The 72,089-nt window shown below is 36.1% G+C and overlaps 1 protein-coding gene across 2 annotated transcripts; it reads right to left on the bottom strand.

The window, feature by feature from the left end:
- Positions 1 to 16,712: 16,712 nt before the first annotated feature.
- Positions 16,713 to 33,866, bottom strand: GABRA6 (gamma-aminobutyric acid type A receptor alpha6 subunit). 2 transcript variants are annotated; one of them, XM_025387764.1, is made up of 9 exons: positions 33,390 to 33,866; positions 33,074 to 33,192; positions 32,421 to 32,488; positions 30,255 to 30,475; positions 30,088 to 30,170; positions 29,645 to 29,863; positions 29,076 to 29,228; positions 27,224 to 27,483; positions 16,713 to 17,806 (listed from the first exon to the last, which is right to left on the bottom strand). In XM_025387764.1, the coding sequence occupies exons 1-9, from the start codon at positions 33,425 to 33,427 to the stop codon at positions 17,531 to 17,533; spliced, it is 1,437 nt and encodes a 478-aa protein (XP_025243549.1). In that variant the 5' UTR covers positions 33,428 to 33,866; the 3' UTR covers positions 16,713 to 17,530. The 2 variants fall into 2 exon arrangements, with proteins under 2 accessions (XP_025243549.1, XP_025243550.1); XM_025387765.1 differs by having other exon boundaries at positions 17,199 to 17,806; positions 29,645 to 29,788; positions 33,390 to 33,771.
- Between the last annotated feature and the right edge of the window lie 38,223 nt (positions 33,867 to 72,089).

Here is a 72,089-nt window from a genome sequence, read left to right as displayed (position 1 = left end):
CAATTAATTATCATAATGTTCCCTTGAGGAAGTTAACCTGCTGGCATTTTTTGATGAATAAAGATGCTATATTTTACTCTGAGAGGTACCTCTCCCAGCTTTATTTTTAACATTAATTGTCCTTTGCCTAGAATATGATAAAGTATTGCAATAACACCACATATGTTCTTTTCATGTTGTAGCAGGAGAAGCCACAGACAAAACTCCTCAGACACCAAGTTAAAGAAGGAAGGGGTTTATTTGGCCGGGGTCTTCAGCAAGACTCCTGCCTCAAGAGCCGAGCTCCCCGAGGGGGCAATTCCTGTCCCTTTTAAGGGCTCACAACTCTAAGCGGGTGCATGTGAGAGGGTCGTGATTGATTGAGCAAGCATAGGGTATGTGACTGGGGGCTGTATGCACCGGTAATTAGGGCGGAACAAAACAGGATAGGGATTTTCACAGTGCATTTCTATACAGTGTATGTAATCTATAAATAACATGACCGATTAGGTCAGGGGTTGATCTTTAACTACCAGGCCCAGGGTGTGGCGCTGGGCTGTCTGCCTGTGGATTTCATTTCTGCCTTTTAGTGTTTACTTCTTCTTTCTTTGGAGGCAGAAATTGGGCATAAGATGATATGAGGGTGGTCTCCTCCCTTATTCCCCCCTGTTGAGACTCTCACTTGTTTTATTAGTGGGAGATCTCACTTTCATTTTCACTACCCATGTCTTCTTGCAAGACAGATCGATAGTGATTCATATAGTACACTTGTGCTGAAGCATTTTGGTGAACTAAGGTAGCGATGAGGCTTTTAATCATTTGAAGAAGTACAGGTAGCAAACAAGGGAGCAGTAAGCAGGTTCCTATTACTATTATAACTCTTATTATAAGAGTTTTAAATTCTCCTAGCACTGGGAACCATTTTCCAAACATGGCCTCATGATCAAACACATGCCACACTTGCAAGGGCACATGTGCCAGTTTTGTCATATTTCTAACTATGTCTTCAACTACTTGCCCTTGATTATATATGTGTAGGCAGCAATTAGTAAGGTTAAATTTCCTACAGACTTCTCCTTCAGCTGCTAGCAAATAGTCGAGAGCTAATCTAATTTGATAGACAGCATTTCTCATCTGAGTTTCTTGCCTGGCTAGAATAGTTAAGGCTCTGCCGGTTTTATTAGTGATTACTTTTAAGACCGCTTGTAACCGTATGATTCGGTTGATCATGTAAATGGGGGTCCGGTATCCCCACGAGCCATCTTGTGCCTAAGTGGCAGGCCTATAATATTGTATGATTCTCTCAGGGGGCCATTTATCATTTTTTCAATTTCTTATAGCTATGCTTCCCTTTTCGCAGGAAGCATAGACAGGGAAGCCAAGGAGTTCACCTGTTTTTATGGGCAGTAGAGAGAAAAATGGTTTAATAGTGCCAACAACACAACTACCTGCCCACTGGTCAGGTAATTTGATGTAAGCTCTGTGACCACATATCCAGTATAATCCAGTGGGGACTGTCCAGTCCCAGTGGGACTCTGAGTGGGTCCGCATGGTTTGTAACTTTGGGAATTTACTAAATGGATTTCTCTGTGTGTGATTTGAACTCCACCAAGTGACTGTCTTTGTGGTACCATTATACAGTTTCTGTCTCAGACAACTAAGTCATCCTACAGGGTGAGTGAATTCTTTTCCTTCTCTAGCTATGCAATATTGTCCAATAATTGAGGCTTTTAGGACCCAGAAATTATCAGGGTTATTCTTTTGAGCCAGGAATTCATAAGGAACTGGGTCTGTAGGTACTAATTTTCGGGCTTCCCATGGCCATTGATCTCTCATTACAGTTCCTCCACATACGTAACATGAAGTGACATTGAGAGACTGGGCTACATGCTCGGCTAATTGCAAAAACAAATTTCTTGGTTTTCCTGGAATTTCTGGTACTGGCACTTTTAGTTTATCACAGAAGTTTTGAAATACTGTCTCAGGAGAGTGTTTATAAACTTTTTCTCAAACCACGATATTTACTTGAAGATCCAATCTAACTCCATCAATTTTTAGGGTTACACGTTCCCCTTTTTTTCCAGCCAGGATTAAGAGGATTGGTTATTACTAGCTCTAAGGGATTACATTGTCCCTTAGTACAGGGAGGGCCATTTTTTCCTTTCTGAAGGTGGACTGGATTTTTTCATATTTTTTCTTTAATCCAAGTGGCCTAAATGACACAAGAGCAGTATTTACATTTATTTCCACACAGTCCTAATTTATGACAGATGTACTTATTTTCTGTCATATAGTCTCCTTTCTAAAGAGAACTATACCTTATTCCTAACTTATTACTATTAATGACAGCACAGGCATCAAATTTTAAGGTGACTTGTTTGGGCACCCTTTTTTTTTTCTGTTTTGGCTAACACTTTACTTGTATCATTTATGAGCCCCTACCAGTCTTCAATTATTAATCTTATTTTAAAAACTGTGGTCATGGGAGGCTCAGATGGTTCACAACACACATCAGGTTGGTCATTTCCTGGGCTACATACCTTGTATAGAATAACATTATACAAACAAGCTCTTTTTAGCGTTTCAGTACACTTATAATAACCATAAAATAATAGGACCATAGCAACCTTTTGTCCTACCTCAGTGACTTGATGTATACACTGGAAACAGCTCTCAGTCTGAGCAAGGTCAGTTGAAGTCCTTACTGTACAAGTCCAAATTTTAAGGAAAATGAGTCCCGCGATGAGTTTTCTCATGCTTTGGCCGTGCGTAGACCAGTTAGCTTCCAGGTGTGACTGGAGCAGGGCTTGTCGTCTTCTTCAGAGTCACTTTGCAGGGGTTGATGAAGCAGCTCCCAGCCATGTACTGCTCACAGTCTACTGATGTTTAAGGATGGTTTTGGAGGTTGGGCCTGCTAGAATAAACTGAGTCCAACACCTCTATGCAGTTTTTTTTCAACTGGGCTCTCTGATACTGGGAGCAAGGTGGTGGGGTTTAGGATGTTGCAAACTTCAATGGTTATGTGGGGATTTTCACATAGCAATCTTTGATACTTGGTTAATCTAGCATTTGTTAACCAATGATGTCCTTTGGTATTTATAAAAGTTACCACAGCATAGGGGGCCTTTATATTCAGGTTTTGCCTAAGGGTTAATTTATCTGCTTCCTGTGCTAACAAGGCCATTGCTGCTAGGGCCCTTAGACCTGGGGGCCACCCTTTGGAAACCCTGTCTAGTTGTTTTCAGAGATAGACCTTGGCCAGGGCCCCACAGTCTGGGTTAAAACTCCAGCTGCCATTTTTTCTCTTTCCGACACATAGTGTGTAAGGTCAGGTAGCCTCAGGGCTGGGACTGACATGAGCTTTGCTTTTAACTCATGAAAAGCTCGTTGCTGTTGATTGTAATCAATGTAGTTTACCTCATCTACACTTTTATTCACTGTCACCCACCAAAATATTGAATCAAATCCTGCAGCTATTTGATTTCAACCTTTTAAATTGATCTGGTATTCCTGGTGGGACTCCAATTGCATCTAAATAGACATGAGAGCCCAAGACCCATAAGGGGCTTCTCTCATTTTACAACGTCTTATTTTTTTCCTTCTGGTTGATGAAATGCCAGGGTGAAAGGGATAAACAATTGGACTAAAGTACAAGTGCCACTCCAGTTATTCGGCAGAGTGCCTAGTAAAGGTCCATCACAATACCGCCACACATCCACTCGGGGATGAACAAGGACTGACTGATTGATAAGCTCTTGAAAATTCTTAAACTCACTGCGTCCGTTCAGGTCTCCAAGGGATGCTGTCGTGAGAGACACAAAGTGAACTTAGTGTTGGGAGTCGGAGGCTGGATGGCCCTCAGGGGCTGACCCACAGGGTGCCAGACTTTGGGATATAACAGAGAGAGCTTGGCACAACTTATTACTCCAGGCTGTAGAATCCTGGTAAAGAGCTACCATGCAGCCCATGCCTGGTCGACTGGAGGACCACCTTAGTGGAAAGGGGACAATCTGGGCCTCTGTCCTGCGATGTGCACAAGCATAACAATTGCTTCTGTTTAACATGCAGATGGAATATTTGATCCATTTTAACCAGGCATTTGCATCTTGGTATCCTGTCTTAATTGCTAAAGTTTGTTTTAAGTCTTTAACTTCTATGATCTTCTAGTGAAATGAATGTATGGTTTTAGGAAATTACAAAAACCAGTTAGGGTCGTCCATCCTTGCTCTTTAGTGGTCCACAGAACCAACTATGGCATAAAAGCTCTACATTGAGGGGCAAGACTCCTGGTTGGCACAGGGGTCTTTATCAAAGTCTCCTCGGATTAAATGGTCCTAGTTTACTAATGCCCAGTCTGAGGAGAGTCAGGAAGGACAGAAGTACTTTTCTGAAGTAGAAAGCTGCCTTTGACTTGGCAAGTCCTCACAGGGTATTTAACAAGGCAAGCATTAAATGCAATAATTTGAGGCAAAATTGACATGGTTATGTTAATAACCAGATGGTCAGCAATAGAATGAGGAAAGAAGAAAGAGTAATAGAATAGATGAAAAGAGTTAAATTTTTCTTAGCTTTAGTTTGGTAGGGTTTTCCCCTGGGACTGTGGCCGACGACTCTGGAGGGGGTGGTGCTTTCTTGACTCCGGTGTGATGAGTCCATTCCTTTTTTTTGCTGTACGAACAGCAGTCTTGGTGGTTAGCAGCACAAGATAGGGTCCTTCCCAGGCTGGCTCGAGGTTTTCTTCTTTCTACCTTTCGATGAGAACGTGATCTTCAGGCTGGTGCTGGTTTACCAGAAATTCTAGGGGGTGGTACATGGGCTAAAAGACTTCTAGTTTGTTTTTTTTGGTTTTTTGGTTTTTTTTGTTGTTGTTGTTGGTGGTGGTGGTGGTGGTGGTGAGAAAGGAAAGTGGAAAATAAACCAAGTATATAATTTTTAAGAAATTGACCTTTTGTTTTAAATGTGGGGACCTTGGCAGTGGACTTTATAGTCCTTAATGCCTTTTTACTGATTTTAGCACCTATTTTTAGTAGTTTTTAAACCAAAGAAAGTCAAATACCATTTTACATTTAACAATGCTTCTCATATGATTTTTATACCAAATAAGCTAAATTTTGTCTTTATATTAATGTGTTATTAATGTTAAACCTAATTTTATTAAAACCTTGTAGACATATTTATTTAATTTTTAATGTTTGACCATGAGGTAAAATTTTATAGACTCTTTTTAACCTTTTATAATTTTTGCTGAAGAGCAAGTTGGTGCTTTAAGAAAAACCTGTTATGCTTTTACTTTAATGTGCAGTTCACAGAAAAACTGGATGATACTTCTTTAACTTTAGCTAATATATTTACACACAGAATTTTCTTTACAATTAATGTTTTAAAACTTGCTTAAACCTTCAAAACAATAATTTTTTTAAAGTTTTTAATGTAGATAAAAATGTACATTCTTATGCCTCCTTATAATCCTTTTGCCACAGGTGTATTTTACTTTTCTTACACACCTTGCACATAAACTGGTTTTTTTTCCTATAATTTTACATTCAGGAGGCCTAGTTACTTTTAAATCATGCAATAGTTTTTGCATAAATTCTTTTTTATAATATTTTCCTGTTTCATGACTTTTGCAGACAATTCTTGGACATGCCTTAACTTTCTGACTTATTACAAATATTTCTTTCTTTAAACAACCAGTTAATTTATTTCAGGACAAGAATTTACAACATAATACTCTTTTTTTGTATAAATTTCGTCCCCCCCTTTCCCCCCCTTTTCTTTTTTTTTTCCTTAGGATACCTCTGAACTGGTGAGGTGTGCTTAAAATGAGGTTGCCTCTAAAAGTTATATTTTACTTTTTGTTGTTGTTGTTGTTGTTAGCAAAGCAGTTTCCGCTACAGATTGAATGCATTTGGGCCATCAGTGTGTTACTGGGTTAAGGTTCTTTGATAGGAAGGCCTCAGTGCTTTGGGGATACGCCCTTGTTTACACTGACAACAAAGTGGTATTGGAGTGTTACAGGGTTAAGGAGAATACCTTCAGTTATCAATTACAGGTTTTAAATTTACCTTGGCTTTTAAAGAAATAGGGTACACTTTTTTTTTTAACTACTCTCTCTTTCTTTCTCTCTTTTTGTCTCTCTCTCTTTGACTTTCCTTTTGTCTCTGTCTCCTCTCTGACTCTCTCTTTCTTTTTTTTTTCTCTCTCTCTCTCCTTGACTCCTTCTTTGTCTGTCTCTTCCTCTCTCTCTCTTTGCCTCTTTTCCTCTTTGTCTCTTTCCTTTCTCACTCTCTGCTGGTCTTTCCTTGCCTCTGCCAGCCGCTTATGCTGCTGTTCTCTCAACCACTGTGTGTGGGGGGTGGGGGGTCTAAAACCAGCTGTAACCAAGTGTCTATATAGGGGAACTGGTTTCTTTGGCTTACAGGTTACCCTGTGCCATATCTTTGAAACAAGGGACTTGTTCAGGCTTCCTTCTTTTTTTTTTTTTTTTGAGGCAGCGTCTCACTCTGTTGCCCAGGTTGGAGTGCAGTGGCGTGATCTCAGCTCACTGCAAGCTCCACCTCCCAGATTAATGCCTTTCTCCTGCCTCAGCATCCCAAGTAGCTGGGACCACAGGAGCCCGCCACTGTGCCTGGCTAATTTTTTTGAATTTTTAGAAGAGACAGGGTTTCACCGTGTTGGCCAGGATGGTCTCGATCTCCTGACCTAGTAATCTGCCACCCTGGGCCTCCTAAAGTGCTGGGATTACAGGCGTGAGCCACCGCATCTGGCCCAGGCTTCCTTCTAATGGCCAACCTACCTCTAATGCTGGCCAGTCTATCTTACACAAAGTTTTAAGTTTTCCTAGTGTCATAGCACTCCATAGTCTCCTTTAAATTCTTTTTTGAAATTTTCAACATAGTTCCTAGTAGGGTGGGCTTATTTGTGCTTGACCTATGCTTCTTCAAGACAAAACACCAAGCTTACACCACACGAACACCACAAAACAAAGAACGGGTAAAAGGGGCACACACACACTTTTGCTGTTTGCACCAAACCAAAATCAAAACCAAAATCAGAGTATCCAGAAATCTAAGCCAGGTCAAAACTAAAACCAAAGTATGAAGCAATCCAAGTCAAGTCAAAAACAAAAACCAAAGTGCTGGTACAGGCACACCGTGGGTGATCAGGCCACGCTTCCACTCAAATGGAGTAGGCAAGTTCCCAAGACCAATCCTGCCAAACAATTCAAACCAAGTCAAAACCAAAACCAAACCAAAGTGCCGATAAAGGCATGCCATGGGTGATCAGGCCACGCTTCCACTAAAACGGAGTGGGCAAGTTTCAAAGACTAGTCTTACCAAGTTTTAGATGTCCAGACTTCAAGTGCCCGTTCCTTCCTGGTGTTCAGCCACTGTGTTGATCCTCCACGGGGGCCTGCCACACACTGCTCTGGTGAGGCGTCCCACCGGGGTAAATGCCTACCCGGGAGCGCTCTCAGGATCCGCGTAGCTCGGGCTAGTCGGAGTCCTCCGCAGGGATGTTCCACAGGGCAGGCTTAAGCCGCCTAAGGCGCTGCCTCGACCATCCGCCAATCACCTCGCTTCTCAGTCAGGGACCCAAGAAATGTAGCAGGAAGTGCCCAGACAAAACTCCTCAGACACCAAGTTAAAGAAGGAAGGGGTTTATTTGGCTGGGGGCATTGGCAAGACTCCTGTCTTAAGAGCCAAGCTCCCCGAGTGGGCAATTCCTGTCCCTTTAAAGGACTCACAACTCTAAACCGGTGAGTGTGAGAGGGTCGCGGTTGACTGAGCAAGCAGGGGGTACGTGACTGGGGCCTGCATGCACCGGTAATTACGTCAGAACAAAACAAGATAGGGATTTTCAGAGTGCATTTCTATACAATGTGTGTAATCTATAGGTGACAGAACCGATTAGTCAGGGGTCGATCTTTAACTACCAGGCCCAGGGTGTGGCGCCTGGCTGTCTGCCTGTGGATTTCATTTCTGCCTTTTAGTTTTTACTTCTTCTTTCTTTGGAGGCAGAAATTGGGCATAAGACGATATGAGAGGCGGTCTCCTCCCTTAATGTGGTCAAAAATATATCGTCTTCAGGTTTACTTTATGTATTTGCTACACCAAGAAATGTAGTTCTCTACTACAGTTTAGTGCATTCAAGCTCTTCTTAGTTTTCCAAATAAATAAGAATTTAATAACTAAATTGACTTTACCAGCCTTCAGGAGCTTATCAGCTTTTCCATCAATTTACTGTGTGTTGTTGCCCAAGTTCTTTTAGTTTTTTGTTCCTTATTTTTTCCTTTATAAAAGTTGATAATTAAATGACTCTGTTAATATTTTAATTTCTTAGATGCACTGTACAAATTTGAAATAATTTCATTGTCATTATGCCTAATATCAGTCTTTATCAGTTTAAAGGAAAAGTGTCAGTGGAAACGTTCTAACACTTCCTTAAGTTTTCAGAAATGTCTGTGCAAAGCATACATCTCAATAGGTGTCACTTCCTGATTATTTTGTTTTCTACTGAAGAAGAGAATTATGGATAGGGCAGAAATCGAGTTTGAAACTTTCTTTAGAAGTTTTAGGTATATATAGATTCATAGAGTGCCAGAGCTGGAAAAGACCCTAGTAATAATGTGGTCCTGCTCTCTCATTTTTCAATACATTAAGCTGTGTGGGATAGTGATTAAGCAAAAGTATCTGGAGACAGACAGACCTGAGTTTGAATGCTGACTCTACCGCTGAAGATCTCTATAGACTTGGCCAAAACCTAGACCCTGATCCTTTTAAGTTTTATAATTGAGTTATTTATTTCTAATTTGTCAAACCATTGGTGATAAATAAAGCAATGCATTCAAAATACTTGTATGGAGAATAAAAGAGGGAGGAATAGGAGATTTTAAAAGAAATGGAGTGGTGTGCTTCTTTTTCCACAGACCTACCAGGAGTTTTTTTTTTTTTTTTTTTTTTTTTTTTCTTTTTTTTCTTTTTTTACTACTAATGTTCTTTGATTCAATTTTCCATTGCTCTTCTCTTTCTCCTCTTCTGGACTGGGCCATGGATAAGGCGTGCATAGGCATTGACATGTGGATATGTCTACTTTGTCTCTGTATCTGTTAACTTCTATTGCAGTAGTTTCCATTGAGAACTACAAAATGAACAAGTTTGGGGAGTGAGCCAATTTGATAAAGATCACTGTCTCTTCCTGTGTTGCTTAATGCCCCAGCAGAGTATGGCAATCAACTACTCATGTCTTCTTCATTAGTGCCGTATGGTGTTGTAAATATCTCTGTTAGCACTTCTTTTCCTGGATTCCAATTATCTGCTGATGTTTCTTTTCACGAGACTGAGTTCCTTGAAGGCATATGGTATATATATATTTTTTTTTCTTTTGAATTTCAGTATAGATTTGGGACATGATAAGTGCTCACAATGAATGGATGAAGTTTACATTTCAGATTAATAATGGAAAATATGTTTATAAAGGGGAAACACAGAAAGCCTTGCATGTGATGTGCACTAAATTGTAAATCAAGAAGCTGTGAGTGCTTGACATACATAATTTATGGTCATCATACTTGATAAGTTTGCATGTGTTTAGCATGCCCCTGTCTATGAGGACTCTCTTTTAAATGTAATGATTACACTTGATATGAATATAAATATTTGCTTAATATATGAAGAATGTGACACTTTCTTTGACATTGATTTATTTATGGGTATTTTGGGTTAAAAAACCTGCATACTTCATCTCAATTGCTATTCCCAATGTGCTATAGTTTATTGAGCTCTTAATATGTGTCAGGCACTGTAAAATAATCTCTGTATTTTACATTTTATTCCTTACAATTATAATAAAGTTTTGGTATCCTTATTTTCAACCTAGTACATTGAAGCATTCTGGTGATAAATGGCAATACTGAATTCATAGATAATTTCACGAATGTGTTAGGGGGTTTTTTTCTCCAATGTGACCTGCTAATGAATTTCCTAATGGTCTGATCTAAATCTGTTTTTGATAATAATAATAAGGTAAGAGCCAGTAGATGGACAATTACTAGAAAGATGAAATAGTATGAATAGTGCACATACTTGGATAATAGACCCATTTGGATGGTCTGTGGGGCAATAGCAAGAACACTCGGCCTTCATCTACTCTCCCCTACATATTGCTTCTCAATAGCTAAAGTAGACTCACAAGCAGAAAGAGGGTGCATGATTCAATGAGGGGAATTTGCTCTTAAGAGAGTACTGCTACAAATTCGCTAACATAAACAAGTGCCTTATGTCACGCGGGTCCGTGTGAAGAGACCACCAAACAGACTTTGTGTGAGCAATAAAGCTTTTTAATCACCTGGGTGCAGGCTAGCTGAGTCCGAAAAGAGAGTCAGCGAGGGGAGATAAGGGTGGGGCCGTTTTATAGGATTTGAGTAGATAAAGGAAAATTACAGTCAAAGTGATTTATTCTCTGGCGGGTGGGAATGGGAGTCACAAAGTGCTCAGTGGGGGGAGCTTTTTGAGCCAGGAAAAGGACTTTCACAAGGTAATGTCATCACTTAAGGCAAGGACCGGCCATTTTCACTTCTTTTGCAGTGGAATGTCATCAGTTAAGGCAGGGGCAGGGCATTTTCGCTTCTTTTGTGATTCTTCGGTTACTTCAGGCCATCTGGGCATAGACGTGCAAGTCACAGGATGAGATGGCTTGGCTTGGGCTCAGAGGCCTGACAGGGGATGCGATGGCTTGGCTGGAAAATTTCAGACACATGCTAAGTCACAAGTTAATTTATTAACATTAAGAATAAACTACTTTTATTTACTTTAATAACTTTAGTAGAAATATTTTTAAAGGTGTCAAACTCTTCTGACATTTTAAATGTCACTGAAAGCTCTTTATAAAATTATTATAAAATAATATAAATTTAGATTTTAAAAGGATTTTGAAAGTCATTAAATCAAACTCCCAAAGTATAAAGATATAGGGATGAAGGCTCCAAGATAAGTGATTCCCTGTGGATTTACTGATCCAGACTGAGGATCTATTACAGTGCACTGATGGCATCAGGCCATTAAGACTGCACCATTTTTCTCTTATAATGGAGGGCTGTATACCCCCAATGCAAAACGAGTCCATAATTTAGAACCTGATGTTTACATTCTTTTGTCTTATTACTTCTTGTAAGCTGTCATTTCTACTTCTACTCTGATTCTAAAGCCCCCCATTTATTTATATTTTATTCCTCTTATCCAATTTGGGCTAAGAAACAAATCTGAACTAGATTTAATATATGAGTGAGTAATCTTTGAATGAGGATGTAGGGACTACTGTGAATAAAATGCTTGTCTTTCAATTCTTTCATTCGGGTTTATTTATTTTGACTATGTTCTACAGTTGGAGATGGTGGCAAGAGTTGGGAAGATTCTGGTCTGAGTATAACGTAATTGGTTTTCTGAAAAGTTAAGAAAAGTGAACTGCAAATGAAAGCGAGGCATTGCTACATAAACATTTGGATAAATGTTTAAGTTAGACATTGAAAACAAGTTAGTAAACCACCACCAAAACAAGAGGAAGAAATAATCCCAGAATAGTAGCAAAATTATGGGATTTTAATGTGTGCAATTAGAACAAAAATGTAGAAGTTCTACAAGAACGTAGTCTTGTCAATTTATTTTGTAATCACTGAAAAGCAAACAATCTAATTTTAGAAATGCTAAGAATAGATATGTGCATATTATCTTTCTGACTCTGTATGTAAAGAGTCTAGTTTGGAAGAATCCCATTCAAGCAAGCATTATGTATTTGGAGAAATACTCTCAGGTTTTCCCTCAGTATTTACTCAAATGCTCACTAACACATGCAGTCAGAAAGACGAATGAAACCCAGGTTCTGGAAGATTTAAAGCAATAATTGTCATCGATTTTTCTGGAACAGAAAGCATTACACTGCCAAAATTGTGTGCTAAGACATTATTAAACAATGAAACATAAATAGTGACATTTTGTGGGAAGCTCTTTAAAATGTACCCATTTGGTTACTAGCACTGCACACAACTCAAACATTTCAGCAGTGATTTGGATTTTTGCTTTGTTTTGTTTCCGATATAATAGCAGGTGTCTTATTTTTGTATTAGCTCATTTTTATTATAAGCAAGTTCATTCATTATTGCATGTTTCACAAATCAGACATGAAATGCTTCTAACCTTTATTGTATCAATTGTATATTAATGTTTAATGCTAGGATATAAGATGATGTGATGATGATATTGTCAATAATTATTACATATAACAAACACTGTTCTAAAGAATTTACATATATAAACTCATTTGGTATAGCATATGGAAATGAATTTTTAACTAACAACTACTTTATGACAAAAAGTGTGTCTCCTCCTGTATGGCTCTTGCAACAGATTATGGCTCCTGAAATTCAACCATTGAGGAAGCATTTTAAAAGATTTACACTGGATGCCCAAATAGTTCAGGTCTCAGGGTGTATTTGTGTTTAAGGTATTGTCTCTTTTAGTTGCAAATCCACCCTTCTATAGTTTACTTTGTAATGCTGGTGCTGATCTGCACTGCTTTCATTTCTCCTTTTAAGATGCTTCCTACTCAGTTCTGAGAATAGAAGGCAGGATAGGGAGATAAAAAGGCAGGAGAAAAAGGAAAGAAAAGACTGCTTCGATTCATCCTATTGCTGTTCCTGCATGAGGACCATCCTGATAATGGCCCTCCAGCCTGGCAACAGCAGTTGTTTCAGACTCTAAATTCTTACTATATTTCCAGGATTAGCCTCATTGGGCTAATACAGATATTACTTCTTTCTTAAAAGTTTGGGCCCCAGCTTCTTGGGGATCTTCCACCAAGAAGAAAATCCCAACCCCTTTCTTTTCTTGTGCCCCTAGCCTTAAGAATGGTAGCTATTTTTCTGTCTGGAATGCACTTGATATCAAGAGATTCTGGGATATATTTGGTCATGTCTATGGCTTTTAATGAAATACTGACTTCCTTGCAAATGGGAAATGAGGTACTAAAAATTCATGACATCAAGTCACATCAGTTAACTAAAATAATCACTTCTAGTTTATTACAATGCAGTAAAAGACACTAAGTCTTCTACACTTAATTATTATAGTAGTTATGATGACTACAAAAGCTGTGGGTGGGATGTCCTCTTCTGACTGGAGAATCTACAGACAGAAAAGTATAAGTTTGGCACTTTTAATTCTCAGTTTGAATGAAAAAAGAACAAAAGCACTCCTATGGCAGCCAAAATAATTTCTTAGTTTTTGTAGCTGAAGGACTGTCTTCTCTTTAAAAAGCAGATGCATATTTTATTTGTGCTAATTGTAGAATTTCAATATAAATTGAAATCTAGCACTTGCTATGCCACTTAGGAAAAATTCAGGACATGAATTGTGAAGAACAATGAAGCCGAAACTTGTATGATGACATCTGAGTGGACTCAGTTAATACTGAGAATCTTACAACTCAAGAATTTCTGGCCGGGTGAGGTGGCTCACGCCTGTAATCCCAGCACTTTGGGAGGCCGAGGCGGGCAGATCACGAGGTCAGGAAATGGAGACCATCCTGGCTAACACGGTGAAACCCTGTCTCTACTAAAAATACAAAAATCAGTGTGGCATGGCGGCGGGTGCCTGTAGTCCCAGCTACTGGGGAGGCTGAGGCAGGAGAATGGCATGAACCCGGGAGGCGGAGCTTGCAGTGAGCCGAGATCCGGCCACTGCACCCCAGCCTGGGCGACAGAGCGAGACTCCCTCTCAAAAAAAAAAAAAAAAAAAGAATTTCTAAGATTTTCTTGCTAGTGAAAGGAATCCATCTTCTTGGATCTGACAAGACTATGGATTAAGACCCTTCAATAACTCTGCCAGGTAAAGAACTCCGAATCAACCAGTTAAGATGCTGTCTAAGAGAAAAGGCTAGTGGAAGAAGGAATTTATAAATATCAACTACAGCCATGAAAACTATAGCACCTATACATATCTTACTCTTTACTGGTTATCCTTTACATAGATATGGATATAGTTATATATACATAAAAGTCAAATGGATATTTAGATATATTTGCATTTGCATATAATAAAAGGTCTCATTCTTTACCTCCCTTTTGCTGTCACCTTACTATTTTATATAAATATTTTTTCCTCCTATATATTTGAAACAGTTTGTCTGTGTCCCCTCCCAAATCTCATCTTGAATTGTAGCTCCCATAATTCCCACATGTTGTGGGAGGGACTTGGTGGGAGGTAATTGAATCATGGGGGCAGATCTTCCCCATGCTGTTCTTGTGATAGTGATAAAGTCTCATGAGATCTGATAGTCTTATAAAGGAGAGTTCCCCTACACAAGCTCTCTCTTGCTGCTGCCATGGAAGATCTCCCTTGCTCTTCCACCATGATTGAGAGGCCTCCCCAGCCATGTGGTACTGTGAGTCAATTAAATCTCTTTCCCTTATAAATTACTCAGTCTATGATATGCCCTTATTAGCAGCATGTGGACAGTCTAATACAATATTTTGTAATTGAGTCTTTAGGAAACAGAATATTCCTCTGGGACTGTGATTGTGAAAGAGCAAATAGCATCACTTAGAAATAGATACTGTGATGGATACTGTAGCTGTTGGGATTTTTGTGTACCTCCTTTTTGGACAAATGATGTGAGCATATTTGTTTGTATGAAGAATACTTGCATCTTATTGTTGTGAAACAGTATAAATATTAATATATACAAAAGTGTGTCAATGGTACTGAATAACCAAAGGGACAAGCTATGCTAGTTAGTAAGCAATTATCTGTCAGCTTTATATCCAACCTCTATACTCTATTTCTTGATGCCTGGACTAGAACTCTGTGATTTTCATTTCTTCTCTGACACAAGGATTTCTGTGAGGGTCTGCTGATAGCAGAGGAGTGAGACAGGAAGACAGGAGGAAAATGAAAGGAATTTTGTCTCTTTCATTGACTTACTTTTTCTCTTGATGTTACCTTTCACCTTGTAACAACAGTTGGTTTCAGTCTCCAGTTTTTTGCATTCCCAGAACCAGTCTCATTGTGTCCTCCCACAGTTACTAGTAGCTCTTCCTCAAGAACCTGAGCCCAAATATGCAAGTGCTCTCCTTCAGGCTTTGAGATTTTAGCAGCCATGGACAAACGATAGAGATCTGAGACCTGGCTCTGATGAGCCCCTCCTCAGAGGGAATAGAATAAATAGAATCTTCTGTAGTGTGTTCTAAATTGTTTTCTGGAAAATGCCACTCCCAGGATTTCCTCCATGCAAAATGATACTTAGAGTTATATGAATTTGGGAAATGTTACAGTATTAGAGATTTATAGTGCACATAAGTATCATCATGGCTGTGAGAAGACCAGCAGAAAAGACATTTGCTTCACTTTGCCTCAACATCTCTCCTCCAGTTTTTTCACTAAGGAAACTGTTTTATTATCACTTAACCACTAGTACCATCCTATGGCATACACTGAGAAACATCATTCTCTGGAATCTTGAGAATTTGAAAGTTTTATAGTTGTATAAACTTTTTTCTTGAAATATCCCTTCATAGGGGAGGAACATAAGGTCTATAATTTTTTTACTTGATTTTATCTATCTGTTCTAGCTCTAAGCATAAATGCTGACTGAGAGTAATAAGTGACATGTAGAACGAAGGCTGACAAGGGGCACAAGTGATGTCAGAACCCCAGGAAAATTCTTACAAAAAGTGACATACAATTGAGACAATACTAAAGAATACAAGAGGGGAAAAAAGAATAGGGATCATATCATATTAGATGAGGACATGTATAGGTATGGTTAAATGAACAAGCTATGGATTCACATCACTTGGGTTTGATTATCAGCTACAGCACTTGAGTGCTCTTTGATTTTGAACAAAATTATTCATCTTCTTTGAGCCTTAGTTTCTTCATCTTTAAATGGAGATAATAGCAGTATATTCTTTACAGGTTTGTGAGGTAGATTAAATGTGACCTAGCATATAAGATGATTAACACTCACCTGACATTTAATTATTTAATATACCCTGTATAATTATACCAATTTTATTTAGATAGAAAATAATAATAATGAAACAAACATACATGGTTCAAAATGAAAGGGTCTTTGAAGAACATCTAATCAGCTCCCTCATTCTATAGATGAGAATACAGCTGAGTCTCCCAAAAACAAAGATATTGGGCCAAGGAGCTAAATGATACAGAAGTTGCACAGACACCTCAGTCTCCTCACACTTAGTAGAATGCTGTTTCAATTAAACTTAAAGTTGTTTAGCTGTAGTATGTTTGCATTTTTCTGGGTAAAAGTAAGAGTAGTAGTATTAAAAAAATTTTTTTTCTGGGTTCTGGTCTCAAGGTGATCTGTGTGATGTTTAAGACCCAGGAACATCCAATGAGGGGTTTGTCCATTTAGACAAACCATACCACATGCTTTCTCCTACTCTTAGTTCCTACTTCCCTATAACAATTCTATGTGGGAGAAATACTGTTAGAGCGAAGCATCAGGAAGGAATGGGATTGACTGAGCAGGAAAAGAGGAAAGATGAACTATTTGAATATAAATTCAAATCTTTTATCAGCACTACGTAACTGAGCCTGGTTGTCCCATTTCTCCTACCTCTCATCAGGGGCAATAACATTGGGGTAGAGGTAACCACTTCGCTTCTCCGCACCTAAAGAAAGTCTCTCTAGGTGCATGAAACAGATCCAGAGAACCATGTTAATTGTTGTTTTATTTAGTGTTATAATTAGAAATGTGGAAAACACAAGAGATAACCATACTCATAATATATAAGGCTTCCTTATAATGACTACTTTTTTCTACAACCTCATAGAATTATAGTAAGTGTATTATTTTAAAAGGAGAATTTGGTAGGATAAAATACACTGAATTTTAGTCCAACTACAGCTATGTACATATGCATACATAATTTATGAGCTATGTATAATTTATATGTATACAAACACCACATTTTATTGAGGTAAAAGAGCACAGCGAGGTTAAAAACAAATGGCCAAGCTCAACATAGACTTTACAATGCCACTGAAAGCCATTTTACTAGCATAAAGGCCTCCAACATGCTGGTATTAACCTACTGATAAAAATTTAGACTGTATTTATATTTTGCTCTCTTGGGAACTAAGCCAAAATAAACATATTTTAAGGCAACCTTTGGAAGTGTCAGCATTTCTTATTTTATCTGCCTTGTGGTAAATGTTATTCACAGTGACGATTAAAAATATTGAACAATGAAAGACAAAGGTTGACAGATTCATCTTGAACCCATTTTATCCTCATAAAATTTTTTTCTGACATAAGAAAAGTCATATTTTTCAGCAACCTTCAACTTTCTATTTCGAGGAGTAGGATTATTGCTTTTTTGCCCACACATGCTTACTGAAGCTGCGTTACAGATTTCCAATTTGATTTCGTGTTCTGAAAAGCATCTACACAAGTCTCAATACTATTTTTTAAGAAAATATAGGAAACAGGAAACAAGAACTTAGAGAATTCAGGTTGTCCTGGCTGCAAGCTATTCAGCACTGCTACTCATTTCCATTGTATCTTTGGAAAGATAAACTATCCAGTATACAAGGTTGAATCCTGCAAATGCAACTGGAAAGAGAATTCGAGAATACTGGTCTATTTTACTGGTGCCTCCAAAGGCTGGAGAGAGTGGTGGGGGCGTGACAGGTGTTGATTGTAGAATGGGCGCTCTAGTGAGCACTTCACTGGCCTCAGAAGATGAAACTATTGGCAAGGACAGAGAAGTGATTCTTTTCTTCAGATGATATTTGGAGTCAGGATGCTGTGGAAAAAAGACAAATATTAAGCCCAAATGAAAGAATAGATATTGCTTAATTGCTTATTTGTTCATTCTTTCACCATTGACAACTATTTATTGACGATTTACTTTCTATGTAAGGTCAAACATCAATGACTTCTTAATAGTATTTGATGGTGTTACTTTTCCAAGTAAGGCTTAAAATACATTGTAAAATAATTTACTTGCTTCCATCTGACATTCTATTACTCAATACATCAGCAAATAACACAAAGCATATTTCATGTCATATAACTATGGTAAGCATTGTATCCTTAGGGAGGGACGAGCCAGGTTGCAGAGGCATAGCCACCCCTGGTTGTACAGTAGTCTGTAGGGCAATGGGTTTGGGCAATGGCGTGTTTTGGGAGGAGGGGTGAATTCCAATTTGGAATATGTAGACAATTAGTACAAAAAAATTACAGCCTGGTTTATTAAAACCATTCTTCTATACACATTCCCAGCCTACATTCTCATCATTGCACAGTCATAAGCTTGAATCAGCTAAGATTTAAAAAATAAATAAAATTAGCCTATGTATGCCAAAGGCCAGTGACAAAGAATAAATATCCTTAAATTGAGTAGGATGACTGTTCATACCTTGAAATATGCCTGCCTCTTAGCTCAGAATTTCTATATTGTACACTTTTTACTTCCCATTCAGAACTTTCTAACTGGTCTTTCTCTATCCTCAGTCACTAAAAATGATTCATTTACTGAACTCAGATTTGTTATATGCTTCTTTCTATCACTAAACCTCCTGTTTCACTGAAATCATAAGACAATCAACTACAGTCTTGAATGCGATGTTTAACACAATAACTGGCAAGTGAGGTTAGGGTCCAGATAGGGGAAATGCTTCGTCCATGATGGCAGCAGCGCTAGCAATAAACTCCACTGGTCAGTTTCAGTGCCTGTTTCATTCCAACATTTTTCTCATCTTTATTCTAAAGTATTGGGCCTAGTTCAGAGACTCTGATCCTGTTTGATTTAGATGCCTTTCATGCTGTTGGTGTCTAGGGGGCCCTCCTCTGATTCCTATCTTTTCTTGTCTACATCCTGTAAAGATCACCCTCCTTGTGACTAGCTTGTCCTTGCTGGGCCTCTGCCTTCAAACACTTGCTGTGCATTACCCCTGATCTTGTAAAATGGCCTTGTTTCCTCACTGGCAGCAAAATCACCACTTTGCTGCCTGGCAGGGTATGTGACCCACGTGGGCAAACTCCCGTGGCTTTAGCCAGCAACACTGCGGCAACAGGATAAGACAGCTGCCTCCCCTTTGCTGGTTGAACCACAGGACCAAAATGACCCGCCGATGTGGTGACATTTGGACTACAGGGACAACAACCTCCAAAACTTCTTTTCTATATTCCCTTCTTGATTTTGTTATTTGGTTTGCCATGAAACTTACTGGGTATCTAAATAATAATAGTTCTCATAGAGAGCTTAGGTTCACTGTTTTTAGGGGCCATGGAGAAATCTGTTTCTTTAACAAGAGCAAAAACAAATGGTGTAGTCAAGATTTGATTTGAAAAGAACCACAGTAAATTCCAACCAAGGGCTATCTTTCTTATCTATTGGCCCAGAACTGTGGTACTTAATTCTGTGGTACAGAATTAAATTAGTCATAGGTCTTAGAGGTAGAAGAGAGTTTAAAATATTAGGAGGGCTAGTATGCTGCTCTTGAAGAGGAGATGAGGGAAACTTTCTATTAAAAACAGATGGGCCAGACGTAGTAGCTGACTCTTGTAATCCCAGCTTTGGTAGGCCGAGGTGGGTGGATCAGAAGGTCAGGAGTTCAAGACCAGCCTGGCCAACATGGTGAAACCCCATCTCAGAAATACAAAAAATTAGCCGGTTTGGTGGCGGGTGCCTGTAATCCCAGTTACTCAGGAGGCTGAGGCAGGAGAATCACTTGAACCTGGGAGGCAGAGATTGCAGTGAGCCAAAATGGCACCACTGCGCTCCAGCCTGGGGACAGATCAAGACTCCATCTTAAAAAAAAAAAAATAGATGATAGCTGAGGACTACTGTGTCCAGAATCATCAGGCTGTGTGGGGATAGAAGCAGAGTAACTGTCTCAGTGCATGCTGCCTCTCCTAGAGAACACAGAACCATTTTTCAAGAATTTTCTATCATATTTCTCAGACTCTAAATTTTCACCTATTAAATATAGTATTAAAATATTCTTTACCTGAAAGAGCAAAAGGTGTCACTGTTTCATCCTCCAAAAAGAGCCATCCTCCTCCCACATATGGAACACTACAATACTTTCCTCTAGCAAACATTTCTAAGAATCATGATAGAGTAGAAAGAAGCCAGCCTTCAGAGCAGATTTTCTTTCTACACTCATTTTGACTTTTAACAGCATGCATTATCTGTCTAAAACATGTTTTTCTATTTTAGGTAGAAAGAGGGAAGACATGCCTAGTTCATTGGAATAAAGCAGTGACTATAAAACATTAAGTACCATAAAAATGTAAAGCCTTGCTTATTCTCCCCGTTTTTTAGAGATGTGGTGGGGGCAGTTATTTGTGAATCTGTGCATTGTCACAGTGTCATAAAAGACTTAATGGGGATTCCCAAATAATCATGGTCCAGAGGTCAGAAGTACCATTCAGAACCAAACACCATGAAAAATTTGTAGTAAAATGGATACTGTAATTTTACTTAAATTAAAAAATTAAAATTAAATTATATTGAAATTAAAGGTTTCCTACATTAGCATTCCCCTTGTCCTCATCTACTTCCCCAAACAATCTCTGTGGAGGGTTTCCTAGGAGTTAAGAGAACAAGGAGAGTCAGAAATCCCTAGATTACAGTCTCATAGCTACTAATTGCGTGCAATATGATTTAAACACCTCCTAAGTGCCATAGACTCTAATTCTCTCTAAGCTTCAAGTTTCTATCTGTGAAGGCAAGGACAAATATCACTTAACACGTACGTTTTTTCCTATATTTTTAAGAATTTAAGAAAAATGCCTGATATAAAGATATATACACAAACATATATATGTGTATTATATACACATGTATACATATGTACATATATTTTTTGCTCAGGAATCTTAGCTATATCTATTTTTTAAATCATTTTCAAAATACGTCTGCTTCTCATTCTCACCACTCACATATCTTTATTTCTTCTTTGTCTGAAATAACATCCACCTGTCACCCATTTTTATCTTTCCCATACATCTTTTGATATCAAACTCATTAACACCTACCATCACTGATTACTCCAGCCTTTATGCATTTTTCTGCCTAGTTATTATGACTCTTGTAGATATTATTATTTTCTTTCTTGTAGGTATAATTATTTTTGTTGTGCCTTATCTCCTTTCCTAGCATGGAATCTCCTCAATGGTGGAAGACACATTATTCATATGTATGAGCATTCCACAGTGTCTAGCAAATATTTAAAACACGGTATTTGTTTAATAAACAAATGCTGAATCAACAAATGAAAAAAATCTAAACATTTCCCAAGATTTGTTGGAGGAGGTAGGCAAAGAGAAGGGTGAAAAGTTCTATGATTATGTTACATTGTATTTCAATATGGTTTTATATTACATTATAAGCACCAGTTCTAAATGCTTATTGTTGACTAGCATTACAAGGCAATTTTCAAATATTATTTCATGAATTTCTTCAAAAAATCCACAATGTCATATTATCTTCATTTGATAGAAGAGCAAATGGAGGCTTAAGCAGGAAGCTCACAAAGGTAATGAGTGGCAGGATCTGAATTCAATTTCCCTCTGATGCCACAGACCACACTCTCAACAATTATTATGCTATACTTCCTATCAACTTTAGCGTTTTGGGCACAGTGTCTCAAGCTCAGAACTACTGACCTTTTGGGGCCAATCACTCTTTGTTATGGAGGACCCTCCTCTGTGTCTTGGGATGTGGAGCGGCATCCCTGGCCTCTACCAACATGATACCATTAGCCACCTCCACCTCAAGTTGTATCTCCAGACACTGCCAAATATCTTTGGGGGGAAATAGTTCCCCATGGGAAATCACTGGCTTAGATTCACAAGTGTCCCACTGCCCAGGAGTCATTGGGGGAATTTCCAACAGGCAGCAAATATGATAGGCTAAGGGAAATGCAAGAGGCCTGGCTACCCTGCATCTGGATAATCAGTTGCTAAATAACTGGCAATTGACAGCACAAGTGGATTGGACATTAGTTTAGAAGGAACACGCTGAATTTCTGAAATGAAAAGAAAGCCAATTTTGTGAGCCGTTTAAGCTACAGGTTTGCATCAGTCCTGCCTGCTCTATTGTAAGCATAGCAGCTTCAGTTGATGGTAAAATAGGCTTTTGTCAGAGTCCAGATGAGGGCTCAGCTTGAGGCTGTCACTGTTTTGAGTGGAACGCCTGTGGTTTTGAATTTTTGCAGGGCTCCCCTGCTGCTGAGTGCCATCCTGCTTTAGGTATTTATAGAGCACTGCTTTGTTTCAAGTAATGCCATATTGCAAAGGTACTTTAAGTCAAACTGGACTTTATGACCATCAACTATGTAATAGAGGGAAAAAGTGTTTTAGGAAGTATTTAGACAAATTTTTATATGTAATTCAATGAGTCTCAGTAGGTCTGAGAGGTAACCTATTGCTCCCACCATTTAAAAAGATACTCTAACCAGGACTGCCTTACTAAGGGATAAACCAAGCATTTGTTTTTAGAAAAAGCAAAGAGGGACAACACAAATAAGAGAAAATATTTTTTGAAAACACTTAGTATTGATAGTTTGCAAAAGTCATCATATTAATCATTATGGGGAAAATTAGAACTCTGTTGGGTTTTCCTGTGTTTGTGTTCAGCTGGTAGAGTTGAAAACAGACACGACTCCAGAATTTCTACAGACACGCAGCTTATTGGCAGCAATATATTGAATAGTTGATTCATGGTACTAGGGAACATGTCTAGAAAACATATCAGAATGTTTGGAGGATTCATAATGAAGTATTGGGTGGGGATTTGATAGAAGGTACGGGGAAGGGACTAACCACTTACAACCCTCATCTAATCCATCCTGCCTGCCCCATAAATCATACAATGGCACAACCAAGAAGGGCACTGTGATCTTTCTGGTACATAGAGTCTTTAATGGTCTTAATTCAGTCCTTAATTGTAGGGAGTAATGACAGTACTCAAAAAAACTCTGCTCCAGCCTGGGCGACAGAGCAAGACTCCGTTTATTTGTGCAATATTTGGAGTAGAAAAGGTAAACCTTTCAGTATTCGATTCTTCACATCTCTCTACACAGATAAAAGCAGCATGGTAATAGCCCAGTGCACCCTACTACCTTAAAAAGGAGCACAGGAAGAGTATATACCTTATTGTCCTCTCTATGCCCAAGTTTGTAGCAACTGGCTTAGAGCTTCCAGCACACAGGCAGGCTAATTTCTTCTCTGTTCTTAGCTTCGACATCACTCTGCTAAAAACGAATACCCCTCCAGACTGAGTAAGACACTTTTGCATGGCTCTTCTGCAGCTCACTATACATCTCTAACGACAGGCTTTATTCCAAGGTATTATTAAGGCTCATTGCTCTCTCTCACTTCCTGCTGTACAAGAAACTCCATGAGGGAAGAGGCCCTCCAATATCACTCACTAATATATCCTCAACACTCTACAAAAGGCCTGGCACATAAAGGCACTTATCAAATATATATGGTATGAATAATTCAATGAATGCCTAAGTAGTCAATAAATAGGTGTCAGATGAAAAGAAAAAAAAGAAATGAATACATAATACAATCAACATAAATATACTGATTGTCCTGACCAATGAAATTTTGGTCAATTTTGTGTTACATAATTTACAAAAGGCATCACACCCATGTAAAGAAGAGAAGCTACATTGAGAGTAATGACACTGCTCAAAGGATTGCAGAGGGGATGGGTGAGTGATTGACTGTCAGGAACGTAGTGATGAGGGCATAGACCTCTAAAATAACAAGAAAACTAGCAAACTATGCCAAAAGAAATCAAGGACCAAAGTTGATCTTACACACAATATAGGTACAGGTATACTCCAGACATGTTAATAGGCTCTGAAACTCATGAAGATATAAATAACTCTCTAATGTTAAGGTAGCATACCAGATAAAAACATTAAGAAAAAAATCACATATAAGTGGGATAAACACTGTTGACAATTTCTTTTCCAGAAATAGTTAATAAAAAATAAAATATCTAATTCCATATGTCTTAAAAACAGAAAGATAGTCTACAGAGCATTTCTGAAGATTTAGCTTTAAGGTGTCCTAGTCTACAGAGCATTTCTGAAGATTTAGCTTTAAGGTGTCCTTTTGGGTTTGAGATCTAGATTTTAAATTCTTGAGTTTCTCCATTATTATTATGTTTTAAGGTCAGAATCAAAGTGATAAAATGAATAAACTTTTACCCACATTCACTGTAAGTAGTTTCCTGTGAAAAGCAATGAACATACTAAAATATACAACATAGAATCACATGAAATATCCAAGCACTTAATTTCACTTCAACTTTACCACATTAGTGTGCTATTTCAATGTCAAACTTACTCGAATAATGTTGTTTTGATTACAACTGAATAGGTATTTTTAAATGTCATGGTATTTGGAAGAAAATGTCTTGCAATCAAAATATACCATTGTGTAGTATAAATTGTAAGTGTGTAATTTGTGTTTGTTCCTCTACATCATATAAGACAACTTGCCAAAGTTTGACATGAACAAATGTAATGCAAATGTCCTATGTAATCACCTATATTTAGTTTTGATACCTTCAAGGTTTACATTGTTTGATTTGGTCATTTTGTTTTTATGTTTATTTTTATACTTCAGCCTTTTAGAATTAAAATTTTCCTATGTATTGCTTTAAAATATTTTAAGTAAAACCAGGTTCAGAAATATAACTTTTCATAAGAAAAAATAAATGTTACCTGCAGGAAAAAGGTACTTGGAGATTATTTATATGCCATTTTAAAAAATCTAGCTTCCCAGAGGACCTACTCATTATATGTTACTATTTTAGGTTTACGGGAGGCAGTTTCTATCAAAACCTGAGATCTTAAATTCCATCTTAAATTAATAACTTACACCTTTAAAATAATAGCCTGAGGGGGTGATTATGTTTTCTCCAAGGATTTGAAATCATCCTCTTCTCAGTACTGCATGTTTCAAAAAAGGTAAAGCAAAAATATTGGTCTTTCTTTTTATTTCAATATCTGACCTATGAGCATATTCAAAATCAATCCATTTTTTTTCTGTTTCTGGCCATCTTTTTTTTTTTTTACTTTTACTACATTACACAAATAAGAAACTGGTAAGCTGAATTCTGATAAGCACTTTTTTCATTTATAGATATGTATTAATATGTATATGACCTATGGACAATATATAGATTACATACTTATATGAATACAGATATCTTGTAACAGAATCACTTATTTCTACAAACATGAAAAAATTCTCAGAAACATTTGGAATTTATCATGACAAAAAATGGTTTTAACATTGTGAAACAAGTCTGTAGACTAGGATATTTTGTAAAAAAATATATATTTGGTGACCTTTCAAACTACATATATATAAAGAATATATTATTAAGTCAAAGGAAGAATTTTGGGACTCAACTATATTCTTAAAATGTTTTATCCTGTGGTATGCACTCTCATATATTTCAGTTTTTAAGGAATTATTGGGGAGGGTGGCCTCAGCCTCTGTAATGTTGTGGATTTCAGAGGTTCTTCTTCTTCTGATTATTATTATTATTATTATTATTACAGAGACAGGATCTAAATGTGTCGCCCAGGATGGAGTTTAGTGGCGTGATCACGGCTCACTGTAACTTCAAAATCCTGCATTCTAGCCATCTTCTTGCCTCAGTTTCCTGGTTGCTAGAACTGCAAGCATATGCCACCACCACTGAGTAATTTTTTTAATTTTTTACAGATATGGGAGTCAGCCTGCTATGTTGTCCATTCTGATTTTTAACTTCTGACTTCAAGTGATCCTCCCACCTCAGCCTCCCAAAATGCTGGGATGACAGGTGTGAGCCACTGCACTCGGCTTATACAAAGTTTTTAAATCAATTCCTAGATTTTCTACCAACTAGAAACCTATATTTTCCCTCTTCTAGACTGTGTTTTCCGCTTGTGAAACAAGGTAATTAAACTGGATCGCCGAATGGAATTTTTTTTCTTTTATCTTTATTTTTTAAATGAGGGCTAATAAAAACAAATCCTTAAATTATATATTTCTACATATTATGGGGATGGCCTCTCATTTCTTGGAGAAAATATAAATTCTCAAATAAGTTTCTTAGTTTATCAAAGACAAACATTTCAATAAGAAAATGATCACCTTTTTAGTCAACAAGTGCCTCAGATTCTGAAAAGTAAAAAACAAATAGCTTTAAAACTTTCATCATAAAGTTAAACTGAAGATTACTGGGCTGTACATCGTTTTCAGATATGAAAGTGCTTACTAGAATTGATCAGTTGTAAAAAAATTTCAGTTCAAAGTATCTGCCTTACTTGAATTCACAGAGCACAATATTCCTGTTCTTAGAGCTACTCTTTAAGATTTGTATTAAAATAAAAATTTATCCCTGTCAATCAGTTTTATTATCCACTAAAATAAGAATGTGCAGCTTAATTGTTGTTATAATTTACTTTTATGCAAAATTGAAATCTGGGGGCATATTAATGGTCCTTAAAATATTAATGTTACCATTTGTTTCTTATTCAAAAACCTCTGGGTACCAGAGCTTAGCCACAGCAAATTTAACATAAATTTATAACTATTTCCCACTGAATATAAGCCATTGAATATAAGCTCATTGATATACATATATTTAATATACAAATGCGAATATGAAAATGTTTTAATATGAATCAAATTCTTGGGTTATGATTCAACATTCAGAGAATCTATTATTCATTATTCACAGATGCCTTGCCCTCTTGAAATAAAGCAGCAAGCAGATTTATAACAAAAATTGTCCATTCCATAGAAGTCCCTGTTTCTTTCCTGCAGACTCTGAAACCTCATTAGAAAAAACATTTTTTCTTTTACTTTTTTCCCCGTAGTTGGTATAAGTGATTCTGTTCAACAGAAACATCTAAAGGCTTAGAATTTTCTAGTCTCCTCTGAGAGCCTGGAATCTGCCAGCATAAGTGAGCATGATGAAAGAAGAATGCCCAAAGTTTAGAGCAAAGATAAATGAAGGATTGTTCCTTAGCTTTTCTCTGTGAAGTTGGAACAGAAACTGGCCTTGCTCTTGAAAGTACAGTTATATAAACTGTGCTCAACTCACACTACTTTTGGACACTTAGTTGTTTCTTAGCACTATTTAGGCTGCTTTTTCCTACAGTAGGTAACGGTAGAAAAAAAAAACAATTACCAAAACAATCTCAGCTTCCAAAGGTTCAGTAGCTTTTGATATTGTCACTGTAGGTGGGGCTGCAATCTGTGCCTTCCTTTTGGCCTTCTGTGTCTGAAGATTGGTAAAGTAGTTGACGGCTGCGAACTCGATAAGAGCAGAGAAGACGAAAGCAAAGCAAACAGCTATGAACCAATCCATGGCAGTGGCATATGACACTTTTGGCAAAGAGTGCCGGGCACTAATGCTCAAAGTGGTCATAGTTAAAACAGTGGTGATCCCTAAAATAAAAAAGAAAAGGAAATGTAATATTAGTACTGGGAATCCTATGGCAAAATCAAATGAGAATGTGTCAGTAGAGAAGATAAAACACTCTACCAAGGCAAAGTAATTTTTTAATATTTCGAATATATTTTGTATTATAATTGTTCATAATTATTATCATAAGTACTATCATTTCTGTATCTTTCAATATTTAGTGAAGTGACTTATACATTATAATTGCTCAAAAAATGTTGAGTTTGCTGAATTGAACTAGTTTATTGTAAAATTTAAGTCGTAAATACTTCTAGTTGTTTAGGGCTTGAGAGAACTTGTAACAAATTATTACCGCTTAAGAAAAAAAAACTTGAGACCGGGCGAGGTAGCTCACGCCTGTAATCCCAGCACTTTGGGAGGCCGAGGCGGGCGGATCACGAGGTCAGGAGATTGAGACCATCCTGGCCAATACGGCGAAACCCTGTCTCTACTAAAAATACAAAAAATTAACCAGGCGTGCTGGCGGGTGCCTGTAGTCACAGCTACTCGGGAGGCTGAGGCAGGAGAATGGCGTGAACCCGGGAGGCGGAGCTTGCAGTGAGCGAGATCGGACCACTGCACTCCAGCCTGGGTGACAGAGCGAGACTCCGTCTCAAAAAAAAAAAAAAAGAAAGAAAGAAAGAAAAAGAAAAAAAACTTGAATTTCAGATCAGTTTTACCAACTAACATATTAAATAACAGTTAATAAATAAATATGGTATAAATATTAGCATAAAATTAGGTTACCTAATTTGATTCTATTTCTAGCTTGATTTTAAGGTATAATATTCACTCATTAGAAGATAAAATTTATCACTCACTTGCTGGCAGTTTTCCTTCTTGAACTATGACCTGGGGAATTTATACAATTAGGAGATGTATAATATTGATGGTCGACATCATTATGTTGGTATTCTTTAGTAATTTTCAAAAAGATCTATTTTAACATAGTACATTTAAAAAATCAAGATTTATGATTTCTATTTAATTCAAGTCTATCTTCAGACTACTAAATTTATAATCATTAAACCCAGGAAAAACATTGGAGTTTGTCACTGATGTTTCCAGTTAAAGCTCTTTTTCTTATTATTTAATTTTGTTTTATCACTGTTAGTAGTGATTCTATATATAAGTGCAACTAAATATGTAGGTTGAATCATAAAAAATTAATGAGATGACAATTATATATGGTTCAACCTAATAAAAGGGGTATACAACTTATGTATTCCTGTGTTCAATATCTTAATCTTTTGCTTTCATGGATTTACATGCAGTTTTTACCTTTCTGCTTTTCTTCAGTTATGACAAAGAAAATCAAGATAAAGCACTGCAAATAGGACACATGAAAGTCATAGGAAACCAGTCATAATTCTCGCTGAGACAAATGTTTTGTTGATTCACCACACAACTTGTGATATAATGACAGTGATTTTGCATGATACATATGTCTGCATAAAACAGGAACCTACTTTCTTTGTGGATTGAAAAAGTGCACCGGTGTGAATATTTACTCAAAATACACAAGCAATGAAAGGTTGAAGATGAACGTACGTGAAGTACAAAATGTGAGACATACCAAAAACAGTTCTTGCTGGGACGGACTCCTTATTAATCCAGAAAGACACCTGGGAAAGAATGACTGTCATAATGCAAGGAGTGTATATCTGTATCATGAAGTAGCCCATCTTCCTTTGCAAGTGGAAGTAAACTGTCATTATAACGTATTCACCTGGTGGAAGACACATACATCAGTATTATTACTGCTGACAGTCTGCAAAAACAATGCAGTTGAATATAAATCTTGACAGTTTTTAAATTAACATTGCCTGGAAGAAAACAAGCAAAGGTGCATTTCAGTATACGAGAAAGCTACTTGATCAGCAGATGACAGAGCAAAGAGACACATCAGCTCATTGTTTTCAGTAGGGTTCTTTATATCATATACATAAAAAACTACTTATTCCAAGACCACACAAATCTTTACATGCACCTGGTTGCAAAATCAACTTTAAGGAAAGCTACTCATCACTTCAAAACAGCATGCTTAGCTGAGAATGGCTAAGGCAAAGGAAAAAGAAGATGTTTTGAAAATGTGCACTGGAGTCATCTTGCGGAATTATTTCCATCCTTTGGTCAAATTCTTACCTGTGTTAGATTTAATTGTCTCACTAGATACTGTTTGTCCAATCAGATCATACTGGAGAAGGCTTGAAGATTCTTCTGGGACTTCAACTGAGTAAAGTGGTCCTTTTTTCCATGTATATATGATTTCACTTTTGGGATAAGCATCTACATATTTGAAACAAATTAAATATAGCAGTGAATTTGATGAGTTGTCTTTTTTTCCTTCAAAGTGCACATTGTCTATAAAAAAGGAAATACAAACATAAATTGTATTAAATGTTTTCTTTAATCTTGATGACTAAACCCTCAATTTATGAGATTGACAGAATGATTAAGTATATTCCTAGAACCACAATGATAGTGTCATGATTATATTTCTTCCTTGATTTCCAGTATCAGCTAAAACCAAGTAATTACATATTTTGGATGTATTATTTGACTCTCAGAAGCCTGTTATAACTTACAGCTCCCAAACTTGAGTGGACAAGCATGCCCATCCATAGGAAAGTTAACCAGCCTCATGGGACAATCAGCATTGATGGTAAGCCTAGGAACATTGAAATCAGTGTTTCTGAGTTAGTATTATGGACATATCATTTAGGCGGGGGAAATAGAATTGGAGAAACCTCACCTCATGGTGTATAAAATGGTTCCATTCTGCATTATTCTGAAGAGTTTATTGGGAGTTGTCATGTTGTGGGCAATTGACTTTTTACCATTTCTGAAAAAAGTGTCAGGCGTCCAGATTTTACTGACCATCAAGTTATTCAAACTCAGAATCTCAGTTGGCCCCCCAAACTTCAACCTCTCATCTGTCCAAGTCTGGCGGAAAAAAACATCCATCGTATACTCCTAAGAGAAAATAAAATATTCGCGCAGGCTGGAAAGACAGTTCGCTAAGAATAGTTTATTCACTAGCCTATACACCCAATCTCTAAACTTAAGCAATAAAGCAAATTTTTATGGCAATAATTCTCACAAAATTATAATTTTAGCGAGTAATTATTATTGTTCTCAAACTTAAAGTTTGTATTGTTATAAAAGATAGTGCTGTGATGTTTACACCTCCCTCCTCCACCTTGACTTTCCTTAATATTCTTCCTCTTTATCTATCCAGTCATCCATATTTCCATCTATCAATATGTCCTCCTTAATCTAGAAAATAGATTATGGAAATATTTAGTTTTGCCTTTGTGCTGGCTGGCCTTTATACCGTCGGTTAGTCTAACTATTACCCTTTGTACCTCGTTCACCCCCAAACGGACCTCAGAGCATCAGAGTAACATTCAGTAAAATTCCACACATAGATAAACCTTACTTGATAAACACACTATAGCTGCACATCAAAATTATTTTATATTGTTCTCAGGGAACATAAAAACAAGTGTTACCATGATTATTCTAAAGAGAGTATCATTTAAGTATGCATAATCAAAATTATGAGTTAATTTGTGGCTTTTATGAATAACATTGAAATGTTTAATAATTATAATAAGAGCTATTGCAAAAGTCAATAACAAATAACAACTTGTAATTACATCAAAGTATTGCCAATAATTGCTTTGCCTACTATATAAATTCCTTTATGAAACTTATTGTGACAAGTAGTGATTACATTTTAAAAATATAATTTGACAAGCAATATGCCCATCCAATAATGACCCAGGATGTAATAGGGATCTATTGTACAAATAAACTGTAAAAACAGACACAAGCGTAAGATAGAATATTAAGAATACCCAGACTTCAACAACACAATGGCAAATTGTTGTGGTTGTTTATACTTGGAGTGGCTTAGAACACGAATGGAAAATATGATACTAAAATAATCCAGGATTCTGAATAATGCTGACTCTTTCTCCTTTTATAGTAAGATAGTTATCTCTTGAATAAAACCCTTTCTCCCACTTTCCCTTTCTTTCTTATGTTATTTCTTCCTTCTTTTCCTCCATATTCCTTTCTCTTCTTCCTTTACTCCTTCCTTTATTCTTTCTATACATCGTCTTTTCTTGCCAACTTAAAAAAGCAGGAAATGAAAAAGTCTCCAATAACTGTTTCTTTAGAATTACATTTCCCTAATAAAACCTAATGATGAACCTCTTTAAAGACAGTTATGTTTACTTCAGCATTCGTATTTACATTTCAGTTTTAGAGAGAAATGCCACCTGAGAACCGTACAAGAATACCAGGATACACTTTGTTCTAAAAGATGAGTTCAAGTTTTCATTGCGTCTTACTATAAATACCCTCTTACGAATGCTACAGCCATCTGTACCTGGAACAGAGTCCCCAGAACACCTACTGGTCCACCCTCAACGTAAAAGGTGGAGAGCATTAGCCTTTCCAAATGACCTCTTTACTGTTTTAATAAAACATACTGATAATGATGTTTCCACAAAAGACAATTATGTTTTAGGTTTCATAGACATACTCAATAAACTTTTATGTGGAATAGGATCTGTGTGGTTTTTTTTCCCTCCTCCAATAACTTTGCTAGAGCTTCACAAAGAAGGGGAAAAAACTCTTCTCTTTGGAGGGAAGAATTAGTGCATAGTATGTGGATGGAAGAGAGGACATAATTTTAAAAAGTCCCTCAGCTTAAAATGTTCAAGCCCTTAGTGAAATGTGAAGATTAAGCCAGGAATCTGCTCTAATGGTCATGCCCTCCCAGCATGAATACACATACTGTGTCATGAATCTGGAGCCAAGCTTGGCGGCCATGCCCATTATCATTAGTTTTGGGACTCCACTATCCTCCCCGAAATGAAAATACCCAACTCACTTAGAACTCACTCACCATCTCCACATCTGACACGGGCCCAAAACTGGTCACATAAATGTCTGTTTTGACTTCAGTGACAGCACCTGAAATTAGCCCAGAGGGATGAAACAATTATCACTACTGATGTTAAAGGGATTGATCTCAGCATCCTACTGCCAAACCCCTTATCATAGCTAGTATCTGCAATGCATCCTATTGCATTCCAGTAGATCCTTCAGTCTCTCAACTCTGAAAACTCAAGTCAGTGGCCTTATTTTGAATGTATTCTAGTCAATTGGGAGAACATTAAGGAATGAAAGAAGCTAGATTTGTTCTAATGAAAATGATAGTAATTAATGTATATTGATGGCTTTAATGGGAAAATGCTAAGAAAACTGTTTTACATGAACAATCTCATTTTGCACTCATACAACTCTATGAGGCAAACATTGATCATATACCCACACAACAATTCAGGATATGAGGCTTAGAGAGTTCAAATAACTTGAACAAGGCTACTAATGGTGGATGAGGCAGAGACTGGATGGGAACATGCACATGGTCTCTGTCCCGTGCCCCTGCCCCCGCCCCTTCCCTCTACCTCGTTTCTGACTCTTCTGGGTCTTCAAGGGGCAGAAACGGAGGAAGGAGACTACAGGTGTTTGTGTAGCAAAGATGCAGCTTCTTACCTCCAAATCCCGGCCGCAGCCGATTGTCATAGCCTTCAAGCAAGTTGTCCAGGATCCGACTGACGTTTTCTGAGTAGAAGTTGCCTTCATCTTCGAGTTTCCCTAGGGCACTTTCTAGCCTGTGAGTAGAGAGTCAATGACCCTTAGTCCCAGACTCAGAGAACATGTTTTATCTACTCTATTCCACCCTGTTACAAATACATTCTGCACCACTTCTGGCCTCTTTCATGATTCGATATAGGAGTCACCCAATGGATGTACACTTTTCCTTTCCTCTGAGATAAAAAGAAAACTCAGGAAAAAGAATCTTACTCACCACAGAATAATGCACAGCCAGGGCAGAGTCGACGCCATCCTGCAGTGCACTGAAATGCACAATTCACCCTCTTCCTAGCGTCGTCCTCCCTACTAGCCAGCTCTGCTTTGCCAATCAACTGGAGAAATCTTTCAAACCCTTCATGTCTCTATTCCTTGTTTGCCTCAAGTCAGTAATCCAACAGATAAAGAGGTTGCCAAAAAATTTGCAGGATTCCCCTGACTCCCTTCTTTCTTGTTTCCTTCTTCTCACGTGGAACAAGGTGGTTTGTGGTCTTAGATTATGTCCTGCAGACACCCAGCCTCCTCTGACTGACTCAGTTGGGAAATGAGAGTCTGAAGGGACAGTGCATGGTCGGAGAGCAGTGACAATAATCGAATAAGGCATTAGGGGAGATTAGAAGGAAGAAATCCACTGCCAGTTTTGGCATGGAATTAGCAGGGCCCTGTGAGGAAATCTGGAAAGCAGTGGCATCTTGCTGATTGAGATTATGTTCCAATGGGCTCAGCGTTTATTATTTTTATGGTTCACAGAAGGATTCCTACACAGCTTTTACTGTTTAAAAAGTCTAACACTATTGGGACCCTCTTGGATTCCCTTTCTGATTTTCATCAGCATTACTAGCTACAGCCACACCCTTCTGTATTTAAAAATTATTCCTCATGATTTATTTACCAGCACTTGTAACACAACAGAACAACTCCCAGCCATCTTGCTGTTGAGTAAATATTTTTTTCAAGGTACTTTGCTGACCCTTATTGTCAAAGGTACATCATCTCAAGTGAAGACAGAAATGGGATCTACTGCTATCATTAGAGACCTGGTCAGTTTCTTGAATGCCACCTATAGGAGACAAAGCCTAAGAAATAGCAGGTTAAGGCTCCTCATGCAGAAATGTTACAAAAATAAAGCATCTATACACGTGGTTAATGTTGACAATTCTGGCACTATTTTATTAGGCTTGCCACAGGTCGAAAGGAAAATGTCTGAATCCAAGAAACAGCATTCTATTCTCAGTTCTGGTAGGAGGAAGTTATAGTCAAGAAAAGTTCCTTTAAGCCTTAAAATTTTAATCTTTTCTTTAAATAAAAATTTTAAAAAGCATTGTGAATATACATGTCTGTGTGTAGATCTATTATATAGAATATATAATAAAATTATAATATATATTATACATACACACACACACATACACATAGATATTTCAATTCAGGAACATAAGATCAAGGATCAAAAGTCTCAATTCACCATCCTTCTGCCAATTTCATTCCTTACTCACCCAGTTCACAGTCTGTACCTTTGGAATCCAAATTCTACAAAGGCCATGGTAACTATTGCAGACGTACAGCACAGCCTTAAGAGTCACACTTGAGAACATGACATAAATCATTTGAGGAACATTTGAATATATTATTGTCAGGGACAGACACATGGCAGCCATTTAAATGAAGATGCCTACAATGTTTTCTCTAATGTAAGGGAAACACTCCTAAAACCTTTATGTGTTCATTATGGGATCCAATGTTCACATCTGTACTCATTCTTTTTATTCTCCTTTAAACCTACTCCCACTGGTGACCATAATGCATTTTGAACTCACATTAATTGTGCTATTACCTAAATCCCCTAAATATCTGGTATATATGATGCTATGAAATAATTCTCTTCAGATTAATCACAACTTTTTTTCAGCCAGAGAACCCTATATTTATTTAGATATGTGACTGTTTTTATTTTTCGTATCAAAATGTTTGCCTTTCATCTCTGATTTGTGTCATCAGAGAGAAAGCTTTGTGAAGGTTTTCAGACTGAATGTTTTTGTCTTTTCTTTTTAAAATTTAATTTAATTTTAAATTCCGGGATACATGTGCAGAACGTGCAGGTTTGTTACATAGATAAACGTGTGCCATCGTGTTTTGCTGTACCCATTAACTCTTCACCTAAGTATTAAGCCCTGCATGCATTAACTACTTAACCTGATGCTCTCCCTTTCCCCATGTCCCCAACAGGCCAAGGCCTGTGTTGTTGTTCCCCTTCCTGTGTCCATGTGTTCTCATTGTTCACCGCCCACTTATGAGAACGTGAGGTGTTTTGTTTAGTTTCCTGTTCCTGTGTTATTTTGCTGAGGATGATGGCTTCCAGCTCCATCCATGTCCCTGCAAAGGACATGATCCCATTCCTTTTTATGGCTGCATAGTACTCCATGGTGTATAGGTACCACATTTTCTTTATCCTGTGTATCATTGATGGGCATTTGGGTTGATTCCATGTCTTTGCTATTGTGAATAGTGCTGAAATGAACATACACATGCCAGTATCTTTATAATAGAATGATTTTCATTCCTTTATACCCAATAACGGGATTGCTGGGCCAAATGGCATTTCTGGTTCTAAGTCTTTGAGGAATTGTTACTCTGTCTTCCACAATGGTTGAACTAATTTACATTCTCATCAATAGTGAAGAAAGTTCCTATTTCTCCACAGCCTCACCAGCATCTGTTGTTTCTTAAATTTTTTTTGTTTTTTTTTTTTTTTGAGGCAGAGTCTCGCTCTGTCGCCCAGGCTGGACTGTAGTGGCGCCATCTCGGCTCACTGCAAGCTCCGCCTCCCGGGTTCACGCCATTCTCCTGCCTCAGCCTCCGGAGTAGCTGGGACTACAGGCGCCCGCCACCTCGCCCCACTAGTTTTTTGTATTTTTTTTAGTAGAGAAGGGGTTTCACCGTGTTAGCCAGGATTGTCTCGATCTCCTGACCTCGTGATCCGCCCGTCTCGACCTCCCAAAGTGCTGGGATTACAGGCTTGAGCCACCGCGCCCGGGCCTGTTTCTTGAATTTTTAATAGTCACCATTCTGACTGGTCTGAGATGGTATGTCATTGTTTTGATTTGCATGTCTCTAATGATCAGTGATGTTGAACTTTTTTCCATGTTTGTTGGCTACATAAATCTCTTCTTTTGAGAAGCGTCTGTTCATTTCCTTTACCCACTTTTTAATGTTTTTTTTTTCCTGTAAATTTGTTTAAGTTCCTTGTAGATTTCGATATTAGACCTCTGTCATATGTATAGATTGCAAAAGTTGTCTCCCATTCTGCAGATTGTCAGACAGAAATATTTTCACATGTAAAAAAAAATCATGGATGATATTTTACATTTTTACAGATATTCCTATAGAACAGGTATGATTTTCTCATTAAAATGATCTTTTTAAACAAGAAACACATAATAGTTAAGTTATAGTTGTGTCTAAACAAAAGATTAACACACCTGATTTTATTTTTTCATAGGTTTCAATTAATAAGAAATTAATGTAAGAGAAGGAAGACTTTTTCTACTCTCCATAGGAAAAAATAATACTAGAGCTAGAAGGGATAATAAGCTACGTAATCTTAGTCATTTTCCCTCTGCTGAGCTTACCTTTAAAAGAATGTGATAGACCTAGCGACATCCAAGATACTCAAGCTCTGTAATCTGAGAATTTGTATTATGTGTTAACGTCTGTGTGTAATGAACTCCCTTGTTCACACATCTCTGTCAGAATTAGGACAGACAAGATCTATTAGCAGCACTGTTAATTAGATTGCAATTATCGTTTTCCTGTGGAATTAGTAAAAAAAAAAAAAAGTTTAAGAGTATGACAATGGCTACGACTTTGGGGATGTATGGTCATATTTATGTAGCGTTTTGACTATGTAAACCAGTTATCAGAGCTCTCTCATTTAGACAATTATTTCTGTTTGGCAAATTTGAGAATATCTGTCTCATACCTGCATATTTCATAGCTGTTTCTCCAAAATATGTTCTCCTTTATGAATCACCTTAGACAAATACTTGCATGCTCTGTTGTTTGTCTGTACTGGGAAGCCTAGAACTACCATCCTCCTCAACAATACTGCTATTAACTTGCCGGATTTTGCAAAAGAATAATTTGTAATCATTCCTTTTGTGTCCTGTACTTTAATTTCATATACCACCCACACCAACACAGCTTTATATAAAATGACTTATTAAAGATGTAGCGATAATTAGAGAAAATTATTGCACAGAAAGAGCAAACTTGGCACCAGACACTAAATGGCACTTTTCATAATACAAAAAAATCAATATGTCCATGCATGCATATATAAACAAACCAGATATTCAAGATAGCTACAGAATTACCTCTTGGATAACATTTACTTGCACTTTCTCACTAAAATCTCCATTGATCTTTTCAAAAATAGCATTGGAAGTGTGCTTTCTACAGAAATCGTGTTCCTCCATAAGTGGGAGATTATACACCCTGGCAGCCATTGTGGGGAGGCCAGGAATGCTGTTATCCTACAATGCATAGGACAGTCACCTCAAAAAATAATGATCTTGCCAAAACACATCAGTAGTACCAATGCTGAGAAAACTTGCCCTAGAATAAAACCACTCAAACTTTAGCAAAATGTTCCTAGATGAATGATTTAGCCTCTCAAGTCCACTCATTTCACAGTATCTCCACAACATTGTATTCTTGTAAGTCTTTACTTCCCCCTTATGATATATTGAGGATAGTCACTTGCCCAAACATACAAACATACCTATGTTTCTGAGACAAATAAGGATGTTAAATGATCACACTATTAAGGGAGTTAAAGGACACAACACAAATATAAAGATTATATTTGTAAATGTACAAAAGGATTGCTATGTAAATATACAATAAGTTAAAAGCAGGCAGAAAATTTCAATTGATATATGGATATATATATAAAAGTTTACAATTCACAATGAAAATAGTCAAGAAACATAAAAGGTGGTCATTATTAAGAGAAATCAATTTAATTCTAATGAAACAAAAATTTTGTAAATTTATCTCATGGTCATAAAGTATTAAGAATTCATACCGACTGATGTTCAGTGCAGTGTCTGCAATGGGATATGCTCTTTATATTTGAAGAAGAGCAATTCCTCATCAGGCAAGACTGTCCCACACATTTCAGGATACTTAGGATCTCTTGCTTTTACTCACCAAGTGTCTCTAGTGTTCTCTATGCATGCTAACAACCAAATATTCTCATATTTTAAAATTCTTGATAGCAGGGAGTTATTTTTCCCAGCTGAGAACATTATGAGTGCAACATGCAATCATTAGACTAGAGTTCATAGTTAAAACTAAAATGTGCTAAAGGCTCTGCGGGTTAAGTTCAAAGAAATGCCTGCTCTTTGGATTAGCCATCTTTCTGCATCCAAAAACTCAGATTAGTTTACAATAGATTAGCAAAACTAATCTCATTAACCTATTCCTTCCCAAATTAAGTACATAATTGTAAAGAAGAAAATGGATATAGATATTTGGGAAAAGTCACTGGATTAGAGTTTTCTATCACCTTCTGTAGGAAGGAAGAGCCAGTCCCCTCTCGGACAAGTAAAAGAGATGATAAATTGATAAGTTATTCGCTCCTAAAAATTGAAAATGTGTAGAAGAAGAACCTACTGACATCCTCTTTCTTGGCAACACATTTGCTCTGAGAAAAGCAGAAGGCCCACACAGAGGCCCCAGAGAGAGAGACACAGGGAGTTTGGCGTTCTCCTGAAGCATAGGCATACATATATAAACACATAGACTGGTCTGCCTTCCAATTTATACACAGGAGTCCTCCCCAAATAGCAAATGTTGGTGGGGCTCGAACACAGTGTGAGGTAGTATAATTAAGAAAAGAGGAAAGTAACCCTCTCCATTCCAGTTCCTGGAAGAATTACAAGAGTGCACAAGTGGATTCTAGTGGCTCACATGGCTTTGTATAAAGGAACATAAAGGCAGGTGGAAGGGCGGAAACATTCATCACCCCATGTAGCCACCTGACCATGCAAGAAGAGGCCTACCTCCAAAAAAGATGTTGAGGACATATAACCATTGGAAGATGCATTGTTTGTTCAACCTGTCACAGAAGGAGTTAGAGCAAGGCTGAACAGCAATTTCTTCTCTCCTTCAAATGCAATTGTCTTGAACAGGCTCCTTTATTCTAGCATTATTAAATGGCATCTAAATCTGCACAATGAAGGATGTGTTCCAATAATCTTTGCATTACCTACGGGAACAAATCTCACCAGTTATGTGCTGTACATCCTGTGTTTTGTAATTTGCTCCTCTTTAAACATATGTGGCTTAAAAATGATCCCCAAATACTCTGAAGTCTATTTGGAGATTGATAGAAAGAATAATATTAATGATATTGAGCCAAAAATGTAAGCAGAAAATGAATTTTTAACGTAATTTCCAGAAGTCCTAAGAGGAAATTGGATTTAAAAGTTTCTTTTGAGATATTTGTCATAGGTGAAATTATTGGTAACATGTAAGTTTGATACTATACAAACATATGATATAATTTGCTTTCATTGTGTAGCATATTCAGGTGCATAAATCATTTACAAGTACAATATACATTTTTATCTCCCTCTCCAAACAAATTGAGTAGAATGGTGTTAATATTCTCATTACTTGGATACATATAAGACCTGGAGAGGTCAAATAATTTCTCCACGATTGCAAAGCTATTAAAGGGTGGAGCTGAACACAAGTCTGTAGATTCATAGTCAAATAATTCTTAAGTAAGCCAGATGAACCAATATGCTAGGCTCTTGTTGCCATTAAGTTGATTTTGACTAATACAATTTTCAGTCATCATTTAATGACAGGAGAGAATGAAACTGAGCTTCAAAAACAGAAGCCCTTGCTTTGTCTACTAACAACTCAAGTTACTTCTCTCTGAGTATTAGTTTTCTCAATGACGTGAGAGTCCGAAACCAAAGGATTTCAGTATTTGTGTAACTACTTCCCATCCAGTACCAGAATACTTGGAACTTTTTTCCTTAACTGTCTTAGAACCTGTAATGAAGATCGAATCAGTCAAAAAACAATAAATACAATTGAAGACTGTGTAGGAAGAAATTAATATAACATTAATAATAACAAATTAATATAACATTAATGATAGCAAATTCCAAGAATTATGTCAACAACTCTACAGACTCTAACTCATTCACTGCTAACACAAACATCTATGAGTTGCCTGTAATTGTGCCAATGTGATAGATCGGCAGGATATGTAACTTGCTCAATCTCGCATTGCTAATAAGTGGCAGAATCCAGATTCAAAACTAGATTATTCTAACTCAAAAGTAACTAGGTAGAAGCCAAGGCCAATGGCCAGAAGTCAGTGAAAAGTAAGTTTCAGTTCTATTAAAGGAAAAAGTTCTGACTGTCATTATCTATTGAAAGGTGGAATGGGCTATCATAGTAAAAAATGAGTTTCCCATTAACAACAGCATTCAACTATAGTATGGAGTACGGTGTGTATGGGGATTTTTTTTTTCTTTCTTTCTTTCTTTTCTTTTCTTTCTTTCTTTTTTTTTTTTTTTTTTTTTTTTTGATGGAGTCTCGCTCTGTCACCAGGCTGGAGTGCAGTGGAGTGATCTCGGCTCACTGCCACCTCCGCCTCCTGGATTCAAGTGATTCTCCTGTCTCAGACTCCTGAGTAGCTGGGACTTCGGGCATGCATCACCATGGCTGGCTAATTTCTGTATTTTTAGTAGAGATGGAGTTTTACCGTGTTGGCCAGGATGGTCTCAATCTCTTGACCTCCTGATCCGCCCACCTTAGCCTCCCAAAGTGCTAGGATTACAGACGTAAGCCACCGCGCCTGGCTGGGGATGTGTGTTTTATGAGGAAATTACATGGTCCCCATGAACATTCAGCAAGACACTGAGGCTACTTGCGGGTATTCTAAGGAAGACCCAATTGATAGAGATCTCAAGTGAATATTTGCATTAGTGAAAACTATTACAGAGTTTCTTTGCAGTGATGTGAGAAAGAAGATTTAAAGAGATTCGTGGTGGTAAAATGTACTGTTAAGGAGAAAAAAGAAGAGGGCTTACTAAATTATACTAAAGGAGGGAACAAAAGCAATGGATTGCATAATAACATTTATTGAAGACAACATATTTCAAGCATATGCAATGATACTGTCTCTAATCTGTGCAACTACCTTACAAATTAGCCTTTTTATGCGCATTTTACAAAAGAGGAGAATGAGACTCACAAAAATATGTTATTACCTGAGGACTCAGAGCTATTATTACTTCTGATACCAAAATACATTCTTTTATACATTGTGCTTTATGTTTTATATCAGATCTGATCCTTTCTCTAAAGTTAGGGCTGTTAAACTCTCTGGACCAATAATAGTTTTTATATTGTTGTTAAGTAATACCCACCATCTCAGTGGACACTGTGACAAAATCTCCATGTGATCCCTTTGGAGGATCCGGTGCAATAAGGACATAATTGCTCTGGGAAGCAAAGGACAATAAAGCGACACTTCTCTGGACTGCAGCTTTAAAATGCTCTGGCTTGGTTGGGAGTAGAAAGTTGAGTACATTATAGGGCGCTCTGGGACTCCCAAAAAGTATAGGCAGGGAATAGCTGTTTCAAACTTCAAAACACAAATACCAAAGAATGAAAAAACACTCCTTAAAGAGCACATTTATATGAATGTATGAGTTATATTTGCTCAACCGGTATTCATTCAATCTAACTTTTATTTATCAAGTGCTTTTTATATTTTGAGAAAGATCACCTTCAGAAAGCTCACAGTCTAGGTATTCCTCTGCAACATAATAGTACTGACAAGATGTCAGATGCTAAAAAGCAGAAATGTTAGCCATGTGCCGTGGAGACACTGAATGAGGAGGCACCAATGGTAGACAATGGGATCAGGGATTATTTAATCAAAGAAATGATATTTAGGCTAAAATTCTGAGATTGAATAAACTCTTAGCACATTAGAAATGGCCATTTCAGGCTGCATTATGAGCTCAGAGGTGACACAGTGCATGTTGTGTCTGTAAACAACAAACCGAGAAAATACAGGAAGCAAAGAGAAATGCAATAGATGAAAAGAATGGAGGAGAAGACAGAGTCCTATAGAGGAGTGTGCTCCCCACTGGAGGATTGAGAAAAGGCATGGACTTCTGTAGTAGACCAGAACAGGACTGCCTAAACAATTTTTAACAGCACTGTTTCTCTGAGAATTGCCCTCAGGAATAAAATCAGGGAGGCTGTTAGAAATTCAGGCATGAAATAGGGCTTTGCAATGTTTGTGCTACAGGCTTAACCATGTATTGATTAGATGCCTTTGGAATCAGGAAACTTGAAGTCACCAGCTGGCAAGGTACTTAGAATTTATTTACCATCTCTAGGCATCATTGTCATTACCTCTGAAATGGGGTAATAGGTTCAGGACAAGGATAAAATGAGATGTGCATAGAAGTAATCATCATGGGGCATGTCCATAGTAAACAATAAACAAAAATATCTATCAACATCATTGCCACCATCATCACCATAATCATCATTGTCATCATCATGGTTGGCCATATCAAACCTTTCTCTCCAGCATTTAGAAATGGGGCTGAGAAATTAGCGTTTGCTCAGTATCATTTCCTGAGGCTGTAGGTTTTGGGGGCGGGCATGTTTGACTGAGTTAAGGCAGCAACAGAGACAGAAACAGAACTGCAGCAGCCCCATGGAAGGAAGCATAGGCAAGAGTCACTGCAACCCCAAAATCTGAGAGAGCAGCTGCCTGGATTTCTGACAGCCTCCCTGATTTTATTCCTTCATAATCTAGGTGTCATTTCTGCCTTTGGTTTCCCCCAAGAAAGCGTTGTGTCTTTATTATAAATTCTTCTTTTTTGTTCAAGGCAAATTGAATGTTTCCTGTCGCTGGGTTCTCAAAAGAGCTTTAACTCAGAAGGCTGTATTCCAAAATGAAAGCAGAATTTCAGACTGTGACAATGCAGTATGACACTCAGATAGGTCGTGTGACCCATGAGAGAGCAAACCTAGAAAATGTGGAATCTTGAACTTGCTTCCTGGCCATTCCAGAAGGATCAAGCTAATTGGCAGTTACTTCACGAACTGCTGCTTAGTGAATGTCTCACACCTCCATGGAACAGAGTAAGCACGCTGGGAAACTGCGTGAACCCTTTCAGGCCACTAGGGGACTACTGAGCATCGTCTGCTGGCAGTGCTACTAATGCCCTGGAATCTGCCTATTTATCAAATGCTTGGAGTATAGAAAAGAGAGGACAGAATTTTGAGTTCAAGCCCAGTGATGTGCTCTGGGGAAATCTTATAGAAGCACAAGCAGAATGGAAGTCAATTAAACATGGATTCTGTTGGACTTGGATAAGATGTAAACTCCAAAGCTACTGTCATGCACAGGGACTTTCTCAGAGCAAGAGTACAAATAAAATGTTGAAAGTGCCTTGGAAAGGTCAGAGGGCTTCATGGGAATGAAAGTTCTTCATGTTATTATATGAAGAATATTAAGGTGTTCTTTATATTATTATCTTAAATGATGGTGTTTTGTATTAGGATTAAATGTAAAAGAATTGCCATTTTTATATGAGTGATTCAATGTGAGAGAAGAAAAATATAAATAACCGTGGGTTCGGGGGACACAGAGATTAAGCTAAGAGGTGTTTGATGCACAATTTGGAGCTACTGTCTCATTGGTGATTGATAACATTGCACCAACAAAAAAAAAATTGGTAAAGGTTCTGTCTAACAAATCCTAGCTCTCCAAGAAATAAATGAGTTATTGAAAAACAGATTTTTAACAAACAGGCTTTGGAGAGAATGTGCTAGGAGTAGAGTATTTGGTACTGTCAGAATTAAAAGAGCTATATAACTGTAGACTTGCTGTGTGTTAATTGTTGTTGTTGTCCTTTTGGTAATTAAGCAACATGTTAGATATAAAAACAGAAAGATCTAACTTGCAGTGGTAAAACAAAATGGCTTACATTTCTTACACTAGAAAAAAGATGGAGGTAGGCAACTCCTGGCTTTGGGAGCTAAGAGATACCAGAGTTGACATCTCTGTATTTCGTGTTGCCTTATCTTGTGGTTGCCTCAGTTTCATATCGGCATTCAACAGAAGAAGTAAAAAATTGAGTAGCATGGCCACTTCTAGCTACAGTGTGGCTAGGGAAATGGTAAGCTGCCCCTTGATTTCTGAATTAGAATATTAAAAAATTAATAAATACAGATAAATGTTCAGATGAATTCTACAAAATATCTTTTGTTACTATTGAAACCTAGGAAAATGAACAGATTTCAATAGCAAGGGATAGTCTTATTAAGTTTTTCTTTCTTTAAATTGTAGGTGGCAGAGAAAGATGAGAGTTGGAAATCATTATTAAATTGGCCATCTGAAAGATTTGTCACAGTCAGAGAACTCCCTCCAGGCATCCTTGATACTGGGATGAATACTTAGGGAGTAGAGTGTAGCCTGTAGCCTGTATTTCTGTTGCCACTGCCCACTCAGCTTTTAGGCCATGCTCAGTCTGCACACATAGGTACAGAAGCCTAGTGAACTAGTGAATGGCCCATTCTAATGAGAACTATGAGTAGTCCTTTCCTAAAAGTCATTAGTATTTTTAAGATATTCCAAATAATTCCATTGCCATTGAATATGGGTAATGCAGCTACTTTCCAAGGGCTGATGGCAAGAGAGACCTGATATTTAGTTTAAGAACCCAGGTCTTCCAAAGGCCTAAAATTCATGAGACACATTAGTTTAGCACTTCCCAGAATTTCCCTTTCTGTGTTGTATTTCTAAGTTATATACTGGCAGTTTTTAAAGTTTCCTACAGGAAATGATTTTTACAAATTATAGCTATTCCATCAATTAGTATTCATTTTATTAAGTCCCACCTGAGAAATTTCATATAAAATTAAGTGATAGGAAAATATTTGTCTTCATGAGGATTTGACATGCTTTTTTCTTTCTACAAATGCATAACTGAGGGTATTTCTCCTTGCAGCCTTGCTGCCAGGGAACTCAAAGTCAAAAATGAAGTACAGCTGACTCTTGTTGGTGTTGGTCTTCTATTATTTGTACTTTGTACTTGTCTTGGTTTAGAGAGGTTCCTTGAAATTCTTCAGGAAGGAGTGGGATGCAAATGAATAGTAGTGAATGAAATAGTAATTGATGATTTTCTTGGGCCACCAAGTTAATCGAATCAATTATATTCAAAGTACCTATTGATTACTTTATCTGGAGTATGTTTAAACTAAAACCAATAACAACATGGATGAATCCAGAATGGAGAAGACATTAACTCTTAAAGGAGACTTAGAACCAGAAGGTTCTAGGAAAATCAGGCACTAAACTGTAGATTGTATGTTTTACAGAAAGGAGACAGTTACTGTTCACCTTCAGCCAACTTATATTTGAAACTACTTGAGTAAAATATTAGGTATCTTCCAGTCTTTAAAGAAGATATTTTTCTTTATGTGAAACTGCCATTTTTAACGTTAAATTTTTTTAAATTTGGTTTTTTACATACATTAATATTTACTTATTTGGTGTATAGCTCTTTGAATAATTATAAACCCAAAAATTTACTCCCCCAAATTTCCCTTATGCTGCTGTTTTGTAGCCAAACCTTCCAAAAATCCCTAATCTTTGTCATCCACCAATGGTGTTTTTCACAGTTATTCTTTTGTCTTCTTCAGAATGTCATATACACAGCACATAATCTAATGGTTATGTTTTTCCACTTAGCATAATTCGTTAGAGATGTATCCATGTCGTTGACTTCATTAATAATTTGTTCAACTTTTTAAAGAAAAGTATTATTTTATTGTAACACTGTACCACAATTTGTTTATCCATTCATTGATCAAAGGATAACTGGGTTGTTTCCAATTTTTAGTTATTATGAATAATGCTGCTATAAACATTCATACAGAGATTTTTGTATAAATGTAAGTTTTCAGTTCCTTAGATTGCAAAATCAATTCCTTAGATTTTGTGTAAATGCAAGTTTTCAGTTCCTTAGATTAGATATCTAGGAGTGAGATTGCTAGGTTGTTTTGTAAATTAATGGCTAATCTTATTTAAAAACTACCAAAATATCTTTCATAATGTATGTATAAAATAATAAATATATTATTTATTTTTTTCCAGCAATTTATGAGAGTTGCAGTTGCTCCAAATTTATACCAGTACTTGGCATAATTGTTTATCATTCTAATAGGTATACAGTGGCATTATTTTAATCTCCTTTTCCTAATGACCAATAAGCATAATAGCTTATTTGCTATGTACATATCTTGGTTCAAACTTTTGGCATATTTTGAAAATATCTGATTGTTTATTATTTTTAAGCTTTAAGGCTTCTTACCATTTTCTAAATAAACACCTTTTCAAATAGGTAATTTGCTCCCAGTCAGTAACTTGACTTTTCATTATTTAACAGTGTTTTTTGCAAAACAAGGATATTTAATTTTGAGGAAGTCCAATATGTCAATGTTTTCTATAATAAGGTGTGATTTGGTGGTAACATTTAAACCACAATGAGGTACAATCTAATGACAGTCAGAATGGCTATTATTAAAATGTCAAAAATAACAGATGCTGGTGAGGTTGTGGAGAAAAAGGAACATTTACACACTGTTGGTAGGAGTTTAAATTAATTCAGTCATGGTGGAAGACTATGTGGCAATTTCTCAAAGACCTAGAAGCAGAAATACCATTCAACCCAGCACTTCCATTATGGGATATATACTCAAAGGAATATGAAATAATTCTATTATAAAGACACATGTACACATATGTTCATTGTAGCACTATTCAAAAGTGCAAATACATGGAATCAACCTATATGCCCATCAATAATGGACCGAATAAAGAAAATGTGGCTGGCACATATACACCATGGAATACTATGCAGCCATAAAAAAGAATGAAATTATATCCTTTGCAGGGACATAGATGGAGCTGGAGGTCATTATCCTTAGCAAACTAACATGGAAACAGACAACCAAATACCACATATTCTCACTTATAAGTGGGAACTAAATGATGAGAACACATGGACACATAGCAGGGAACAACACACACTGGGGCCTTTTGGAAAGTGGAAGGTGTGAGGAGGGAGAGAAAAAACAACTAATGGGTTCTAGGCTTAATATCTGGGTGATGAAATAATTGGTACAACAAATCCCCATGACACAGTTTACCTATGTAATATACCTACACTTGTGCCCCTGAATTAAAAATAAGAGTTAAAAAATGTTCACACCCTTTACCTAGATATTTCCCTGCCTAAAATGGATCCTAAATAAGAAACTAAAAATACTGTGGGGAAAATGATTGAAGATACTAGATATAATTTTAAAACTAAGTGTTCATATCTAGAAAAATAAATAATCAAATGTGGTGAAATACCACAAAACTATTACAATTTTTTTACAAAGAATTCATAGCAACATGGGACATACTTATAGAGTTACATGAAACAAAATTCAGAATACAAAATTGTATTTGTACTTTGATTACAACTATGGCAAATACAGTCTATAAATACAATAAACACCTGAAAGAAAAATTTTTAAAAACTGCCTAACTCAAGATTTTCTCCTATGTTTTCTGCAATATTTTTTCAATTGGAATTTGTTTTACAGAATGCTAACTGTGATTCTTATAAAGAGTGGTGAAAAAATAGTTTCTTTTTATTATCATTTTATTTGATGAGTTTTTTTTAAAAAAATACAGAAGTGTTGAGAGAACAGTTAACAGTACACAGCAACAGAATTACAAACATAAACATGCTTTTCCTTTACTTCATTTTCTTTCTTTCTTTCTTTCTTTCTTTCCTTCTTTCTTTCTCTCTCTCTCTCTCTCTCTCTCTCTCTCTCTCTCTCTCTCTCTCTCTCTTTCTTTCTTTCTTTCTTTCTTTCTTTCTTTCTTTCTTTCTTTCTTTCTTTCTTTCTTTCTTTCTTTCTTTCTTTCTTTCTTTCTTTCTTTCTTTCTTTCTTAGACAGAGTTTCACTCCTGTAGCCCAGGCTGAAGTGCAATGGCACGATCTCAGCTCACTGCAACCTCTGCCTCCCAGGTTGAAGTGATTCTCCTGCCTCGGCCTCCCAAGTAGCTGGGATTACAGGCATGCACCACCACGCCCAGCTAATTTTTGTATTTTTAGTAGAGACAGGGTTTCACCACATTGGCCAGGCTGGTCTTGAACTCCTGATCTCAGGTGATCTTCCCACCTCAGCCTCCCAAAGTGCTGGGATTACAGGCGTAAGCCACCGAGCCCAGTCTTAACATGCCTTTTCTTATAGAACATTCCAGGTAAAGCTGTAGTCTGTTCTAGCAAGTTCGCTAATCTGAGACACTTGACATTCAAGTTGTTTTGCTAATCTGAGGAAGTTGATATTTCATTGTTACTTTAATTTGTATCTCTTTACTATTAAGCTTGAACCTTATTTTAATGTTTAATGGTTATTTGGATTTCTTCATATTTGAATTGCCTTTATCCATTATATAGCCTTTATCCAATTTGTTACTCAGTTATTCATATATTTATTCAATACTTCGCTTTTAGATGTTCACCTGGTGCTTTTTTTCCCCAATGTGTTGCTTTGTTTATTGTATATTTTGTCACACAGATTTAAAAATAATTAATGTGATAAAGTGTATTTTGTTTTATTTATTAACAAGTGATCTCAGGGCTTCTCAAATAAAGTGTTTTCTTCTGTAAGTTCAAATATCTTACACATTTTCTTCTGATAGTTTAGCAGTACTCTATTGAAATCCTTAGTTAGCTGGTAGAGAATTATTACACTTAAATTTTACCATATAAATTCTTAATTATCTGGAATATACTTTTATGAATGAGGAGTAGTAAGACTTTATTTTATATTTATAATTATAACGCAATTGTTCTAAGAGCAAGTGGAGGATTGTCTATTTTTTTTCCCCACTGGTTTTGCTATGGTTTGAAGCATCTCTCTAAAGTTCAGGTATTGGAAACTCAATTGCCATTGTAACAAATACATTGTATTAAGTGGTGGAATCATTAAAGGAAAATTAGATCATGAGAGATCTGCCCTTATGAACAGATTAATACATTTATCATGGCAGTGGGTTAGTTACCATGGGAGGGGCTCCTGATAAAAGGATGAGTTTGGCCCAATTTCCTCTCTCTGTCTTGCACGTTCACTTGTCCTTTCACCAAGAGATGGCATAGCATGAAGACCTTTGCTGGATGCTAGCACTATGTTCTTGGACTTCACAGCCTGCAGAATCATGAGCCAAAGAAACTTGTTTTCTTTTTAAATTACCTAGTGTGTGGCCTTTTGCTATAACAGCGGAAACTGGACTAAGACACATTTGTAATAGCCACTCTATAATATAATTATTTTCCATTTTTGCTGGAGAATGTATTTTGGACTCTCGATTCTGTTTCATTGACTTTTTAACTTATATGAGCACCTGTTTGTTTCACTTTTTTTCCCTTAATTAAATGTGTATAGATGTTTTGGTGTTCCTCTTCTCACAAATTCCCTTTTGAGACCAAATGATTTATTTCTCTAGCTGCAGCAAGTCCTCTTATAAATTCCCTCAGTTGAAAAGATTTGTTGAACCTTTATTTGGGCAGACAAGATTCAGTGACATATATACATATAGCCCTCTCCACAAGACTGGAAATATATGTCTAGGATCATCTCATCTTCAGAGCTCCATGGGGTTGGCAGAGGCAAATATCAGAATACAATTGTTGAGACTGCAAGTTTTCCAGCCCAATCTCTTCCTTTCCACAGGTAGTAATTCAGTAGTAACTCACTACTGAACCACCTGCAGGCTAACATCTGTCTCAGAATCTGCTTTCTAAAGAATGCAGTTTCTGACTCAAATCAGATTTTATTGACAATCTGCCAGTTTGTGACCTCCAGCACAGTTTTAAATATGTATTAATTTTTATCTCCTATCTTTCTTTTTCTTTTTTTTTTTTTTTAGACGGAGTTTCACTCTTGTTGCCCAGGCTGGAGTGCTATGGTACGATCTCAGCTCACCACAACCCTGCCTCCCAGTTTCAAGTGATTCTCCTGTCTCAGCCTCCTGAGTAGCTGGGATTACAGGCATGCACCACCACGCCTGGCTATAATTTCGTATTTTTAGTATAGACACGGTTTCTCCACATTGGTCAGTCTGGTCTCACACTCCCAACCTCAGGTGATCCTCCCGCCTAGGCCACTCAAAGTGCTGGGATTACACATGAGAGCCATTGCGCCTGGCCTCTCCTGTCTTTTTAGGTTGACTGCTACCTGTGCTTAAGATCTACCACTATGTCAAAATAACAGTTATATCATATATGTAATTTCAAAAGTATCACTAAAGAGTATTTTGAAAGATCATATTATGAAGATGTAAACCCTATGCTTTTTCCCCAAAAAAATTCAATCAGCATTTATATTTATTTTGTACTAGACCTTACACATGACTCCAGAGATTAAAAAAAGGGAGGGAGGTGGGACCATCAACATGAAGCATCTTGCCCATCTATTGGCCTTCTTTTAATGACTATGCCAATATTTCTATTTGACTATATATTTGAAATGCTGTGATTCAAATATTCCTCTTTCATATTAATTAATTTGCTTAGTGATTATTCAGTGGGCAGTTATTATGAGCCAAATATTGAAGTGTTTTTTGTTAAAAGAAAAGCAAGAAACTATACCTGTCTCAAGGAATGACAATAACATGATGTATGAAATAACATGATGCAAACAGGCTATTATCAGCATGATGCAAAAGTACAGAATGCAGTGAGAATTCAGATTAATGAGATCTCACTTGAAGGCTTTATTTTATTCCAGTTATTAATGAATTATTTGTCTTTGTCCAATTTTTAATTATTTCTTCTGGACAATTATTCCATATTTTTTTGAAAAATGTTTGGAAATAATAATTTATGCTTTATTTTTTCCCCTTTAACTGCGTATTTTTTCCCCTTCAAGCAGTGGCAGATTCTGTCTTTTCTTGCCTCAGGAGTGTTTGTGGCAAGGCAGAAAGCAGATAATACACTAGTTTCTAGATTTGTTTTCAGAAAGACCTAAAGGTGTAGGCATAAACAAGGTTGCTTGGAGAAAAATAAAAAGAGAAACATTTCACACAGACTACAAAGAGATTCCCCCAGGCTAGGGGAGTAAAAAAAACATAGAAATATATGTAGGTCTGGAAAGCACAAAAGAACTGTGCTATGCATCCTAGCTACACCACCTGGACACATGGTACCAGAGTAGAAACAGTGGCACGGGAGGTTAGGCAAATGGGACTACAAGCAGATGTCTCTCCCCGGGAATAGCTCCGAAGCCATAGAAAACTGCTAGATCTCACAAGTCCATCTAGGCAGAGACAATGATATTTCACTGTCAGCTCAGTAGACTGATGCCTAAGAACAGATGCCCTGTCCTCAATTCATGCCTTGGCACTGAATAAGATCCTATTGCTGTAGTATCAGGAAGGAGAAAGTTTCATTTCTTGTGTGCCAGAATTTGTCAACTGAGATCTAGGTCTGCAAGAAAAGTGTAATGTTTTGGTCTCTTGTTTATTATTTGCTTTTTCTTCAAATACTGCTTCATTCATTATTTCATAATCCACCTTTAGGACTGTTGGGGGTCAAAATGAGAAAACAATTTATGCAGAAAACAATACTTAGAACAGAGGAATGAAAGCAATGAACTAGTTTTTCTTCTCAGAAACACTTTTTAACCTGGTTGCAAAATCTCATTTATAATGGTGGTAGAGGGTATTGCTAAATATTCACATACTTGATGCCTAAGCTTTTATTCATTACCTAATGTCGTTCCCACTGAGGCATATCCCTGAGAAATGTATGAATTTATTATCTAAGGAATGAATCTATTGTGATGGATATCACTTGCTATTCCTCATTATCTTTCAGCTCATACTCCAAGTCGCAGTTTAAATGTCAATTCCACAGCTAAATCTACCTATTCCCAACTTCCAAAAATAACAAGTTTTGATTCTTCAATTATCTATTCTCACAGCACATAATACTTCTACTGTGCACTTTCAATCATAGTAAAATCTTTTCTGTGTGTAATTCTTTGTTTCAGGCCCCTTTCCAATTAGAATGAAAGTTGATGAGTTACTTCCATAGCACTTAGCACAATGTTTGATGTACAATAACTATTTAATAAATATTTCTGACTGCCACAGAGAGGGAGTATGTGACTGAATAAACTTCAGTTTACTGTTTCAATTCTTCTCAATTATATATATACACATACATGTGTATATATACATGTATGCCTATGTATATGCATATATCCTATGAAAAGATAACATTCTATTTTTCATTTTTTCCTATGATGAAGACCCCAAATGAGGTACCAGAGTCTTTATCCGTAAAGGGAATGTCTATACATCAGAAGGTAATGGAAATGGACTCGGGGATGGAGCGAGTGGAACAGAGCTTAGCATGAACTCAGAGGGGCAAGAGCTTTTACGTGATGATTGAGAGCTGATGGAAAAACATTACAGACATATACAAAAATAAATTATGTTGATTTCACTTATTTGCATATGACCTCACTCCTAGAGGACTTGAGGCAGGGATTGACTAGTGTTTTGATTCTACTTGTAGAATATGTTCTATCCTCTCCTTAAGTTACTGGTAAGTTAAATGTATATATACATAAATAGATAGATATATAGATATAATAAACATTATTTAAAAATCATTTTTATTTTACTTTAAGTTCCAGGATACGTGTGCAGAATGTGGAGATTTGTTACATAAGGAAATGTGTGCTGTGGTGGTTTGTTGCACCTATCAACCCATCACCTAGGTATTAAGCCCCACATGCACTAGCTATTTGAAAGACAGTATTTTAAACGACTGTCATTTTGCAAAGGGTAAGAAATATCTCAGGTGCTAACATTTCTTATGAGAATAAGTAGATTGAAACATGAAAGTTGAATTAAATATTTAGTTGTATTCCTTTCTGTAACCTTTGCTGTTGCACCAAGCTTGTGTAATATTCAAAAAAAGCATACTCAAGGATATCTATGTGCCTAAATGAGAGCCATGATGTGATGAGCAATTCAAGTTTGTTATTCAGTTATATGTCTTCCCTGGAGTACTCTTCATGTATTTGCACATCTGAGAGATTTATGGGGCTCCAGATTAGCTTTTTTATGCAAAAAAAAAAAAAAAAAAAAAAGCTCATTAAGAAAAAATGTAATTACGTACCTCCAACCCACAGTGTGTTGGATGGATAGCAGAATCTTAATGTCAAAGAACACTGTCAAGAAAAATAATGAAAACAGCAAAATAAAATGCAACTCCCAAAGTGACCAAACTAAGCCATTAAAAATTACTTGTAATTTGTCACATCACATCAATCACATCAATCAGTTACATTTGAGGGTCCTGAGAACACAAGTGTCTGAAGATTTGTGAGAGATAAAATATGGTCTCCCATTAGTGCACAATATCTTATTGTTTAAGAGTGGTAATAAAAAAAAAATTACACAGGAGGTAAAACCCAGTAACAGGCAGTGCATTTCTGTTTTAGGTGACTTTGGTCAGAAATGCCATAAACACATACTCAGCATGTTGTTTTAATAAATGTAAAATAAACATTAAGATAACTTTTATTATTTCGGTTGTATTCCTACTCTTGATGCACAAGATTAGGAAATAATTTTTAAAAGGCACTCATTTTGTCTCATGGTCTGATACAGTTTCTTTAAATTTTACTTTTATGTACTGCTTACATCTGTGAAATAGCATAATTGTAGTGCTTAATGTGAGTATTTAACTAAAAATATATTTAATGGGCTATGAAAATGTTTATATGGTAAGAAATAATGTAATTCACACCCACTAACAAGTGTCAATATGTGAGTGGATTCGAATACAAGCGGATATGGATACTAACACAAAGCTAGGTATTTTAGCAATACTTTTACTTCTAATTTTTTCTGTAGTAGAAAGGTGTATGTAAATGTATACCTATTTCTGATGCTCTTTACTTGAGATTATTTATAAGGACATCTTCCCAACAGATGTTACAATATTGAATTTCCAAAAATGTGCTTTTTCTTTAGTGTGGATTTTTGTTCTTAGGTAAAAGTGTAAATGAATTAGCCATATGAGGTCCTTGTTTAATCTGAGAAACTGCCCAGAAATGCACAGGCAATGCTATATTAAAGCTGAAAAAGAATAAAACCTCAAGCATTCTAATTGAATCACAGTCTTATTTGACTGACGCTCACTAAGTATCTGTTGATAAATAGAACAAAAACTCAATAGAGGAAATCATGATGTTCTTACAATCTGCATGAAGGTAGAAAGGGAGGGAGTAGTAGAATACAAAATGGTAGAAATCTACAATAGCAGCAAAAAGACCTACCCAAATTCTGTTACCTTTTATTAAGTAGTGTTCTTCAGAAAAACCAAAACAGTAAGATAGATAGATAGGTGTACAGATATTTTTCTCATAAAGCATAGTCATGAAGGGTTGTGGCTGAGAAATCCTACAGTCTGTAGTTGGCAAGCTGGAGACCCTGGAGAACTGGTGGTGTAATTCCAATCCAAGTCCAAAGACCATCGAACCAGGAGAGCTAAAGGTGTGGATTCCAGTCCAAGTGCAGGAGAAGACAAACATCACAGCTGAGCTGAAAGACAATCAGGCAGAGAGAGAGAGGGAGGAAACTGGGCTTTACTACACCTTTCTGGCCTAGTTAGCCCCTGGATTGGATGATGTCTCACACTGGGGAGGGCAGTCTACTTTATTTGGCCAAAATAAATCAACTCAAATGCTAATCTCATCCACAAACACCTCACAGACATACCTAGAAAAAAATGTTTAGCCAAATATCTGGGCACCCTAAGGCTCAATCCAATTAACACATAAAATTAACTATTACAACTCATTTTTATTCTTTCATTGTCAGAATGCCTTGGTTGAAAATAGCTACATTACTTTCAAGTTACACATATTCTGCGCCTTCACTTCATCTGTTTCCCAGAGATAATAGCAGCTCCAACTTCCTAGAGTGGTGGTAAAGTTAAATGAGATAATATATTTCAGTTGCTCAGCACAGGGCAGAACCAAAAAAATAACTCAATAAATATTAACTGCTATTACCATTACTTAAATTAAATTAATAGAACTAATAAAGGTTTGAGTGTACCTAAAATCTACCATCTTGGTTTTCAAGAGGGCTATGACGTACAATTCTATTATGTATTTGTTGGGCAAAGAGTCAGAATATTAGACAAATAGCATGAGTGACTGCCACAGAGAGGGAGTCTTGTGGATTAGTTCAAATATTTTCATAAAGAAATGACAGGGAATCTAAAGTCAGCTATGCTCCTTTGAGTCACTTAGCCTTATTCATTTAGAAGTATGTTGCTCAGCTTTTATCTCCACTAAAACTTCAATCATAATTATGAGATATTTAACTGTCCATGTAACTGTCTCATCCTGGGTTTATTTTACTTCAACAATGTTCTCTTTGATTGTACTTTATCCACCTATTTCCAGACTCATATCCTAAAATCTTCAGGACCCAAAAAGTCATACAGAACAATATTTACTCTCTGAGCATGAAGCCTTGTCAGCCCATTTCTGATCACCTCATTCTCATTGCTTCTACTCTTTGCTGTTATACAGATGTATAATCTTTCGATATTTCTAATTCCCTCAGTCTATAAGCCTCTTCTTAGTAGCTCTTCTTTACTGTAATGGAATCACAGGCTCCATTGTCTCAACTTCTTTCTTATCCAGTAGCCCTCATGTGCTGCCACATTTGTTACGTTTGTATCACTAACATACCTGCCAAGCAAACAACCCAATTCTGAGCACCACCTTCTCAGATTGCTATTTACTGTTGGAAAACAAAAACAAAAACAAAAACAAAAACTCAAACCATCTGTATTAAAAACACACTTAAATCCATATTGTCCAAGATTATCAGGCTTATGTGTATAATTATCACTCCTTTGACTTATTCCTTATCACCTTACTCCTCCATGCTCTCTGATGTCTGTTAAAAATCTTCACCTGAGTCAATTAATAAGGCCCATTCTCCCTGCTACAGGATTCCACAGAAAGTACTTGATTAGTAAAGACTTAGGGGATGTTGTTGAATATATAATATCCTCCAAGACCACATGGTGAAAACAAACAAAAAAAGATATTCGAGGAGAATGTATAAATTTCAATATTACAATTATTTGCCAATTCCTTTCTAGTACAAAATATTCAGGAACATTTTAAAAGCATTATTGAACTAATATCATATTTCTGCATAGGGATTTCAAATTATATAACCCAAACGACAAAATATGAGTAAGGAAAGCCAATAAATGTTATTCGTTTTTAGTTCATGGTAGTTCATGGAGTTTTAAAAATATTATATATCAAATTCATTCAATTACTTTTACTACTTCGGTGCTTTTATTTTGATGGAATCTATGCACATGGTTAGATTGCCTGTTGGGTAATACAGAACCTAATACCATAAACAGCCACATGAAAAAAAAAAAGGGAGAAGAATGTAAAAAAAAAAAAAAAAAAAAAAAAAAAGGAAAATTTTGCAACGCTAATTTTCGTACTAAGAAAATTTTCCCATTTCTTAATATAAATAACTTATGAACAGCTTCCTAACACCTCATGCTGCACCTCGAAACTCCAAATTTGGATAGTTTTATCAGGTCAGGAAATGGAACAATATAGACATTTTACACCTTTCTCACCTTCACTCTTCTTCACAGACAGCAGTAAATGTGTCCAAAATATGAAACTTGTTTGTTTAATAGAAATGCTTAAACCAATTAGCTCTAAAGAGAAGCAATTATTTAAAGGTTAGTCCATTGAAAGTTACCCATATCAAACAGATTCATCAAAAATGTGGTGGATGTTGGCAGATTTTACAATTTTGCGATTATTATTTTCAATTTTACTTTAATGTTTTATTTCCATGTGTTTTTTTAAAATAACATGCTTATTGATATTTAATTCATAGGTCATAAAATTCACCCTTTAAATTACACGATTCAGTAATTTTTAGTATATTTACAAGGTTATGCAACCATCGTTACTAAATCCAGAAGACGTGTTTTATACTAAATTGAAACGTTGCACCCAATACAGAGTACAATCCTCATCTACCCCCTTTCTTTTTTTTTTTTTTTTTTTTGAAACGGAGTCTCGTTCTGTCGCTCAGGCTCCTGTGCAGTGGTGCAGTGGTGCAGTGGTGCAATCTCGGCTCACTGCAAGGTCCACCTCCCGGGTTCACGCCATTCTCCCGCCTCAGCCTCCCGAGTAGCTGGGACTACAGGCGCCCGCCAGCATGCCCGGCTAATTTATTTTTGTGTTTTTAGTAGAGACAGGGTTTCACCTTGTTTTCCAGGATGGTCTCGATTTCCTGACCTCGTGATCCGCCCGCCTCCGCCTTCCAAAGTACTAGGATTACCGGCGTGAGCCACCGCGCCTGGCCTAAACCCCATTTCTTGAACTTCGTAACTACTAATCTACTTTCTGCTTCTATAGATTTGCCTATCTGAACGTTTGATAGAAAAGAAATCATACCATTTGGGGCCTATTGTACTGGCTTCTTTCACAGCATGTTTTCAACGTTCATCCATGTGATAGCATGTATCAATACTTCATTCTTTTTTATTTATTCTTAGAGCAGTTTTAGGTTACAGAAAAATTGTGAAGATAGGAGAAGTGTTACCATATACTCCATAACAAGCTTTCTTATCATTAACCTCTTATATTAGTTTAGTATGTTTACAGTAATTACAATCAATATTGATACATTATTATTATTAACTATAAGTCTATACCTTTTTCAGATTTCCTTTGTTTTGCATAATAAAATTTTTCTGTTCCAGCATCTCATCTAGGATTTCACATTATATTTCTTCTCCAAGTCTCATTAGGCTTTTCTTGGCTATGACAGCTTCCCAGATTTACCTTGTTTTCAATGACCTTAACAGCTTTAAAGAGGGCCTGTCAAATATTTTGCAGTATGTCTCTCAACTGGGATATGTCTGATGTTTTTCTCATGATTAAACTGGGGTTATAGATTTGGGGGAGGAAGAGCCTGGGGGGAAAGCGTCATTTTCATCACTGACATTAAAGGTACTTAATGTCAATGTGATTTATTATTGTTGATATTGGCTTTGAAAACCTGGCTGAAATAGCATTTATCAGGTATCTTTACTGTAAAGTTACTGTGCTCTGTGGAAAGAAATCACTATATCTAGGCCACACATAAGGAGTAGGGATTTATGCATCACTTCCTTGGGTGAGGAGTATCTAAATAAATTATTTGTAATTCTTGTGCATGGGAGAATTGCCTTTTTCCCCATTATTTACTCAATCATTTATTTATACCGGGAATTAATTGATTTTATTCCTGAATAATGTTCCATTATATAAATATACTTCACATAGATTATCTATTCATCATTAAAAGTATTGTTTCCATTTGGGGCCATTATAAATAATACTGCTATGAATATTTCTATAGATGTTATTGTGAGGATATGGGTTTTCAATCCTTTGGGATTATACCTAGGAGTTGAATTGCTGGGTCACATGGTAAATCAATGTTTAATATCTTAAGGAACTGTCAAACTCGTTTTCTCAGTGGCTGCAGCATTTTATAATTCCTCCCCCAGCAGCATACAGGGGTGTCAATTAGTTTTCATCCTTGTCAACATTTGTTATTTTCTGTCTTTTTTATTTTAGTCATCTTAGTGTATGTGAAGTGGCAATTCACCTTGCTTTTGATCCTTATTTCTTAAATAAGTAATGATTTTGATTATCTTGTTAGGCTTATTTGCCATTTATATATTACCTTTAGAAAAATGTCTACTCAAATCCTTTTTACCATTTTTTCTTGGGTTGTCTTTTTATTGCTGAGAATATGAATTCTTTATTCTGTATTCAAGTTTCTTATTAAAACATTTTTTTCCCATTCTGTTGCTTGCTTTTTCACTTTCTCAATGGTGTCTTTTAAAGTATAAAAGACTTTAATTATAAACTTCAATTAAATGATGAAGTCCAGTTTACCTATTTTTTTTTTCCCATGTGATTTTGGTGTCATATCTTAAAAAATTTCCTCATTCAAGATCATGAGAATGTATTTCAATGGTTTCTACTAAGAGTTTTATAGATTTTATTTTTATGTTCAGGTCTATGATTCATATTGACTACTTTTCATCTATTGTGTGGGGTAGGTGTCCAATTGCTTTCTTTTGCATGTAGACATCCAGTACTTCCAACACCTTTTGTCAAGAAGTCTGTCTTTTCCCTGTTGAATGGTCTTGGCACTCTGTGAAAAATCAATTCACCGTAAATGTAAGAGTTTAATTCTTTTTTTTTTTTTTTCAGGTTTTGCTGACTTTTTATTGATTTCTTTTCTGGTTATATTGTTAAACTTATTTAATGTATTAGTACCACAATATATATAAATAACTAAATGTACATTTACTGTTAATCTGGACACAAATATTTTTCATTGCTGGAATATGTAATCAAAGAAGTGTGGAGATCATTGTGTTATGGGATCCTTGGGGTGTCACTTCACCAGCAGGAAACCTCTGTGGCCAGTGGTGCCTTTGCCCCAGTTTTGCTCGGGACCACTGAGCCCACTTGACTTGGCAGGCTGTGCTTGACTTGAGCTATCAGCCTGGATCCCATGCCTGCCAAGGGCAAGTGGAGCAGCAAGGGGGGTGTGAGCAAGTGAGTGTGGGGTCTAGCCACTGTGCATAGCCAGATACGCTGCCTGCAGTGGGGTGGGCAATCCCAGGCGGTAGCACGGGTGCCGGCTGCCTGCGAGGCTGCAGCTGGACCAGGCGTACCACAGGCGGCTTCCACAGCTGGCACTGGGGAACACAGTGACTCTCAGAGGCTTGGAGACGCCAGGAATTGCAGAGCCCCAAAGAGGGTGTCACAGCCCTGGCTCAAGGGACCTCCTAGGTCTGGGCTCCCTAACGGCCTGCAGCTCTTCTTTCTCTTTTCCCTCCTTCTTATATAATTCTTTTTTTTTTTTTTTTTTTTTTTGAGACTGAGTCTGGCTCTGTCGCCCAGGCTGGAGTGCGGTGGCCGGATCTCAGCTCACTGCAAGCTCCGCCTCCCGGGTTCACGCCATTCTCCTGCCTCAGCCTCCCGAGTAGCTGGGACCACAGGCGCCCGCCACTTCGCCCGGCTAGTTTTTTGTATTTTTTAGTAGAGGCGGGGTTTCACCGTGTTAGCCAGGATGGTCTCGATCTCCTGACCTCGTGATCCGCCCGTCTCGGCCTCCCAAAGTGCTGGGATTACAGGCTTGAGCCACCGCGCCCGGCTATAATTCTTTACTCAATTATTTTCCATTGAGCTGCATGCCTAATCTTATGCTGTTACCATACCACGCTGACTACTGCAGCTCTGTAGTAAGATATGAAATCAAGAAGTGTAACTACAACAACTTCGTTCTTTTTAAAATTGTTCTGGCTATTCCAAGACCCTTGCATCTTTATATGAATGTTATAACCACCTTGTGAATTTACTCAAAAGAGTAGCATGCATTTTGATAGGTATTGAATAGAATCTGAAGATAAATTTGAGGACTATTGCCATTTTAACGTTAACTCTCCCTATCCATAAACATGAGATTTCTTTTTGTTTATTTAGGGTTTCTTTAGTTTCTTTCAATAATATTTTGTAGTTTTCAATGTACAAGTCTTGCATTCTTTGTTACATTTATTAGAAAGCATTTTATTCTTTTGGTGCTATTGTAAATGGAGTTATTTTCTTAATTACAGTTATATGTAGCCTATTGCTGGTTTGCAGAAACACAATAGATTGTACATTTATCTTCTATCCCCATACATTCCTGAACTTGTTTATTTATTTATTTATTTATTTCTAATGGCCTTTTCATCGTATCCTTAGGATTTACTGTGTACAAGATATCATTTTCAAATAGACAGTTTTACTTCTTCCTTTCCAGTGTTGATATATTTTAATATTTTTTCTTGCTTAATTGCTCTGACTAAAACTTCCATCACAATATTAAATAGAAGTATCAAGATCAGATACCTTTGTCTTGTTTCTTGCTGATCTTCAGAGAGAGCATTCTGTCTTTCAGCATTAACTATGATGTTTACCTATGGGGTTTTGTGGCTGCCTTTTATCACTTTGAGACAGTTCCTTTCTGATTCTATTTTGTTGCACTTTTATCATGGAAGTATGTCGGAAGTTGTCAAATGTGTTTTCTATGTCAACTGAAATGGTCACACGGTTTTTGCCCTTCATTGTATTAATACAGTACGTTGCATTCACTGATTTTTGTAGGTTGAACTAATGTTGACTTCCTGGGATAAATCTCATTGGTTATAGTGCACAGTAGGCTTTTTAGGTTTTGATGGATTTGGTTTGAGAATGTTTAAGAGTTGCCTTTTTGTTCATAAGAAATATTGGCTTCTAGCTTTCTTTTCTTATGATATTTTCCCTTTGATATCTGAGTAATATATCACTTTATTGAATAAATTGAAAAGTGCCCTCTTCTATTTCTTGAAAGACTTTGTAAAGAACTAGTGTTAATTATTCTTTACAATTAAGTAGAACATATCAGTAAAGAGATATGGCCAGAGTTTTTCTCTATGAGAATTATTTAGATTACCAATTCAAATTCTTTACTTTTTTTTTTAGATCTCTTCTGATTTGGTATTTGATTCAGAGTCAGTTTTGATTTTTTTTTTTCCCCCTAGAAATACGGTCAATCCACCTGATTTATCTAATTTGTTGGAATACAATTGTTCATAGTATTCTAATTCTTTTTATATTTTTAAAAGGTCATTAGTAATGTAATTTACTTTATTCCTAATGTTAGCAACATCATTCTTGATTTTGGTTCTTGGTCAATCAAGCTAAATATTTGTTCATTTTATTGATGTTTTCAAATAACAAACTTTTTGGTCTCATTGATTTTCTCAATTTTTCCCATTAACCAGTTTATTTTTGCTCTAACATTTCTTATTTTCTTCCTTCTGCTTGTTCGGAATTTGGCATGCTCTTCTTTATATAGCTTCTTCAGGCAGAAAGTAAAATAATTGATTTGATATATTCTTTCATTTTTATTAATATATATTGGTACATAGTTATGGGGTACATGTGACATTTTGTTACACACATAGAATATGTAATAACCAAGTCAGTATTTAGGATATCTGCCATCTTGAGCATTTATCATTTCTATGTGTTGGGAACATTCCGAGTCCTCTCTTCTACTATTTTGAAATATGCAACAGATTGTTGTTAACTACAGTCACCCTACTCTATTATAGAATATTAGCACTTCTTCCTTCAAACTGTATGCAAATATCCATAAATATTCTTCTAAGCACAGCATTAACTGCATCTTATAAATTTTGGTATACTGTACTTCTGCTTTGGCTTATTTCAAAGCATTTTTAGAATATTTCTCTGATTTATTCTTTGACTCTGGTCATTTAGAAGTGTATTGAATTTTCATGTATTTGTTAATTTCTCAAATTTCTATCTTTGATGATATAAAATTTCATTTCCTTGTGGTTTGATAATATATACATATGATTTTAATCTTCCTAAATTTACCTATTCTTGTTCCATGGCCTAATACATCATCTGTTTTAGAGAATATTGCATATGTACTTGAGAGTAATGTGTATTTTGATGTTTTGGAAACAGTCTGTAGACATTTCTTTAGGTCTATTTCATTTATAGTGTTGCTTATGCTCGTAATTGTTTGCTGATTTTTTGCCTAATCTATCCATTATTAAAGATAGGATGGTGACATCTTCAGCTATTACCGTTGATTTTTCAAAGGTTCTTTTTCGTTCTATCACTTGCTGTGGCATGTATTTTTAAGCTTTGTTATTAGTTGCATACACATTTGTAATTGTTATGTCTTTCTGTTGGATTCGTTCTTTTATTTGTATAAAGTATTATTTGTGTCTAATAATAATCTTTGTCTCAAAGTTTATTTTGGGTTATATTAGAATACCCACTTTGTTTGTCATATCATTGTCATTTGTAGCATATATTTTTCCATTTGACTGAGACTGAAATTATTTGTTTTTAAATGTATAATACCTCTTGTAAGCAGCAAGTAATTCAAAATGCATGTACTTTTAATTTATTCTTTTAGACTGCATTTCAATTGGAGTTTCAAATACATTTACATTTACTTTAACTATTGATACGGTTACATTTACATTTTTCAATTTAGTATCTTTCTATATTCCTTTTGAAACCCTTTCCCTCCTTTACTACCTCCTTTTGTGTTAAATTGATATTACCTAGTATATCATTCTAATTCACTTATTTACCATACTTGTATTTGTTTTCTTTGTCACTTCCCTCGAGGTACAATTAACATCTTAATTTATAACCATCTAGATTGGATGAAATGAACTTAGTTTCAAGAATATACAACATTTTTGCTCCTATATATTTCCATTTTTTCTCCTGACCTTGAGCTACAATTGTTATGCAAATTTTATTTTTATATTTTATGAGTTCATTAATACTAATTTATGATTCCTGAGTGCTTTTCTCCTTAAATCAGATAGGAAAAATAATTACAAGCAAGAATGCATTCATACCCCTTTTATATTTAAGCACCTTTATCAGTATTCTTTATTTCTTCCTGTAGGTTCAATTTACTATCTAGTGTCCTTTCCTTTCACCCTAAAGCTCTCCTTTTAGAATTTTATGCAGGATATAACTGCTAGAGATTTATTCTCTAAGTTTTTGTGTACCTGGAAAATTTTAAATTTCTCCTTCACACTTGAAGGGTAGTCTTTTTTCCATATATAGAACTCTTTTTTGATAGTATTTTACTATCAATACATTAAATATGGGATCTTTATATTTTCGGAGCACTAGAAATCAGATCAGAAATCACCTGTTAATAAAATTATGAATGTATTTTTACTGATGAAATGTTTATATTGTTCCACAGTTTTATTATGATGTTTCTAGGTGTAGATCTTGTATACTTACTGTATTTGGAGGTTGTTGCATTTCTTTGATGTGTGAATTATTATTTTTCATTAAAATTAGAACATTTCAAACTGTTGTTTATTAAAACTACTCTGCCTATTTTCTCTCATTCTCCGTCTGGAACTTTCACAATATAAATATGCACACACACACATACATATGTATGTTTGATTTATCCTATGGGTTGTTTTTAGTCATTCTTTTTTATTTCTGTTTCTCACACTGAAAAAATATCAGTTGAATTTTGTCCAAGTTTATTGATTATTTATCCTTCTAGCTGTCATCTGCTGTGACTCTCTTTAATAAATTTGTATTTGAATTATTGTATTTTTAAACTCCATAATCTATTCCATTATTATTTTATAACTTTTAAAAAATATATTTTATTTTTATTTTAAGTTTCGGGGTACATGTGCAGGAGGTACAGGTTTTTTACATAGGTAAATGTGTACCATGGTGGTTTGCTGCACCTATCAACCCATCACCTAGGTATTAAGCCCAGCATGCATTAGCTATTTTCCCTAATGCTCTCCCTTCCCCTTGACCTCTGACAGGCCCCAATGTGTGTTGTTCCCCTCCCTGCGTTCATGTGTTCTCATTGTTCAGCTCCCACTTGTAAGTGAGAATACGTGGTGTTTGGTTTTCTGTTCCTGTGTTAGTTTGCGGAGGATAATGGCTTCCAGCTTCATCCATGTCCCTGCAAAGGACATGATCTTGTTCTTTTTTATGACTTCATAGTATTCCATAGTGTATATGTTGACATTTTCTTTATCCAGTCTATCATTGATGGGCATTTGGGTTGATTTTATGTCTTTGCTATTGTGAATAGTGCTGCAAAGAACATATGTGTGCATGTATCTTTATAATAGAATAATTTATATTCCTCTGGGTATATACTCAGTAATGAGATTGCTGGGTCAAATGGTGTTTCTGGTACTAGATCTCAGAGAAATCGCCCCACCATCTTCCACAGTGGTTGAACTAATTTACATTCCGACCAACAGTGTAAAAGCATTCCTATTTCTCTGGAACCTAGGCAGCATCTGTTGTTTCTTGACTTTTTAAAAATCACCATTCTAACTGGTGTGAGATGGTGTCTCATTGTGATTTTGATTTGCATTTCTCTACAATCAGTGATATTGACTTTTTTTCATATATTTGTTGCCCACATGAATGTTTTCTTTTGAGGAGTGTCTATTCATGTCTTTTGCCCACGTTTTAATGATTTCTTTTTGTTGTTGTCAATTTGTTAAAGTTCCTTGTAGACCTTGGGCATTAGACCTTTGTCAGATGAATAGATTGCAAAAATTTTCCCCCACTCAGGAGGTTGTCTGTTTGCTCTGATGAAATTTTCTTTTGCTGTGCAGAAGCTCTTTAGTTTAGTTAAATACCATTTATAAATTATTGCCTTTGTTGCAATTGCTTTGGGCTATTTCGTCATGAAATCTTTGCCTGTGCCTATGTCCTGAATGGTATTACCTAGATTTTCTTCTAGCGTTTTTATAGTTTTGGGTTTTACATTAAATTGTTTAATTCATCTTCAGTTAATTTTTTATAACATGTAAGAAAGGGGTCCAGTTTCAATTTTCTGCATACGGCTAGCCAGTTCTCCCAGCATCATTTATTAAATAAGGAATCCTTTCCTCATTGCTTCTTTTGTCAGATTTGTTGAAGATCAGATGGTTGTAGATGTGAGGTCTTGTATTTGAGTTCTCTATCTGATCCGTTGGTCTATGTGTCTGCTTTTGTACCAGTACCATGCTCTTTTGGTTACTGTAGCCTTGTAGTATATAGTTTGAAGTCGGGTAGCATGATACTTCTGATGTTGTTATTTTTGCTTAGAATTGTCTTGACTATACAAGCTCTTTTTTTGTTGTTTCATGTGAATTCTAAAACAGTATTTTCTAATTCTGTGAAAAATGTCAGTGATAGTTTAATGGGAATAGCATTGAATCTATAAGTTACTTTGAGCGGTATGGCCATTTTCATGATACTGATTTTTCCAATCCATGAGCATGACATGTTTTTCATTTGTTTGTGTCCTCTCTGATTACCTTGAGCAGTGGTTCATAGTTCTCCTTGAAGAGACCCTTCACTTTCTTTGTTAGCTTAATTCCTATGTATTTTATTCTCTTTGTAGCAATTGTGAATGGGAGTTCATTCATGATTTGGCTCTCTGCTTGTCTGTTGTTGGTGTATAGGAATGCTTATGATTTTTGCACATCGATTTTGTGTCCTGAGAGTTTCGTGAAGTTACTTATAAGCTTAAGAAGCTTTTGGACTGAGACAATGGAGATTTCTAGATATAGGATCATGTCATCTGCAAAGAAAGACAATTTGACTTCCTCTCTTCCCATCTGAATACGCTTTATTTCTTTCTCTTGCCTGATTGCCCTTCCAGAACTTTCAATACTATGTTGAATAGAAGTTGTGCGAGAGGGCATCCTTGTTTTGTGCCAGTTTTCAAGGGGAACGCTTTCAGCTTTTGCCCATTCAGTATTATATTGACTTTGGGTTTGTCATAAATGGCTCTTATTATTTTGAGATATATTCGTTCATTACCTAGTTTATTGAGAGTTTTTAACATGAAAGGATATTGAATATTATAGAAGGCCTTTTCTACATCTATTGAGATAATCACATGTTTTTTGTCTTTAGTTCTGTTTATGTGATGAATTACATTTATTCATTTGCAGATGTTGAACCAGCCTTGCATCCTGGAGATGAAGCCAACCTGATCATGGTGGATAAGCTTTTTGGTTTGTCAGTAATTTATCGAAGATTTTTGCACTGATATTCATCAGGGAGCAAATAACCAAAATCCAAGAGAAAAAGTAAATAATAAAAGTAGACCTATACTGATTCAGATATTTTAGTCACCAGAAAGAAATATTATCAAACCTATGACTAATAATTTTCATAAATATTAGAAAAATTGGAAATGTTCACTAAATAACCTTAATATCTAAGAGAAGAGTCACTGCCAATAATTAAATATTTAAATTTAAATTTAGAATTGAAAGCACGGATTTAATAGTAGATTTGACATGGCAGAGAAAGAATAAGTAACCTGGAAAGTAAATTGGTAGAAAATACCCACATATTTTAAAATGCAGAAATGGACATCATATTTGCATATCAATATGTGTGTGTGTGTCATAGTGAAAAATCTGAGGTATGTATAGTTGAAGTCTCAGAAGGGGAAGAGAAAGAAAGATACTTAGATAGAAGCAATATTTGAAGAAATATCTGCTATAATTTTTCCAAAACAGTGGAAACATCAATGCACAGATGTACAAAAACTTATAAATACCAAGTACAGATACAAAACAAACAAAACAAATAATTTCCTGTCATATCATAGTAAAATTTCTAAAGCCATTGATAAGACATCAAAACTCTCCTGAATTCCTTCATCACATTTCTGATTTGTTTATAATTCTGATTTGCATTATTCTTTCATGTTTTTCATAATTTTCCAAGTATATTTTAACTCATTTTAAAATGATGAGTTATACTTTTGATCTCGGTTGTGCACCTAGCCTTCTGATGTGCTTTTGTCGTCTTCAGGGAGGTTATTCTGCTCCTTATTCTACATCTTTGTACTGGGTCTTATCATGATATTTTTCTGTTGCTCTTCCTCATATAAAATTAGTATCCTTAAACTCTTAGAATTGAAGTGGGGTTCACCAGCCTCACAGAACTTACTCTTCTATTGTTTTTGTGTAAAGTTTAACACTATAGATGCTTGCTTTTTGAGATTTTCTGGCTCTTCCCTCACAATCTTTGGTCTGCAGACTCTCTTCCCTTCTTCATTCTTGTCCCTATCCTGATCAATTTTGATTCCATTCTCAGCAGTTTATTTTCACAGGCTATATTTTGAAGGAAAATTTGTTGAGTGAACTGGAGAAATCGTGAGAGCAAGACTGCCTCTGGGGCAGTTCATTTATCCCTTTCTGGGAATCCTTTGCACTTACTCACAGTGAACAAAACCCCTGCCCATTTCAGCTGTTGCCTTAAAACTAAACTCCTTATGCTACAGTGAATACCAACTGGCTATTTGGGTATTATCTTTTTCTCATGTCCTTTTCTCATATCATTGTCAGATGCCCCTCCAATTTTGTTTTTCTTATTTCTCCAGCACCAATGCCAATACTATTCAGGTGTCTTGATGGCGTATGTGTACCCACTTTTATTTTAGCATCCATAGGAGTAATTTTTCATCTAGTTTTGTCGTCAGTGTTGTCCAAGGATTTTGTTTTTTTCCTTATAGTTGCTCTACAAATTTTTATTTGTGGATTTGGAAAGAATGAAAAATAAAGCCACTGCTGCAACCATTTTTACAAAAGTGATCATGCCTTTTATGAGATAAGCATTGATTTCACAACTTGACCAAAATATTGCAAGTTAGTAAGATCAGAGGACACATGTCTCATGAATTTAAGCGCCGAAATCCTAAACAAAACATTAGCAAATAAATGTTAGCAATATGTAAAAAGGATAAAACATTATGACGAGTTGGTACTTATTCCAGCAATGCAAAGTTTTCCAAACATAAAATAATCAATCAATGTCAGTCACCATATTAATGAAATAAAATAGGAAAATCACAATATCATTTAATATATACACAAAAAAGACATCTGATAATGATAATTACCCATTTATAATTTTAAATGCCTTCTCAAATACCTAGGGGAAAAAAATGAAACTTTCTTAAGCTTATAACATTTCCATGAAATATCATATTTTATTTAGCTGTGAAATATTAAAAACTTATTCCTGAGATAAAAAGTGAGCAATGATGTCCACTGTCATGAACCCTATTCAATGCTGTATTAGAAAGTCAAAGCTAGTGGATATGACTCACCACTACCCTCTACCAAAAAGGAAAAGAACTAAGAAATAAAATTGCTATCATTCTCATATGACATAAATATTTATATTGAAAAATCCAAAAGGATTCACTGATAAACTCTAAAAATCAATAAATTATTTTAGGAAGGCTTCTGAATACAAGTTAATATATAAAATCAACTGTATTTTTGTATTTTAATATTGCAACAAATTGATATATAGTGAAAATTTTCAAAGCAATCTATTTATAAAAGTATCAAAATTAAATATATAGAAATAAATATAAAAATATGTGAAAGGTATCTACACAGATTTAAAACATTTATGTAAGAATTACAGAAGATAAACAAATGGAGAACTATATTGAGTTTATGGATGGCAAAATTTAATATGATAAAGGTCTTATCTCTCAATTAATCTATAGATTCACCCATTATAAATCAAAAGCAAAGCATTTTCTTTTATGGAAGCAAACAAGCTAATTCTAAAATTTATGTAGAAATGCAAGCAAAAGACCCTAAATAACAAAGCTCATATTACTAGATATTCAAACATATTTAAATATCTATTGTAATTTAAAATATGTGTACGTGCATAAGGTTGCAAAAATAATTATACCAGAAACAGAATAGTGAATTCACATTTAGATCCATGATGACTGCATACAACTGAATTATCTATCATTAAGGTACCACTGCAGTGCAGAAAAGATGACCTTTGGATAAATGTTAAATAAACAGGAAATTTACATGAGAAACCTTGGTCTGTACCTCAAACCATACACAGAATCAATTCCAAATGAATCACATGCCTAAATGTGAAAATAAAGCTTCTTAAAGATGACATCGGTTCACTGAGCCTGTTTCCTGATGAGGGCAAGCTAGACTTCAGGGACAGCAAGAAAATGGGATCAGGCTCTCATCATCATTCCAACAATGTTTTTGTCTACTGGCAACCTGTAAATAAATTACTAACATGTAAATCATTCCTAGATATTCTTTATTTCCTTAAGATTATAAATGTGTGCTCTGAGAAAGACACCATTAAAAGAATGGAAAGACAAGACACAGACTGGAAAAAATATTTGCAAAACATATATTTCATCAAAGACTCACATCCAAAATGTACAAAGGCCTGTTAAAACTAACAACCTAATTAAAAAATAAACAAAAGATTTGAATATCAAACAATACATGTGAATGCTAAATAAGCATATGATAAAAAGTACAGCATAATTCATCATTAGGGAAGTACAAATTAAAACAACAATGAGAAACAACTACAAACATAATGGAATGTCTAAAGTCAAAAAAAACTCATATTAATTGCTGGCAAGGATGTGGAGTAACAGGAATTTTCATCCACTGCTACTAAGAATGCAAAGTGGAGGAGCAACTTTAGAAGACAGTTGGCAGTTTCTTGCACAGCAAAACATAAAACCCAACTGATCTGAAAAGTTATGTCTACACAAAAATTTGCACGTAAGTACTTATGGTAGCCAAAAGGTTTCATAATTGCCAAAAAAAAGGTGAACATACTAATAAGATGTAGTACATTCATATAATAGAACACTATTCAGGAACTAAAGGGAACCAAGACCCTGAAAATATTAATGAATTTTAAGTGCACATTGCTCAGTGAAAGAAGCCAGTCTGAAAAGACGGGATTACGAGACTGGATTATAGAGCTAAATGTCAATTGCAAAACTATAAAACTCCCTGAAAATTACATAGGAGAAAACCTAGATGACCTTGGGTACTGAAATGACATTTTAGATGTAACACCCAGGGTATGATCTATTTTTAAAAAAGGAATAAGTTGGACTTCATTAAAATAAGAAATTCTGCCATGTGAAAGACAATATCAAGACAATAAGACAAGCCATGGATTAGGAGAAAATATTTGGAAAGACACATTTGATAAGGACTGTTATCCAATACACAGAGAACTAATACAACTTAACAATGAGAAAACAAACAACTCAATTTAAAAATGGGCCAAACACCTGAATAGGCACCTCTTTTAAAAAGTTACACAGATACATATAAACATATGAAAAGATGTCCCCTGTATTAGTCTCTTCTCATGTTGCTATAAAGAAATATTCGAGGCTGAGTAATTTATAAACAAAAGAGGTCTAATTGACTCACAGTTCTACATGGCTGGAAAGGCCTCAGAAAACTTATACAATCATGGCAGAAGGGTTGGCAGAAGGGGAAGAGGCATGTCTTACATGGTGGCATGGGAGAGAGAGAATGCATGCATAGGAGGAACTGTCAAACACGTATAAAAGCATGAGATCTCGTGAGAACTCACTCACTATTATGAAAACAGCATGGGGGAACCACCCCCATGATCCAATCACCTCCCACCAGGTCCTGCCCTTGACACCTGGGGATTATGGGGATTACAATTCAAAATGAGATATGGGTGGGGACACAGAGCCTAACCATATCACACCCCATTATACATTATCTAGAAAATACATATTAAAACAACAATGAGATATCTCTACACATCTACTAAAATAGTCAAAATTTGGAACACTGACAAAACCAAAGTCTGGAGAAAATGTGGAGCAACAATAATTCATTCATTGCAGGTGGGAATGAAAAATGCTACAGCCACTTTGGAAGACAGCTTTGCAGCTTTTTACAAAACTAAACATATTCCTTCCATATGATCCAGTCATCACGCTCCTTGATATTTGCCCAAAGGAATTGAAAATACATGTGTACACAAAAACCCGCACAAGGATGTTTATATGACTTTATTTATAACCATGAATACTTAGAAGCAGCCAAGATGTCCATAAGAAGGTGAGTGGATATCAGTGATTTAAAAAAAAAAAAAAAACGAGCCAAGAAATCCTGAAAAGACATGGAAGCACGTTGAGTAAAATACTACTCAGTAAAATAAGCCAATATGAAAAGGCTTCACACTGCAT

This window comes from Theropithecus gelada, chromosome 6, assembly GCF_003255815.1.
Source record: "Theropithecus gelada isolate Dixy chromosome 6, Tgel_1.0, whole genome shotgun sequence".
NCBI lineage: Eukaryota > Metazoa > Chordata > Mammalia > Primates > Cercopithecidae > Theropithecus > Theropithecus gelada.
This window is presented reverse-complemented; position numbering and strand designations above follow the sequence as displayed.

What these genes read in the sequence shown, in the direction of transcription:
- GABRA6 (XM_025387764.1), bottom strand. Translation starts at nt 33,427, where the DNA reads ATGGCGTCGACTCTGCCCTGGCTGTGCATTATTCTGTG. An exon ending in ACCATTTTATACACCATGAG is followed by an intron (nt 30,171 to 30,254) that starts GTGAGGTTTCTC and finishes CAATGTTCCTAG; the next exon opens with GCTTACCATCAATGCTGATT. An exon ending in CCCAGCAAGAACTGTTTTTG is followed by an intron (nt 27,484 to 29,075) that starts GTATGTCTCACA and finishes TTTTTATTTTAG; the next exon opens with GGATCACCACTGTTTTAACT.